Source organism: Hemitrygon akajei, unplaced genomic scaffold (assembly GCF_048418815.1).
Source record: "Hemitrygon akajei unplaced genomic scaffold, sHemAka1.3 Scf000083, whole genome shotgun sequence".
NCBI lineage: Eukaryota > Metazoa > Chordata > Chondrichthyes > Myliobatiformes > Dasyatidae > Hemitrygon > Hemitrygon akajei.
In genome coordinates this window covers 673,550-745,638 of record NW_027331969.1, presented here as the reverse complement: position 1 = coordinate 745,638, position 72,089 = coordinate 673,550, and the positions used below count along the sequence as shown (strand labels likewise).

Genomic DNA, 72,089 nt, shown 5'->3' with positions numbered 1-72,089 from the left:
TCGGGCCTTAGCAAATCTGGCTGAAAAAACTCGAAATCTAAACCTGAATCCGAAAGGGAAGGAACGAAAACTTCACTGTGAGGAACATGAGGAAGAACTGAAGCTGTTTTGTGAAACGGACAAGACACTGATCTGTCTGATCTGTAGAGACATGCAGGAACACAGAGAGCACCGCTTCATGCTGATTAAAGAAGCTGTTAAAATGTACAAGGTAAAATCAACCTGAATTCGATACTGACCCCATCGTCAAGTGTATCTCCAAAGTCCGACCTACCGCAAATTGAGCCTCTATATCCAACTTATCCTGACATCTTTCACCATCTCCAGCCGGATTCTACCACCAAACACATCTCTCCCTACACCCAGCCCACTCAGAATCGCTGTCTACGTCACTCCTTTATCCACTCGCTCCTCTCCCTCCCGGCACTGACACCTGCAAGCGGGACAAGTGCTACACCTGTCTCCTACCTGTCTCCTGCTGCTGTGATGTACTGAACCAGAGGTGATTAGGTAAAATAACCCTTAGGAGACAGTGCTCACAACATGATTGAGCTCAACTTGAAATTTGATAAGGAGAAAGTAAAGTCTGATGTTGTAGTATTTCACTGGAGTAAAGGAAATTACAGTGGTCTGAAAGAGGAATTGGCCAAAGCAAACTGGAAGAAGATGCTGGCAATGATGACAACAGAGCAGAAATGGTGTCAGTTTCTGGGAAAATGAGGAAAGTGCAGGATCGATGTATTCCAAAAATAAATAAATACTCAAATGGCAAAATAGTACAACTGTGGCAGACAAGGGAAGACAAGCTATTGTAAAGGCAAACAAGAGGGGCTACAACAAATCAAAATTTAGTAGGCAGAGGATTCAGAAGCTTTAAATACCTACAGAGAGGAACTAAAATAATAATTGGGAGGAGAAGAATGGAATTTGAAACCAAGCTAGCAAACAATATCAAAGTGGATAGTAGAAGTTTTTTTTTCCCAAGTAGGTAAATAAAATAAAAGAGATGAGAGTGGTAATAGGATCGCTTGGAAATGAGGCTGGATATACATTAACGGGGGACAAAGAGATGGCAGATGAGCTAAATGAGTACTTTGCACCAGTCTTCACCGTGCAAAACACTAGCACTGTGCCCGGTGTTGAAGGGTTCGAGGGAAGAGAAGTGAGTGCAGTTACTGTTACAAGGGAGAAGGTGCTCAAAAAGCTGAAAGACCTAAAGGTACATAAGTCACCCGGACCAGATGAACTGCACCCTAGTGTTCTGAAAGAGGTAGCAATAGGCATTCTGGAGGCATTTGAAATGATCTTTTAAACATCATTTGACTCTGGCATCGTGTCAGAGGACCTGAAAATTTCAACTGTCGCTGCACTCATTTAGTAAGGAGGAAGGCATCAGAAAGGAAATTATAGACCACTTAGCTTCACCTCTGTGGTTTCGAAGATGTTGGAGTCCATTGTTAAGTATGCCCATATGGAATACTTCGTGACACAGGACAAGGTAGGACAAAGTCAGTATGGTTTCCTCAAGGGAAAATCTTGCCTGACAAACCTGTTGGAATTCCTTGAGGAGTTACAAGTAGTATAAAGGGGATTGAGTAGATCAGGGGTGTCAAACTCATTTTAGGTCACGGGCCAGATTGGGCAAAATGCAGCTGCATGTGGGCCGGATCAGTCGGGCGCGTGCGAACGCAGCTTTCGTTGCCTCCGTTTTTTCAGCCTGCACTCATGTGTCTCAGTCTCTGCTATAACTACAGTGTTTCACTTTACAAATTCCGTTTCTTATGAAGAAGATTGCCGAGCAAGCAGTATTTTTATGATTGGTATTAACTTACAGTCGTAGGCTACCAGAAAGTTGTGATGAGGGAGAGAGAAAAATGATGCTACGTTGGCTGAGATTGTTTTGGGAGCCTCACCCTTTACGTTAATAAACCATTTGAAATTGAACATTAGCAGACACAAATGTAGACCTAACGTAACAAATTGTAAATGTAGGCTGCACAACTGCACCTAATTTTTATTAGCCTGCTTCCAGCAATCAAACCCAGAAAATGAACAGTTAGCCTCTATTTTTTTATTGAAGTGATCACACTTACAATAACAGTCAGAAAATGAATGAATCACAATATTATGACACTCAATATTCCATAATGCATTTTGCTTACATGTCGCAGAGCATCAAACAATGTCACTCATTTTTCACTTTCTGCTTCCAGACACCTGACATCTGTTGGTCTTAACCAGCCTGTCAACATCAGGGACCAGTTTCTGGGCAGTTCGGATTTTCATAATGTCATTTAGATGTTTGTGTGTCAGCTGCGAGCACAGTTTGGATTTGTTAATGTTCATTATGGGGAACGCCTGCTCACAGAGACATCTTGTCCCGACCATGCAAAGGATCTTTGAGGCAAAGTCTGTCATCTTGGGGTACATTGGTTCGAGGTATTGATAGAATTAGTCCAGACTCACAGTCTCAAATTTATATTTCAAGGTCGAGTTACACTGAATTTCAATTAGTTCCATTTGGAGTTCCTCCGGCACATCCGATGCTGCGGTGACGGCAAACGCCAAGCAAAATAGTGAGAATTCCTTCTCGAGCCGACTGAAGACTTGAAAATGATTCTGAAACTTACTTTCCAGCCGTGATATTTTGTCCTTATAGCTGTCCGTGTTGTCATTATTACCATGAGCGACACACACGGACTGCAAAGAGGGGAAATGAGCTGGGTTGCTCTGGGATAGTTGCATCTCCCACAGGCCTAATTCAATTTGAAAGGCACAAATGCTGTCGTAATATTCCGTAACAAGTTTGTTTCGGCCTTTGCATGTTAACATTAAGCACATTTAAGTGCTCTGTTATATCCACAAAAAATGCAAGATCGTGAAGCCAGTCTGGGTCATCGAACTCTGCCACTGGCTTCCCTTTCTCATTGATGAATAGTCAAATTTCTGCACGTAATTGAAAGAAAATGTTTGAGCACAACACCTCTGCTCAACCAGTAGACTTCAGTGTGGTAGGGTAGGCCGTGTCCAATAATACTTTTGGACAAAAGAGTGTGAAATTGCCGATAGTTGAGTCCCTTGGCTGTAATAAAATTAATCATTTTGATTACTACATCCATGACATTGTCCATTATCAGGCTCCTGCTTCATAACGCCTCTTGGTCTATAATACAATAAAAACGCCAGAACTCTTGCTCTGGATTCTCTGTCTGAACTTTCTCTCTGAGTTTCGCAACAACACCTGCCTTTTTCCCGACCGTGGATGGTGCGCCATCTGTTGCCATGCTGACTCCAGTCAACCCCTAGTCTGTCCAAGGCCTCAACGAGGCTGGAGAAAACGTCGTTCGCCGTTGTGGAGTTTGTCATGGACACCATCTCCACAAACTCCTCTGTGACGGTCAAAGACACCACGATATTCCCAATTGAGCTACATCAGTCACGTTGGTGCTCTCATCAATTGCAATAGAGAAGGCAATAAATGACTTCACTTTGACTTTTAGGTGACTGTTCAAATCTCCTGCAAGGTCCCCGATTCTCTCTGCCACAGTATTCCTTGACAAGCTGATATTACCAAAAGCCTGTCTCATCTCAGGGCACACCAGCACAGCCGCCGTCAGCAAGCATGCTTTGATGAATTCCCTTTCTGCGTATGGCTTCGACGCAGCAGCTATTTTGTTGGCAATAACATAGCTGGCCTTGACAGCTCCATCATGAGTCTCTCGACTTTTGGTGAACACTGATTGCAATTTTCTCACATCTGCTTCAAGCTCGTTCTGAGTGGTCCTGTGTATTTGTCATATTTCCTCCGTGTGACGTTTCATGGTGCCATTTGATATTGTACTCTTTTGTCACAGCCACTGGTTGCGAGCATATCAGACACAAAGGTTTGCCGTTGACCTTTGATGTCAACTTTTCTTTTCTTGGAAAGCATTTTGAACCCTGAGTATTGTGAACAGTTTCGGGCTCCTCATCTAAGGCTACATCCACACTACGCCGGATAAATCCGTAAACGAAGCTTTTTCTCTTCGTTTTTACCCCCCCCCCCCCACACACTAAAACGGCATTTTTATCCCCCAAAACCAGAGCTTTTCAGAAACACTTTCCAAGGTGGGTATTTTTGAAAACGCTGCTTGGGCAGCTCAGCGTGGACGGAGTAACTGGAGACTTTTGAAAACGCTATCAGATGGCAGAGCGCTATTTCATTGTTTTCTTGAACGCAACCTAACAATTTCAGAACAGACGGCAATGAGACTGAAGCAAGAAGAGTTAGAAATGTACTCAGCAAATACTTTAACCCATAATTTACTGAATAAGTAAGTATACTGTACTCACTTTGCCGTTTTTTGTCCTTGCTCATATGAAGGTGGTTTACCTATTTACGCAAGTACTCCTCTGACAATAGATGTGTAACAGCCTAATGTAACATTGTATGGAAATACAAGAAAATACTGATGCAGACATGTTTTATACATATAACAAGGCGCTCTATTAATGCAACAGAATTAGTCAGTTTTTCAATGTTCGTCGTCAGCCTGGTCAATCTGTCCGTACGCTCCAGTATTTGTTTTTTTTTACTTTTAAGTTCTCCTGCGCGAGAGCCAGCAGCTGTCCGTCATTTTAAGTTTTTCTAGTCTGTAACTACACAAATGCGCACTTTTATGGCGAGATTCGAAACCAAACATGTAGCTTGTTTTCGGTAGATGTGTCCTGAGGAGGAGATTCGCCGAGTGTGGACGCCAATCGTTTTTACGTGAAACCGGCGTTTTCAAAATTATCCGGTCCAGTGTGGATGTAGCCAAAGAAAAGATGTGCTGGGATTGGAGAGGGCTCAGAGGAGGTTCACAAGGATGATTCTGGGAATTAAAGGGTTATCATACAAGGAATGTTTGATGGCTCCAGATGTGTACTCGCTGGAATTTACAAAGAATGGTGGGGGGGGGGGGGATCTCACTGAACCTTTTGAATGTTGAAAGACCAAAACTAAGTAAATATGGAAAGGATGTTTCCCATCGTGTGGGAGTCTAGGACAGCCTCAAGATAGAGTGGCATGCATTTAAAACAGGTGCAGAGAAATTTCTTAAGACAGAGGGTGGTGAATATTTGGAATTTGTTACCACAGGCAGCTGTGGAGGCTGTCGTTGAGTGTATTTAAGTCAGAGCTTGGTTGGTTCTTAATCGGCCACAGCATCAAAGGATATGGGGAGAAGGCCGGGCAGTGGGGCTGAGGAGGGAAAGAAGGAACAGCCATCATTGATTGGCCGAGCAGACTCAATGGGCCAAATGGCCTAATTCTGCTCCTATGTATCATGGTCTTAAGGTTTTATAGTTATCAGACCACCACATTGAACCAATGTGAGACTGAGCCCAGGCGCACCAACAAGCATTGACATGGGTCAAGATTTCATCTCGGGAGAAGCACACACAGCATAACCGGCCTGGCAAAGCTCCCTCACACACATACACAGTAAGGACTGGCAGATTGTAGTCAGAGCATCAGCAATGTACATTGTTATTTCCCTCAGTAACCTGGAAACCAATCTATTCAGACATGGTAATTTATTTATTTAAACAAGTCACTCACGTGTCACACATTGTCAACACACACCAGACATGTGATGACACACTGTGACATACAAATACTTCAATGTGTACACACACCATCTGATATTTACCATAATCAACAGACACACACAAAGTAACACAACCCATACATACTATTAGAGTGTGACACACGGTCATCAGGAATGAAATCTGTCTGAAGTGTCGTCACATCAACAGTTCACAGACAGAGGCTGAGATTCTTCAGGAGGATGATCACGGGAGGGTTTTAGCAGATGTTGAAACAAAATCCTTAGGGAGAGGTGACATAGGATTGGAAGTTGTAGAATCATTGTGAGTAAAGTTACAAAACTGCCAGGTTAAAAAGACCCTGATGAGAGTTATGTACAGGCCTCCAAATAGTAGCCATGAATAGAAATGGGATACAAATTTCACCAGGAGATGGAAAAAAAGGACAAGGTGACGGTTGGAATGGGGGATTTCAACATGCAGGTAGATCAGGAAAAGTCATGTTGGTGCTACATTCCAGGGAAGGGAATTTGTCGAATGCCCGCGAGATAGCTTTTTAGATCAGATTATGGTTGAGCCCAATGGGAGAAAGGCAATTCTGGAGTGAGATTTGTATAATGAACCAGATATGATTTGGGAGATTACGGTAAAAGAACCTTTAGGAAGCAGTGATCATAAAATGATAGAATTCAGCCCAAAGTTTGAGAGGGAGATGAAGTCAGATGTATCAGTATCAGAGTGGAGCAAAATTAATTGCAGAGGCATGAGGGAGGAGCTGACCAAAGTTGATTGGAATGGGACAGGAGCAGGGATGAATACAGAACAACAAAGACTGGAATTCCAGGGCAATTTGCATAGATAAATCTCAAAGATGAAGATGTATTATACAGGGAGGATGAGGTAACCGTGCTTGACAAGGGAAGTCAAAGACAGCATAAAACCAAAAGAGAGGGCGTATAACAGAGCAAAAATTAGCCGGATGTTGGAGTATCGAGAAGGTTTCAATAATCAACAGAAAGCAATTACAAAGCCATAAGGAGTGAAAATCAGATATGAGGGAAAGCTTGCCAACAATACTCAAGAGGACAGAAAAACGTAAAGTGTAAAAGAGAGGCGAAAGTGGATATCGGACCCCCTGGAATAGAGGTCGTCAACCCGTCGATCTCGATCGACTGGTCAATCTTTGAGACTTTCCCAGTAGATCCCGAAAAAAAAGAAAAATAAATACACAAATACAATTGAGAGATTGTTTCTGGGGTTGCGGGGTTTTCGTTCCGTTCTTTCTGCCCAGTGCGCATGCGCATAGTCGTCCCCCCCCCCCCCCCCGGCGCTACGCAGTGTACTTCAGTGGTCCCCAACCACCGGGCCGCGAGGAAACAATATGAGTCAGTTGCACCTTTCTTTGTTCCCTGTCACAGCCACTGTCGAACTTGAATCCACGCGAGGTCATCAGTCGCCTAAACGCGCGGCCGGCGGGAATACCCGATGCTACTGGCCCGGCCGCTGGGAAATGCCGATGCTACTATCCCGGAGCGCAGCTGGCGGGAATACCCGATGCTACTGGCCCGGAGCGCGGACAGACGGCTCTGAAGCTGTTTAGCACACTGAATGTTCGTGGGGAATCCCCTGCTAAAATATTCGCAGACGACCTAATTCGGGCTCAAGGTTTCGTAAGTATCAGAGCAGCTACCGCGCTACGATCTGCTAAAACAAACTTTTGTCTGTCGATAGATCCCACAAAGGGCGCGGGCCTCTCGGTCGGTCGCTCGGTTCAGACTGCGACCGCCGCGGCCCTGGCACGGGGACCTCCGACCCTGACCTTGTCCTCTCACCCCACCCATGACCAGCCACACCTGGCCAGGGCGTTTGGCGGCGGGCGGGCAGAGGATGGAGTTCGGGCCTGGAGGCTGTCTAATGCGGCAGTGAAACCCTCTAAACTGCTTCGGTACCTTGAGTCCAAGCACCCTGCACTTAAAGACAATCCTGTTGAGTTTTTTTCGCGGAAAAAAACATGACCAGGGCAGGACAGCAGCTAAGTGGCAAGAGTCGCAGGATTTTACTTCCGGTCTTTTCTGCCCCGGTGCGCATGCGTGTGACTAATCAATTTGGAGTCGATCTCGCCTTTTCCTGAGGCCGAGGTAGTAGATGTTGGGCTTATAAAGGTTGCTGACCACTACCCTAGAAAATGACACTGGAGAGGAGAGATGTGACAAAGGACATGGCAGAGGTACTTATTTAATATCGTGTGTCAATCCTCACTGTGAATGACAACAGCTGTACGTCAGAAATGTGAGAGTGTCCGGGGAGAGAAATGAGTGCTGTTGCTAATACTAAGGAGAGAGTGCGTGGGACGATCGAAGGTCTGAAGGTACCTGGACCAGGTGGACCACACCTCAGTGTTTGGAAAGAGTTAGCTGAAGAGAATATGGGGGCATTAGTAAGGATTTTTCAAGAATCACTAGATCATTCAAGATGACTTGAAATTGCAAAGGTCACTTCACTCTTTAAGAAGGCAGAGCAGCTGGGGAAAGAAAATTATAGGTGAGTTAGTCTGGATGTGGTGTGCTTGGGAAGATGTTGGAGTCCAGTGTGAAGGACGAGCTTTCGGGTACATGGAGACACATGATAAAATAGAGCAAAGACAGCATGCCTTCCCTTAAGGGGAAATCTTGCCTGAAAAATCTGTTGGAATTCTTTGAGGAACACAAAGCCAAGATAGACAAAGAATGATTTGGACGACAGAATTGTTGCCTTTGTGGCCAAGCTTGCAGACGATATGAAGATAGGTGAAGGGGCAAGTAGTGCTGCAGAAGCTCGGAATCTGGGGAAGGACAGAGACAGATCAGGAAATGGGCAAATTAGTGATAGATGGATTATCGGGTGGGGAAGTCGTGCATGCACTTTGGTAGAAGGAATAAAGGCATAGACAATTTTGTAAACAGGGAGAAAATTCAAAACTCATAAGTGCAAAGGGACTTGGGTGTCCTTGTGCAGGATTCCCTCATGGTTAACTTGCAGTTTGTGTCAGTGGTAAGATCGGCAAACTCAATGTTTGCTTTCATTTTGAGAGGATTAGAATACAAGAGCAAGGTTGTAATGCTGAGGTTTTATAAGGCATTGGTCAGACCATATTTGCAGTATTGTCAGCAGTTTTTACACCCTTATATCAGAAAAGATGTGCTGGCATTGGAAAGGGTCCAGGAGGTTCACAAGAATGATTCCGGGAATGAAAGAGTTAACATATGAGGAGTGTTTGTTGGTTCTGGGCCTGTACTCACTGGTGTTTAGAAGAATGGCTGATTTATTATCCCCCTTAACCCTATTCTCCCGCTTCCTCCCCATAACTTTTGAGACTCTGACTAATCAAGAAGTTTACCTATCAACTTGTGCTTTAAAGATCACACATGAGAAAATCTGTGGATGCTGGTAATCCAAGCTACACAGGTCCTGATGAAGGGTCTTGCCTGGTCTCCTGTCTGGAGAGAGTTGATGTCTGGAGGATGTGGGTGGGTCGAGGACCAGATGGCACAGCCTCCAACTGGAGGATGCTCATTTAGAACAGAGATAAGGAGGAATTCCTTTCGCCAGAGAACAGTGAATCTGCAGCAGGCAGCTGCGGAGGACAAATAATTGAGTATATTTAAAGTAGATTAACACACACAAAATGCTGGAGGAACTCAGCAGGCCAGGAAGCATCTATGGATAAGAGTAGACAGTCGACGGCTTGGGCTGAAACCCTTCATCTGGACCTGTATTACTTAAGGATCTGTGCATTTCCATCCCGTGTCCTAATGAGGGGTTGTGGGCGATTGGGTTGTGGGAAAGGGGACAAAGGAATACTCATCCACCATCTTTGTTCCCCTCCAACTTCTCATTATGTCCACACACACAGTTCACCCACAGGCTTTCCACCCCTCCCCCACCTGGTTCTGGTTCAATCGCCCATTCATCTCTCCCCTACTGGTTCCCATTATCACCTTCTTTACTATCTCGAACCTTCAACTTCCCACTTCACACTCAATGCTTGTGAACATTGAATGAAGGGCCTGTTCCTGTGCTGTACTGTTCTATGTTCTCTGTTCCCTGTTTAGAAGAATGGGAGCAGATCTCAGGGAAACACGAAAGTCTTTCAGGGATCAACAGGCAGGATACAGGGAGGATGTTTCACCTGTCTGAGGAGTCAAAGGTCAGGGGTCACTGTCCGTTTGGAATGATCAGCACGGGGGGTGCGTACAGCACAGAAATGTTCCCTTTGACCCATCACCTCTGTGCTGATCTATTTACCCATCTACATTCAAGCGATTGGCCGGCATTAGGTCAGTCTCCCTCTGTGCCTTGCCTATTGAAGTGTCTGTCCAAGTGTCTCTTAAACACAGAGGACTGGAGGCCTGTGACCTGCAGAGGTCGGTGCTGGGGACACGGTTGTTTGTCATTCATATTAATGAATTGTATGAGAACATGGATGACACAGTTAGTAGGTTTGTGGGTGAGGTTTGTGGGTGACACTAAAATTCATGGTATAGTACACTGGGCTCTTGATCAACTGTAGAGTTGGGTACAGTGATAATGTTTTAAAATACATCGTGCCAGGGACGTGGATAAGAAAGGGGGAAAGGAATAATGGGCAAATGGGACCAGCTCATTAAAGCAAGCTGGTCGGCACGAACAAGTTGGGCCAAAGAGCCTCTGTGACCTCCTGTTTAAATCCATTCACTCACCCCCTTCCCATCTGAATCCACCCCTTTCCTGCACTCGTTTCTGCTGTCTCTCTCCCCTATTCATTTTTGTTCTTGAGGGAAGATGTCGATCTGAAACGTAGACTGTCCATCTCTCTCCACACATGCTGCCTGACCCACTCGGTTCCTCCAGCATTTTGTGTCTGTTTGATCGGGAAATCTCTGCTCTTCTTCCAGCGGAAAGATATTGGAGAGATATTAGTTGCCCACCCGCTTCCCTGGGAAGGTTGCCTGTCGGCAACCCGACTGCGCCTAAGGCCCACGGGCTTTCCACTGGTCCTGGGGACGCTTTACCCGAAGGATCCCCCAATCTCTGGGGCAGCGCTGCCTGAGTCTCCCCACAATGACGGGGGACTCTCAAATTCTCTGCTTCTCCCCCCAGTCTCTGTCACCCTGGATGTGGAAACGGCAAATCCATGGATCAAGGTGTCTGAGGATCGGAAGTGTGAGATGGACCCGGACCCGGAGGAATCTCCCTGACACCGGGAAGAGATTCACAAATCGGGCTTGTGTGCTGGGATCGGAGGGATTCACATCGGGGAGACATTACTGGGAGGTGGAGGTGGCGGGGAATCAGGACTGGTATCTAGGAGTCGCCGCAGGGTCTGTGGAGAGGAAGAGAGGGGTCGGACTGAGTCCGGAGATCGGATTCTAGGTCATTGGGCGGTATTATGACGTGTTACTTCGGAATTATGACATGATGAAAGTTCGTACCTCCCCTGAGTCCCGTCTCCCTGCCGGTCCCATCCCTGGGAGGGTGGGAGTTTATCTCAGTTACGAGTCCGGGACAGTTTCATTTTACAACGCGGAGACCAAGTCCCATCTCCACAGCTTCACTGGGAATACATTCACGGGGAAACTTTATCCTTACTTTGTGACTGGGGATGAAAACCAGTGGCTGAGAATCTGCTCCGGTTCCGCTCCGGGTCTGTAAATGGGTCGGGTCCTGGGACTGGGGTCGGGTCCTGGGACTGGCGTCAGGAGTAAGATCACTGTAAATGTAAATATGCGGAGAGTGAAATAATCATGAGATGAGAATTGTCGATCCATTAATTTTAACTCGTTCACTGCGTCCAACAACAGAATAGAATAAGGTCCTGAGCTACCCCGGGTCCTACAGTCCACCCGTAATGAGACAGGTTAAATGGGACAAGTGGGGGTGGTGTTGACTGGAAAAGACAGTGAAGATTGTTCATTAAGTTCATCTGCCATTTCTTTGTCCCCCATTACTACTTCACCAGCATCATTTTCCAGTGGTCCAGTATCAACTCTCATCTCCCTTTCACTCTTCATGTAACTGAAAACTAAACTTTTAGTAACCTGATTTATATTATTGGCCAGTTTGCCCTCATATTTCGTCTTGACCATTCTTATGGCTTTTTTCGTTGCCTTTTGCTGGATTTTAAGAGCATCCCAATAATCCAACATCCCACTCACCTTTGCTACCTTATATGCCATTTCCTTAGGCGTAACACAGTCCTTAACTTCCCTTGTCAGCCACGGATTCCTACCCCTGCCATTTGAGAACTTCTTCGGTGGGACATGTCTCTCCTGCTATTCCCACATCCGTCAGCCACCTCTGTTAAGCCGTCATCCCTAGAGTAACGTCCCGATACAATTGGGACATTTCCATTATTATATGCCTTTGCCTGTTCAATACTGTGAATTAATTTAAAGTCAGTCCTATAACTTAATAAAGTTTTTATCTGAAAACTATCAACCCCTCAAAGATTGTACTGAAGGCTGCATTTGATTTTTTTCTCCCATATCTGCTTCACACTGAAATAGTATGTGTTTAAAAGTTCCATAATGACAAAATGTACACGACAGTCATACGAAGCAAGGTTAGCAGAGCTGGGACTTTTGTCTTTGGAGCGTAGAAGAATGAGAGGGGACTTGATAGAGGTCTACAAGATTATGAGAGGCATAGATAGGGTGGATAGTCAGTACCTGTTTCCCAGGGCACCAATAGCAAACACCAGAGGGCATAGGTACAAGATTAAGGGATGGAAGTTTAGGGGAGACATCAGGGGTAAGTTTTTTACACAGAGGATTGTGAGTACCTGGAATGACTTGCCAGGGATGGTGGTGGAGGCTAAAACATTAGGGGTATTTAAGAACCTCTTGGACAGGCACATGGATGAAAGAAAATTAGAGGATTATGGGGTAGTGAGGGTTTAGTACTTTTTTTAAGGATTATATGGGTTGGCACAACATGGAGGGCTGAAGGGCCTGTTCTGTGCTGTAGTCTTCTATGGTTCTATGGTCCTATGACACAGAATGAAGTTTTCTAATTAGATACAAGGCATAATTAAGCATAGTGTTGGCAATTCTAAGTCGTGTCAATATCATCCCTTCCCTTCCTGTTTTAAGCCCTTCTTCCATAAACCCAACTTGTTTATGTATTCTGTAAAGGCGTCAGTCCTTATGTCAATTTTCCTACAGATCTTGCAATAAGTCCTGAATTCTTAACCCTACCATCTCCTTAGCTTCTGATTTACGAAGTGGAATGTCTATATCCACAGTTGAACTTCTAACAGGTTTTGTTGCTAAACAGTCAACCCCATCATTTCCCTCAACAGTGCGATGTGCAGGGCCCATAAGGTGCAGACATATGAACTGAACTTTGTATATGAAATAATGCTTGATGAGTTTCCAACAGTCAATCTGACCTACTGCCAGAATGTCCTGTTTTAAGGCTCATCAAAACCGAAAGAGAATCTGAACAAATTACAAGTTTGCAAGGACCAATTTCCTCCACACACTGTAACCCTAAAATCAAAGCAAAGAATTCTGCTCCATAGACCCACAAACGGCTGGTAAGTGATTTCTTTATCATTACCTGCAACTCAGGCACACACAAACAATGAAAACAGACACACCAACATTCCCAGTTAAATTATGTTTTAATCCATCTGTAAAAATGCTGACTGTATGTTAATAACTTTCATTAATATACTCGTGAACCAACAGACTCTCAGGCAGAACAGAATCTAGTTGTGTAACCTAAAATTAACTACAGTCATTGGAAAAAAACAACAAAGTGGGGTTACCGAGAAAGCTACAGTGGAACATACTGTATCATCCAATACACCCATATTTCCAGCGTGATAAGAAACCAGCCACCCAAAACTAAAAGCATTCTTCTGTGATGTTCCCACCACCCTCTAGCACAGGATATTCAATCCAATTTGTTAACGTCAACTTCACCTCTGTCCCTGTAAGGGCAATTGTCCCATTTCAACCAGTAAAGCCGAAACAGGGGACGACCTGACTTAACCACAACACAATCTTAAAGCACGAAATGTATCACACCCAAACATCATAAAGTGAAGAGGAAGGTGATCTATAAACCACAAACATAATCAAGAACAGATCCAATTAAACAAACGAGATTGGTCAACAAATATTTTCATGTAACACCCCAGAATTCTCACAGAGATAACGAAGATTCTTTACATTTATCAATTATTTTCTGATCTGGTGCTACCATGTCAGCTGGAATGCCTGAAAATCTTACCACTGACACCTTTTACAGAGTTTGACCATATCATTTCCAATCAAGTGCAGGTCTGCTAATCCTGTTTGTAAAGCACATGACTTGTGTTTTTGCTACTGAAAACTTAAATCCCATCTATTTACCGACTGTTCGACCTTACTAATTGTTAACACATCCTATATACAATAAAAGTGAAATTTCTACCTCTAATCCATAAACCTCCATCATTTGCATATAGGGATTTACAGAATGAAAAACCTATCTCAGAGGAAAAATATTATTAATTATAATATAACAAATACTGTCTATGGGATCCCAGTCTCAATCTCATAACAACCTGAATATAACTTTCCCACCCTACCTGACACAAAACGTTCATTAAAAACAACTCAAAGTTAGATAATAGCCCCCCCCATCCTCATTTCCACAATTTCATAAAAATTCTTCCTTCCATAAATACCATCTGCCTTTTGAATAGTAAAAGTACTGCTGTTACAACATCTATATTTAACTGTGCTTTACTAATACCATCTTCCAAATATAAAAATGAATCAATGTCATACTTGCCCATCCAGACCTTTACAAGACGTACAAATAGAAACAATCAGAAAATATTGTACAACAGCCCTCTCAATTGCATTTCCAAACATTAATCAAAAGTCCATCCTTCAATAAATATTATTTGCCTTTTCAATATCAAAAGTATTGCTATTACAACATCTTATTTAACTGTACTTTCCTAATATGATCTTCCAACCCAAACTGATTCCAATGTTATTTAAGGCAGAGATTGCTAGGTATCTGAGTAGCCAGGGTATCAAAGGTTCTGGTGGAAGGCGGGGGAGTGGGACGAAATGGGAGAATGGATCAGCTCATGATAAAATGGCAGAGCAGACTCGATGGGCCGAATGACCGACTTCTGCTCCTTTGTCTTATGGTCTTATTCTACCGTTCCAATTCCCCTCTGATAAAACATGAAATTACCTCTTTTATCGAAAATATTAATTCAAACACTCGATTACCATACATTCCACAAGTTTACATACATGAGACTTTAATGATATTGGCCTACAAGAAGGAGGATCAGACGGGGAGATCCAGGTTTTAGAATGGGAACTACTACAACCATTTTCCATGAGAAAAGTAGATGGCCAACCTCCAAAATACAATTCAGAAAGTTCATATTTTCACAAAAGAAAATTACACATACCTGTTGAATCAAGATTTTCTACAAGTTCATGATACATTTTATTCCCTTTCACAACACTATACTCTGCCCCTTTCCTTATAAAACTGACAACACCACCCCTCTACCAACTAACCTGTCAAGCCAAACGACAATATAATCCTGTGCAGGAATGAAACTTAAAATGTGCAGGTTTCCTGAACAGATATACATCGGAAGAATCTGACAAATCAGAAATAAACTGCTTAAAGTGTTGACCATGTAAAATCAGGCTTCTTGCATTTCACTTCAATATTTCAATCCCATTACATATCTTCACAAGTAGACTGGGATGCAGAAACCCCCACAAATCAGAGCTTCATTTACAGCTTCCCACATAACACCAGTTACACCAAGATACCTTTCTGCAGATTTCACAATAATTTTAATTTCCTCAGCAGGATGAGATGTCTGAGCAGTACATTCACCACATCGGTTATAAACATCACAAACTTCATTTTATCCAGCAGTGAAGTATCTTTGGTGAGAGAACTGTGATGCCGGCATATATCCACTGACGTCACAGTCTGTTCTCTGAGTGGGATCACTTTATCCAGTTTACCTGCTCTGCTTGCTGTACTTGTCCTTGAACAGGCCCCTTATGCTTACTAAACCAATCCCTTCTGCCTACACAAGGAACACATCCCTCCATTCTCCTCACATCCACGTGGTATCTAATAGCCTCTATCACATCCGCCTCCACCACCACCCGATATTCACTCCACTATGGATATTCACCCACCACTATGGGAATGTAAAACAAAACTTGAAACGCAAATCTCCTTTAAACATCCTGAGTCAGGTTTTTAACATCATTATCTTTTCTAATTGTTTTTTTTCCAACAGCAGCTATGCAGAGAAAAGATACAAAATTACACTAAATTACAAAATACTTCAATAGTGCAAAAAGGACCAATGAGGATGTGTTCCCCCTTTCTCCTGAAGTGCATGCCCACTGGCATTGGACATTTCCTCCTTAGAGAAAAAATCCCGGCTGTCCACTCTGTCCTGTGTCTCTCACATTCCTGTAACATCTGTCAGACCTCCTCAGCCTCTGCCACTCCGGAGAAAATTACCCGAGATTGTCCGGTCTCACTTTATCCAGGCAACATCCTGTAAGCTTCTTCCACTCACCATCCCATACCTCCGTATTATTCCTGCATTCGAATGGAATTCTCCAGATGTGGTTAAAACTAGAGATTGAGACAACTGCAACATAACTGCCTGACAATGGAACCCACTATCTGGGAGTTATGAACTCGGATTCCAAGATCCCCCTGTAGATCAACACAGTCCAATCTCGCCCCATGAATATAACAGCAACGAGATAATGCTGAGGCTTTTATAAGACACGAGTCAGGCCACACTTGGAGTATTGTCAACAGTGTTGTGCCCCACATCTCAGACAGGATGTGGTGTCATTGGAGAGAGTCCAGAGGAGGTTCAGAAAGATGATTTCAGAAATGAAGGGGTTAAATATGAGGAGCACTTGGCAGCTTTGACCCTGTGCTCACTGGAAACTCAGAAAAATGTGGGGCATCTCATTGAAACCTACCGAATGTTGAAAGGGACTGGATAAGGTGGATGTGGAGAAGGTATTATCCTGTGGTGGGGCACAGCCACAAAGTAGAGGGGCCACCTTTTCAAACAGAGGTAAGCAGCTTATTTTTTTATTAGCCAAGGCATATTGGATGTGTGGAATGCTCTGCCACAGACTGCGGTGGAGCCACCTTTCCATCATGGCTGACTCAATGGGCTGAATGGCCTAATTTCTGTTCCTATGCCTTATGGACTTATGAACACAAGCCCCCTCAATCATGATGAATCTCCTCTGCACTCTTCCAGCACAAAACATCCTTTGTACAGAATGCTAAGCGGAACTGAATGTAACTTTTCAAGAACGTTGTCAAGTCAGGCAGCATCTGTTGAGGGGAATAGAGTCGATGTTTGGGACAGAACCGCTCCCTTACCTTTCCACGCTGTCCTCCTGTCCATTTAAACTAATCCCTCTGCCTGTCTTTGACACAGAACACAGAAATCTACAGCACATTACAGGCTCTTCAGCCCACAATGTTGTACTGACCATGTAACCTACTCGAGAGACTGCCTCGGATTTCCTGATCGTATATCCCTCTATGTTTCTAAGCTCCATGAACCTATCTAAGAATCTCTTAAAATATCCTATTGTATCCACCTCCACCATTGCTGCAGGCAGCCCATTCCATGCACCCACCACTCTCTGTGTAAGAACTTACCCCTGACATTCCCTCAGTACCGAATTCCAAGCAGCTTAAAACTACGTCCCCTCGTGTTAGTCACTTCAAGCCTGGGAAAATGCCTCTGGTTATCCACATGGTCAAAGCCTCTCATCATCTTATTACAATTACTTATGTACAGGTTAGAGAAATATAGCTTCAACATCACCTCACAGCTCTTGAATTCAATCCCACGGTTGATGAAGGCCATCATACCAGACCCCTTCCTAACAACACTGCCAACCTACACAGCAGCTTTGAGTGTCGTATGGACATGGACCCCAAGATCTCTCTGACCCTGCACACTGCCAAGAGTCTCACCATTAATATGATATTCTGTGTTCAAATTTGACCTGCAGAAATGAACCTCATCATCTGTGTTGAACTCTCTCTGCCACTTCCCAGTTCTGCATCCGAGGCGAGGAAATAGATTGCTGAGCCTCTGGCTACGATCATTATGTCCTCATTGTCCAGGAAAATGGTACCGGAGGATTGGAGGGAGGCGAATGTTGTCAACTTGTTCAAAAAGGGTATAGGGATACTCCGGATAATTATAGACCATTGAGCCTTACATCTGTGGTGGGAAAGCTGTTGGAAAAGATTCACAAAGATAGGATCTATTGGCATTTAGAGAATCATGGTCTAATCAGTGACAGTCAGCATGCTTTCTGAAGGGCAGATCGTGTCTAACAAGCCTGATCTTTTCGGAGGTGACCAGGCAGATAGATGAGGGTTGTGCAGTGGATGTAATCTACATGGATTTTAGTAATGCATTTGATAAGGTTACATACAGTAGGCTTATTCAGAAAGACAGAAGGCATGGGATCCAGGGATGTTTGACCAGGTGGATTCAGAATTGGCTTGCCTGCAGAAAGCTGAGAGTTGTGCTGGAGGGAGTACATTCAGATTGGAGGGTTGTGACTAGTGGTGTCCCACGAGGATCAGTTCTGGGACACCTACTTTCGTGATTTTTATTAACAACCTGGATGTGGGGTAGAAGGATGGGTTGGCAAGTTTGCAGAAGACACAAAGGTTGGTGGTGTTGTGGATATTGCAAGAGGATTATCAAAGATTGCAGAGAGACATTGATAGGATGCAGGAGTGGGCTGAAAAGTGGCAGATAGAGTTCAACCTGGAGAAGGGTGAGGTGGTACACTTTGGAAGGACAAACTCCAAGGCAGAGTACAAAGTAAATGGCAGGATACTTGGAAGTGTGGAGGGAGCAGAGGGATCTGGGGTTCATGTCCACAGATCCCTGAAAGTTGCCTCACAGGGTAGACAGAGTAGTTAAGAAAGCTTATGGGGGTGTTATCTTTCCATAAGTCGAGGGACAGAGTTTAAGAGTCGCGATGTAATGATGCAGCTCTATGAAACTCTTGTTGGACCACACTTGGGAGTACTCTGTCCAGTTCTGGTCACCTCACTATAAGAAGGATGTGAAGCATTGGAAAGGGTACAGAGTAGATTCACCAGAATGTTCTGCCTGGTTTAGAGTGTGTGGATTATGATCAGAGATTAAGGGAGCTAGGGCTTTACTCTCTGGAGAGGAGGATGAGAGGAGAAATGATAGAGGTATAGTTGATATTAAGGGGAACAGATAGAGTGGACAGCCAGCGCCTCTTCCCCAGGGCACCACTGCTCAATACAAGAGGACATGGCTTTAAGGTAAGGGGAGGGAAGTTCAAGGGGGATATTATAGGAAGATTTTATACTCAGAGAGTGGTTGGTGTGTGGAATGCACTGCCCGAGTCAGTGGTGGAGGCAGATACACTAGTGAAGTTTAAGAGACTGTTAGACAGGTATATGGCGGAATTTAACCTTAGGGAGGCAGAGTTTAAGGGTCGGCACAACATTGTGGGCCGAAGGGCCTGTACCGTGCTGTATGGTTCTATGTTCTATCTATTTCTCGCTGGAATCTCTCTTTTATTTTAATTTTTTATTGAAGGCACGACACAGTACAGAAAACGTAATGCATTACATTTTCCTCCATTTTGCTTTTATACCTTACCCCTAAACAACACCACAACGTCATCAGTGGGGCCTTCTGGGAGTTGTAGTCATTTTCCTCGCTCCGCTCCCTGTCAAAGCATGTTTCGTCAGCCACCACAGACGTCACCGAAACAGACCCACCGAGGCGCGAAGGGGAATCACACCCGTCCTTGTGGGCGCCGAGGCCGGCGACACCGACAGAAGCGATATCGCTGATCACCGCCATGGTGATGGAGCGGAAGAGGAGGGGCTGCTCATGGGCCGATTTCCTCCAGCCTATCGTAGCTCAGATGTAACACTGACCCCTGCTGTCATTGGCATGGGTGCATGTCGCTCAAATGGGAACTCAGAGGGTGATTAGTTTATGTGAACATCAGTCAGCCTTCCTGTCTTTATGAGTTTGGATTTGGATTTATAACGGGACAGGAAACAATTGGGAGAAATGTGAGTTTTTATGTGATGGTGCATCAGTCTCCGAGTTACATAATTAACAATTAAAGGGCAAAGGCCGTGGTGAAGAAGGAGGTGATTTACTGGAGTTTATATGGAGATAGTATTGGAAGGGATATCAAACCTGGAATTGTTTGGGATACGATTTAGAAAATGGGGGGATTTGTGGGGATCATGTTGATTAATGAGGGCAAAATGATTGTTACTGAAACAGGGAAGGTTGTGTTACTGGCTGGGTCATTTGTTGAGATTCATAATCAGGATAATTTAAGTGAAGAAGTTAAACAATGTAGGGATATGTTTTTCAGTGCTGGAATGATGTGCTGGAAGTCAGCTGTAGTAATGATAGTATCACTGATGGAGAGATTTCTTTGTATGAATTTAAGACGTCTATTAATAATGCAGGTCAGGTGCTCCCAGGAAAGAGTGATATTTGAAATTGTAATTGTTTCTAATTCGCTTTTGTGAAAATATTAAATGTTTGAATTGTGCATCTACTTTCCTCATGGAAAATGGAAATAGTAGTGCCAATTCTAAAACCTGGCAGATCCCCATCTGATCCTTCTAGTTAAGGGCCTATATCGTGAATGTCTCATTTATGCAAACTTATGGAATGTATGGTAATCAAGCGCTTGAGTTATATTTTGGAAAGAGTGATGATAAATTGTTTTATTAGAGTGGATTTTGGAAGGGTGAAATGACATTAGATTCAGTTTTAGATTTGGAAGATGATATTCGGAAAACACAATTAAATAAAGATGTTGTAATATCAGTATTTCTTGATACTGAAAAGGGAAATGATATGGAAGAAAGGACTTTTGATTAAATTAGGAGTGAGGGGGACATTGTATAATTTTTCTGAGTTTTTTATTTGGACAGACTGTGCATGTACCGGTCTGCATGTTATGTTGGTGTTTCTATGAGATAGAGAATGGGATCCCATAAGGCAGTATTTGTAGCCGTTCATTATTTAATATTATGATTAATGATATTTTCTCTGAGATGGGAAAATGGGATACCCTGGGTAAATCACAATATACAGATGACGTTGCTTTATGGATTAGAGGTATTAATTGCAATTTACAATTAATAGGTCAAACAGTGGGCAGATTGATGAGGATTTTAAGCTTTTAGTCGTTAAAAACACATTATGTGGTTTACAAACAGCATTAATAGACTTGCACTTGATTTTAAATTATGTCATTAATATCTTGTGGAAGTGTCAGTGGTAAGATCTCTCAGTATGTGGATGGATAATAAGCTGACGTGGAAGCACCTATCAGTAAAATAATTGATGAATGTAAAGGAGCTTTAAATCTCCTCAGACATCTATGTGGGTATTCTTGGGTGCAACATGAAAATCTTTGTTGACCAATTATATTTGTTTAATTTGATCTGTTCTTGATCATGTCTGTGTTGCTTATGGATCACCTTCATCTTCAAATTAAAAATGTTTGTATGTGATACAATTACAGACTTTAAGATTGTGTTCTAGTGCAGTAATGTTGCCTCCTGTTTTGGCTTTACTGATTGCAATGGGATAATTGCCCTCAAAGTAACAGAGGTTCAAGTTGATCTCAACATACTGGATTAATTTGCGGGGCAAGGAAATGATCAACCTGTTAAAGGTGTGCTGGAGGACGGTTGGGGACATCACAAGAAGAGTGTTTTTTGTTCTGAGTGGCTGGGTTCTTATGACGCTGGGAATACGGGTGTATTTGATGATACAATATGTCCCACTGTAGCTTTCTCTGTAACCCCACCTGGTTTTTTCCAATGACTTCAGTTGATTTTAGGTTACACAATTGGATTCGGTTCTGCCTGAGAGTCTGTTGGTTCATTAGTATATTAATGAAAGTTATTATCATACAGTAACCATTTTTACAGATGAATCCAAAGATAAGTTAACTGGGGATGTTGGTGTGGCTGTTTTTGTGTGCCTGAATTGCAGGTAATGATAAAGAAATGACTTATAGCCATTTATCAGCATAGGAAGCAGAATTCTTTGCCAACAGTTTAGGCTTACAGTGGGTGGAGGAAATTGGTCCTTATAATTTGCTCAGAATACATTTCAGTTTTGATAAGTCTTAAACAGGTCATTCTGGCAGTAGGTCAGATTGACTGTTGGAAACTTGTCAAACGGTATTTCATATATAAAGTTTGATTTATATGTCTGCACATTATGGGCCCTGCACATCACACTGTTGAGAGAAATGATGATATTGACTGTTTAGCACCAAAAGCTGTTAAATGTTAAGCTGTGGATATAGACCTTCCACTTAGCAAATGAGAAGCTAAAGGGCTGGTAGTGTTAAGAATTGGGGGCTTATGACAAGACGTAGGATAATGGACATAAGGACAGACACCTTTACAAAATACATAAACCTGTTGGGTTTATAGAAGAAGGGCTTAAAACAAGGGAAGGAATGATATTGACATGACATAGAAATGTCCACACTATGCTTAATTATGCCTTGTATCTAATTGGAAAACTTCATTCTGTGTCGTGTACATTTTGTCATTATGAAACTGTCGAAACACATACTATTTCAATGTGAAGTGTATAAGGCTGAAGAAAAATCAAATGCAGTCTTCAGTACAATCTTAGCGAGGGTAGATAGTTTTCAAATAAAAACTATTAAATTATGGGACTGACTTTAAATCAATTCACAGTTTGAGCTGGAAAAGGCATGTAATAATTGTGTTAAACCTAAGGAAATGACATATAGGGTAGCAAAGGTGAGTGGGATGATGGATTATTGGGATGCTCTTATAATCCAACAAAAGGCAACGAAAAAAGCCATAAGAATGGTCAAGACGAAATATGAGGGCGAACTGGCCAGTAATATAAATCAGGATACTAAAAGTTTAGTTTTCAGTTACATGAAGAGTGAAAGGGAGATGAGAGTTGATACTGGACCACTGGAAAATGATGCTGGTGAAGTAGTAATGGGGGACAAAGAAATGGCAGATGAACTTAATGAACAATTTTCACTGTCTTTTCTGGTCAGCACCGCCCCCACTTGTCCCATTTAACCTGTCTCATTACGGGTGGACTTTAGGACCCGGGGGAGCTCAGGACCCGCCGCCCGCAACTGCTGCTGAATCCCCGGTGTTTCTGTTCGGTTGACAGATGCGGTGAACGAGTTAAAATTAATCAATCGACAATTCTTATTTCGTGTTTATTTCACTCCATAGAACCATAGAACACTACAGCACAGAAAACAGGCCATTTGGTGCTTCTAGTCTGTGTGGAAACTTTATTCCGCTCGTCCCATTGACCTGCACCCAGTCCGTAACCCTCCAGACCTCTCCCATCCAGGTATCTATCCAATTTATTCTTAAAACTTAAGAGTGAGCCTGCATTTACCATGTCAGATGGCAGCTCGTTCCATACTCCCACCACTCTCTGAGTGAAGATCCTCCTAATGTTCCCCCTAAACCTTTCCCCTTTCACCCTAAAACCATGTCCTCTCATATTTATCTTTCCTAATCTAAATGGAAAGATCTTACTCGCATTTACTACCTATACCCCACATAATTTTGTAAACCTCTATCAAATCTCCCCTCATTCTTCTACGCTTCAAGGAATAAAGTCCTAACCTGTTCAATCTTTCCCTGTACATCAACTCCTGAAGACCTGGCAACATCCTAGTAAATCTCTGCACTCTTTCAATCTCTCCAACCTCTCCATGGATACCTCATGTCTGAACATTCTGAACTAACCTCCCATGTGGGACCTTGTCAAAGGCCTTACTAAAGTTCATGTGGACAACATCCACAGCCTTTCCTTCACCTACTTAGTTGGTAACCACCTCGAGAAACTCTTCGAGATTCATTAAACACGATCTACCATGCACAAAGCCGTACTGACTATCCTTAATCAGCCCTTGGCTGTCCAAATACTTGTAAATCCGATCTCTCAGAACATCCTCCAATAACTTACATATTACTGATGTCAGGCTCACTGGCCTGTAGTTACCTGGTTTACCATTGGAGCCTTTTTTAAACAACGGAACAACATGAACTACCCTCCAATCCTCCGGCACTGCACCCGTGGCTGAAGAAATTTTAAATATTTCTGTCAGGGCCCCTGCAATTTCTACTCTAGTCTCTCTCAAGGTCCGAGGAAATATCAAGTCAGGCCCAGGGAATTTATCTACCTTTATTCGCTGTAAGGCAGTAAGCACCTCCTCCTCCTTAATCTACAAATGTTCCATGACACTACTGCTTGTTTCCCTTCCTTCCATATACACTATGCCAGTTTCCTGAGTAAATACTGATGCAAAAAAACTGTTTAAGATCTCCCCCATCTCATAAGGCTCCACACATAGACGACCACTCTGATCTTCTAGGGGACCAATTTTGTCCCTTACTGTCCTTTTACTCTTAATATACTTGTAGAAACCCTTCAGGTTTTCCTTCACATTATCTGCCAAAGCCACCTCATGTCTTCTTTTTCCCTTCCTGATTTCCTTCTTTAGTATTTTCTTACGTTTTCTATACTCTTTAAGTAACTCATTTGCTCTTTGTTGCCTCTACCTGCTATACACCTCTCTCTTTTTCTTAACCAGATCGCCAATATCCCTTGAAAACCAAGGTTCTCTATGCCTGTTAACTTTCCCTTTAATCCTGGCATGAACATGCAAACTCTGCACTCTCAAAATTTCACATTTGGAGGCCTTCCACTTACTGAACACGTCCTTGTCAGGAAAAAAAAACTTATCCCAATCCACTCTTCCTAGATCCTTTTTCATTTCCACAAAATTAGCCCTTCTTTAATTTAGAACCTCAACTCGAGGACCAGACCTATCCTTATCCATAATTAACTTGAAACTAATGACATTATGGTCACTGGACCCAAAATGTTCGCCTACACATACTTCTGTCACCTGACTGTCTGGTTTCCTAATAGGAGATCAAGTATTGCATCCTCTCTCGTAGGTACCTCTATATATTGATTTAGAAAACTTTCCTGAAAACATTTCATAAACTCCAAGCCATCGAGCCCTTTTACAGTTTGGGAGTCCCAGTCAATATGTGGAAAGTTAAAATCCCCTACTATTACAACTTCCTGTTTCTTACATCGGTCTACTATCTTTATACAGATTTGCTCCTCCAATTCTCTCTGACTATTGGGCGGTCTATAATACACCCCTATTAGTGTGGTCACACCTTTCCCGTTCCTCAGCTCCACTCATATGGCCTCTGTAGACAAGCCCTCTGGGCTGTCCTGTCTACGCACAGCTGTGATATTTTCCCTGACTAGTAATGCCACTCCTCCCCCTTTCATCCCTCCCCCTCTATCACGTCTGAAACAACGAATATTTCTATCATGTATAAACCTTAGGTGGGAGGTTATCTTTTTGTATTAATGTATTAAAAATAAATTATAAATTCTACAATGAGAATTACAAATTCTCTTACTGAAGGATTCATATTCAATATAGTATCCAACAAATCAGATTCTTGCATATATGGAAACTGAGATAATTATTTTTGTAAAAATCTCTAACCTGAAGATATTGCAGTAAGTGTGTATGAGAGAGAGAATATTTACTAGTTAACTCTTCAAATGTCATCAATCGACCATCACAAAATAAAGGATAATAAAGATAAATAAATCTGCAAAAAAAAACAGATCCCCTTAATCACTAAAGATTAAATAAGTTTGGGAGAGAGAACTTAATATGACCTTTGCTAATGAAGATGGTCAATTCTTCTTTAATATGTGCCAATCAGTGTTTAATTCAATTTAAAATTGTTCACTGTTACTATTTCACAAAGGAGAGACTATCCAAAATATTTCCTAACATAGACAATTATTGCAATAGGTGTAAAACTGAAGTAGCCAATTTTTCACATATGTTCTGGTCATGTTCTTCATCAAAATCTTTTTGAAAATCTTTATTTTCTACAATTTCTAAAGCTCTGAAAATTAATTTACAACCTAATGTACAAACCTTTGATTTCTGTCTATACATGCAGTCCTCGCATGACCTTTATCCTCCTCCACCTCACTATCTGCTCTAACACTCTGGTTCCCTTCCCTCTGCAAATCTTTTTTACCCCCCCCCCCCCCCACCCGAGCAGCACTGGCAAATCTACCCGCAAGGATGTCAGTCCTTCTCCAGTTCAGGGGCAAACCGTCCCGTCGGAACAGGCCCCACCTTCCCGGGAACAAAGTCCAATTGTCCTGAAACATGAAGCCCTCCCTCCTGCACCATCTCCTTAGCCACGTATTTAGCTGCACTCTCCGCACATTTATATTTACAGGGACTTTACTCCTGACACCGGTCCCGGGACCCGACCCGTTTACAGACCCGGAGCGGAACCGGAGCAGATTCTCAGCCACTGGTTTCCATCCCCAGTCACGAAGAAAGGATAAAGTTTCCCCGTGAATTTATTCCCAGTGAAGGTGTGAAGATGGGACTTGGTCTCCGCGTTGTAAAATGAAACTGTCCCGGACTCGTAACTGAGATAAACTCCCACCCTCCCGGGGATGGGACCGGCAGCGAGACGGGCCCCGGGGGAGGGGACACCGGACACGTCACAATCCCGATGTAACACGTCACCACGCCGCCCGATGACCCAGAATCCGGTCTCCGGACTCAGTCTGACCCGTCCCTTCCTCTCCACAGACTCTGCGGCGACTCCCAGCCACCAGCTCCGATTCCCCGTCACCTCCACCTCCCAGTAATGTCTCCCCGAGGTGAATCCCTCCGATCCCAGCACACAAGCCCGTTTCGTAAATCTCTTCCCGGTGTCAGGGAGATTCCTCTCGGTCCAGGTCCATCTCACACTCTTCCGATCCTCAGACACCTCGAGATACGGATGCGCCGTTTCCACATCCAGGGTGACAGAGACTGGGGGGAGAAGCAGAGAATTAGAGAGTCCCAGGGGATCGGGGGGGGGGGGGAGACTCGGGCAGCGCGGACCCGGGGATCGGGGGGGGGGGGGGGAGACTCGGGCAGCGCGGACCCGGGGATCGGGGGGAGACTCGGGCAGCGCGGCCCCGGGGATCGGGGGGAGACTCGGGCAGCGCGGCCCCGGGGATCGGGGGGAGACTCGGGCAGCGCGGTCCCGGGGATCGGGGGGAGACTCGGGCAGCGCGGACCCGGGGATCGGGGGGAGACTCGGGCAGCGCGGCCCCGGGGATCGGGGGGAGACTCGGACAGCGCGGCCCCGGGGATCGGGGGGAGACTCGGGCAGCGCGGCCCCGGGGATCGGGGGGAGACTCGGGCAGCGCGGCCCCGGGGATCGGGGGGAGACTCGGGCAGCGCGGCCCCGGGGATCGGGGGGAGACTCGGGCAGCGCGGCCCCGGGGATCGGGGGGAGACTCGGGCAGCGCGGCCCCGGGATCGGGGGGAGACTCGGGCAGCGCGGCCCCGGGGATCGGGGGGAGACTCGGGCGGCGCGGCACCGGGGATCGGGGGGAAACTCGGGCGGCGCGGCCCCGGGGATCGGGGGGAGACTCGGGCAGCGCGGCCCCGGGGATCGGGGGGAGACTCGGGCGGCGCGGCACCGGGGGATCGGGGGGAAACTCGGGCGGCGCGGCCCCGGGGATCGGGGGGAGACTCGGGCAGCGCGGCCCAGGGGATCGGGGGGAGACTCGGGCGGCGCGGACCCGGGGATCGGGGGGAGACTCGGACAGCGCGGCCCCGGGGATCGGGGGGAGACTCGGGCAGCGCGGACCCGGGGATCGGGGGGAGACTCGGGCAGCGCGGCCCCGGGGATCGGGGGGAGACTCGGACAGCGCGGCCCCGGGGATCGGGGGGAGACTCGGGCAGCGCGGCCCCGGGGATCGGGGGGAGACTCGGGCAGCGCGGCCCCGGGGTTCGGGGGGGGGGGGGGGAGACTCGGGCAGCGCGGCCCCGGGGATCGGGGGGGGGGGGGAGACTCGGACAGCGCGGCCCCGGGGTTCGGGGGGGGGGGGAGACTCGGGCAGCGCGGCCCCGGGGATCGGGGGGAGAGTCGGGCAGCGCGGCCCCGGGGATCGGGGGGAGAGTCGGGCAGCGCGGCCCCGGGGATCGGGGGGAGAGTCGGGCAGCGCGGCCCCGGGGATCGGGGGGTTTTCCGCTGGACGGAGAGCAGAGAGACCCCTGGCCCTTGACTCCTCAGACAGGGGAAACATCCTCCCTCACTCCTGCCTGTTGACCCCTGAAAGAATTTTGTGTTTCCATGAGATCTCCTCTCATTCTTCGAAACAGGGAACAGAGAACATAGAGCAGTACAGCACAGGAACAGGCCCTTCATTCAATGTTCACATTCATTTGTGAGTGTGAAGTGGGGCAGTGTGATGGTTTGAGACAGTAAAGGAGGTGATAATGGGAACCAGTAGGGGACAGATGAATGGCAGATTGGACCAGTAGGGGGAGGTGTGGAAAGCCTGTGGGTGAACTGTGTGTGTAGACGTAATGAGAAGCTGGAGGGGGCAAAGATGGCAGATGAGGATGACTTTGTCCCCTTTCCCACGACCCCATCCCCCGCAGCCCCTCATTAGGACAGGGGATGAATTTGCAGGAACCCTTAAGCAACACAGGTCCTGATGAAGTGTTTCAGTCTGAACCGTGGACTGTTTACTCTTTTCCATAGAAACTTCCCGGCCTGCTGTTCCCCCAACAATTTGTGTGTGTTACTCTGCTTTAAATATACTCAATTATTTGGCCTCCACAGCTGCCTGTGGCAGATTCACTATCCTGTGGATAAAGGAATTCCTCCTCATCTCTGTCCTAAATGGACATCCCTATAGTCGGAGGCTGTGCTTACCGTTCTCGACCCACCCACATCCTCCCAACATCAACTCTCTCCCGACAGGTGTCAGAGAGATCTGGCGAGACCATTCATCAGGACCTGTTTAGCTTGGATTACCAGCATCTGCAGAGTTTCTCATGTTTGATTTTTAAAGCAGAAGTTAATAAGTAAACTTCTTGATTGGTCAGTGTCTCCAATGTTATGGGGAGGAGGCGGGAGAATAGGGTTGATGGAGATAATAAATCAGACATTCCTCTAAACTCCCGTGAGTACAGGCCCAGAACCATCAGACAGTCCTCATATGTTAATTCTTTCATTCCCGGAATCATTCTTGTGAATCTTCTGGACCCTCTCCAATGCCAGTATGTTTTCCAATAGAAGGGACCCAAAACTGCTCACAATACTCCAAGTGTGGTCTGACCAATGCCTTATAAAACCTCAGATTTACATCTTTGTTCTTGTATTCTAATCCTCTCGAAGTGAAAGCAAACATTGAGTTTGCCAATCTTACCACTGACACAAACTGCAAGTTAACCTTCAGGGAATCCTGCACAAGGACACCCATGTCCCTTTGCACCTCTGATTTTTCAGTTTTCGCCCTGTTTACAGAATTGTCTCTGCTTTTATTCCTTCAATCAAAGACGTACCTGCCTAAGTTTGTACCTGTCAAACTCTACCTGTGCTACAAGATCCTCATTCTGTATACTGGTGCATTCAAATAAGACCATAAGACAAAGCAGCAGAAGCCGGCTATTCGGCCCTTCAAATCCGCTCCGACATTTTATCATCAGCTGATCCATTCTCCCATTCAGTCCCACTCCCCCACTGTCTCACCATGACCTTTGATGCCCTGGCTACTCACATACCTATCAATCTCTGCCTTAAATACACCCAATGACCTGGCCTCCACTGCCGCAAGAAATTCACAGATTCACCACCCTCTGGCTAAAAAAATTTCTTCACATCTCCGTTCTGAATGGTCGCCCTTCAATCCTTAAGTCATGTCCTCTCGTACTAAACTCCCCCACCATGGGAAACAACTTTGCCACAACCACTCTGTCCATGCATTTTAACATTCAAAATGTTTCTGTGAGGTTCCCCCTCATTCTTCTAAACTCCAAGGAGTACAGTCCAAGAGCGGTCAAATGTTTTTCATATGTTAACCCTCTCATTCCCGGAATCATTCTAGTAAATCTTCTCTGAACCCTCTCCAATGTCAGAACATCCTTTCTTAAATAAGGAGCCCAAAACTGCACACAGTATTCCAAGTGAGGTCTTACGAGTGCCTTATAGAGCCTCAACATCACATCCTGCTCCTGTACTCTATTCCTCTAGAAATGAATGCCAACATTGCATTCGCCTTCTTCACCACCGACTCAACCTGGAGGTTAACCTTAAGGGTATCCTGCATGAGCAGTCCCAAGTCCCATTGCATCTGTTCCGAATGTGCAACAACTCTCACGGGCCGAAGGGTACAAATTCGTCCCCTCCTTCTTGAGAATCGCAAGATGGCTTTTAATTCGGGTCTGGGACCCAGGAAATGAGAGAGAATCCTCAGGTTTTTGCAATGTGTCCTGGCCCCTCAGCAAGACAAAGCCACGAATAACGGCCAGTGTCTCTTGGAGACGGAATTGTGTATTGAGTACTGTACTATTCATTGAAGACCTCAGGGAATGACCGGAGTGGGCTGATTGAGGGATTGCATCATCCCAACCTGACTGACATCTGAGTAAGGATAAAAGCGGGTCTGGGAAACAACCCCTTGAGACGCTCCAGGAGAAATGTTAGAAATCCCGTGACAGAGTTTAATAGCGACAGCCGGTGGAGGGCTCGCGTGCGTCCTTTCCCGTTGCCTGGGATTGGGGCCTTACCACGGAAGAACGGCTTCGCTAAAGAAGAGGCCACCAACGAAATTTCGAAGGATCGGCATCATAAAAAGGAAAAGCTGGCAAGTTTCTAAAAACTCTCTCTTGACTCCAACCAAATGCTGAAGCCTGCATGAACTGAGTGACTTTTATATTTCCATCGGACAATACATTATCCCCTAGACAACGATAGTTATTTCTTATTGATTATTATTATACCCGCACTTTTAGATTTAGTATTGACGATGTATATTATCTGTATGTTTGCATTGATATTATTTTTGTGTATTTTTACCAATAAATACTGTTAAAAATAGTACCATCAGACTTCAACCGACCTCTCTATCTTTGCTGGTAAGTGACCCAGTTACAGTGTTCGTAACACATCTCAGAATTTTGAATTCTCTCTCCATTTAGATAATAGTCAGCCCGTTTATTTCTTCTACCAACGTGCATGACCATACACTTTTCAACATTGTATTTCATTTGCCACTTCTTTGACCATTCTCCTAATCTATCCAAGTCTCTCTGCAGACTCTCTGTTTCCTCAGCACTACCGTCCCCTCCACCTATCTTCGTATCATCAACAAACTTAGCCACAAAGCCATCTATTCCATAATCCAAATCGTTGATATACAACGTAAAAAGAAACGGCCCCAACAAGGACCCCTGTGGAACACCACTGGTAACCGGCAGACAACCAGAATGGGATCCTTTATTCCCACTCTCTGTTTCCTGCCAATCCGCCAACGATCTATCCACATATGTAAATTTCCCATAATTCCATGGGCTCTTATCTTGTTTGTCAGGCAGGATTTTCCTTTAAGGAAACCATGCTGAGTTTGGCCTATCTTGTCATATGACTCCGTAACCTCATCCTTGACAATTGACTCCAGAAACCTCCCAACCATTTCTTAAGCTAACAGGTCTATAATTTACATTTTGCTTCCTTGCCTCTTTCTTAAATACCAGAGTGGCATTTACAATCTTCCACTCCTCCGGAACCATGCCAGAATCTATTGACTTTTGAAAGATCATTGATAATGCCTCCGCGATCTCCACAGCTACTTCCTTCAAAACACAAGGGTGCATTCCATCTGGTCCTGGAGATTTATCTACCCTTAGACTATTCAGCTTCCTCAGTACTTTCTCTGTCGTAATTGTGACTGCGCACGCTTCTCTTCCCTGACACCCTTGAGTGTCCGGTATACTGCTGATATCTTCCTCAGTGAGGACTGATGCAAGTACTCGTTCAGTTCCTCAGCCATCTCCTTATCTCCCATTACAATTTCTCCAGCATCATTTTCTATCGGTGCTTTCTCCACTCTCACCCGTTTTTTTACTCTTTATATACTTGAAAAAGCTTTAAGTATCTTCTTTGATATTATTTGCCAGCTTCCTTTTATAGATCATCTTTTCCCTCTTAATGGCCATCGTAGTTTCCTTTTGTAAGCTTTTAAAAACTTCCCAATCCTCTGTCTTCCCACTAATTTTTGTTTCCTTGAATGCCCTCTCCTTTGCTTTTACTTTGGCTTTCACTTCTCTTGTCAGCCACAGTCGCATCCTTTTTCCATTCGAAAATTTCTTCTTTTTTGGAATATATCTGTCTTGCACCTTCCTCACTTCTCACATAAACTCCAGCCACTGCTGCTCTGCTGTCCTCCCGCTAGTGTCCCTTTCCAGTCAAATTTGGCCAGTTCCTCTCTCATGCCATTGTAATTTCCTTTACTCCACGGAAATACCGACACATCGGATTTCGGCTTCTCTTTCTCAAATTTCACAGTGAACTCAATCATGTTACAATCACTGTCTCCTAACGGTTCCTTCACCTCAATCTCTCTAATCACCTCTGGGTCATTACACAATATCCAATCCAGTACCTCTGATCCCCTAGTGGGCTCAACAACAAGCTGTTCTGAAAAGACATCTCGTAGACACTCTACAAATTCTCTGTCTTGAGATCCAGTGTCGACCTAATTTTCCCAATCCACTCGCATGTTAAAATCCCCCACAATTATCATAACACTGCCCTTCTGGCAAGCCTTTTCTATTTCCTGTTGTAATTTGTAGTCCACCTCACTGCAGCTGTTAGGAGGCCTGTAGATAACTGCCATCAGGGTCCTTTTACCCCTGCTATTTCTTAGCTCAACCCAGAAAGATTCTGCACCTTCCGATCCTATGTCACCTCTTTCTAATGATTTAATATCATTTCTTGCCAATAAAACCACGCCACCCCCTCTGCCTACCTGCCTATCCTTCCGATACACCGTGTATCCTTGGACGTTCAGCTCTCAGAGACATGCATCCTTTAGCCACGTCTCAGTGATGGCCACAAAATTATACCTGCCAATCTGTAGCTGTACGACAAGATCATACACTTTATTCCTTATGCTGTGTGTATTTAAGTATAACACCTTAAGTCCAGTATTTGGTACTCTTTGTTTTGATTGCACTGCAACTCATCCCAATGGCTGCAAATTTGCCCCATCACCTGCCTGTCCTTCCTGACATCTTTCCTACTCACTATCTTAGATTTATTTCTGTTTTCCCCCTCTTCCACCTTACCATTCCGGTTTACCACCCCCCTGCCAAATCAGTTTAAACCCTCCCTAACAGCTCTATTAAACATTCCCGCTATGGTTCAGGTGTAACCCGTCCTTTTTGAACAGGTAATACTTCCCCCAGAAGAGATCCCAATGATCCAAGAATCTGAAGCCCTGCCCCCTGCACCAGTCTCTCAGCCACGCATTCATCTGCCTGATCCTACTATTCTTGCCCTCGCTAGCACGTGGCACAGGTAGCAATCCTGAGATTACTACCCTGGAGGTCCTGCTTCTCAGCTTCATTCCTAACTCCTGGAAATCTCTCTTCAGGACCTCCTCCCTTTTCCTCTCTATGTCATTGGTACCAACATGTACCAAGACAGCTGGCTACTCGCCCTCTCCCTTCAGGATATTCTGGACCCGATCCGAGACATCCCATACCCTGGCACCTGGGAGGCAGCACACCATGCGGGTATCTCTACCAGGCTCACAGAATCTCCTGTCTGTTCCCCTGACTATGGAATCCCCTCTGACTACTGCATTCCTCTTCTCCCTCCTTCCCTCCTGCACAACAGCGCCAGGCTCAGTGCCAGAGACCAGGTCACCGTGGCCGACCCCTGTCAGGTCATCCCCCTCAACAGCATCCGAAACGATATACGTTGCTGAGGGGGGCAGCCACAGGGGTGCTCTCCACTATCCGGGCATTTCCCTTCCCTCTCCTGACAGTCACCCAGTTTTCTGACCCCTGTAGCCTAGGATGACTACCTTCCTGTAGCTCCTGTCTATCACCTCTTCATTTTCTCTAATAAGCAGTAGGTCATCAAGCTGCAGCTCCAGATCCCTAACACGGTCTCCGAGGAGCTGAATCTCGGTTCACCTGGTGCAGATGTGGCTATCAGGGAGGCTGGAGGTCTCCCAGGATTCCCACATCTGACACCCTGAACAAAGCACTAACCCTGCAGACATGCTACCTAATTCTACAGGAATGAAACAAAGAAAGATAGGTCAACTCACCCACTTACTTCGCCAAGCACACAAACTTTTTAAACCGTTAGCTAATGTGCCCTGCCGTTCCCCCTTCCGTCCGGGCCGATTTGCCAAGGGGAGAAAAAGAGTCGGTGCCTCGCTCTCGCCTCTTCCCGTTACCGCCTAAGCCCGTTGAGCCAAAGCCCTACACTCTGCTGCCACCCACTCCGCTGCCCGCTGTATAGGGTGGTCATCTTTTTAAACTCTCCGCGCTGTCCTGCGCAGTCTCGCCGTTCTTGTACGCAAAGTTTTTTACAGAACTGCCTTCCTTCAGAATTTAGCTCCCACGCCGCCCTTCGTGTCCCAATCTAAAAAAACACCTTCAGTCCTGTATTCATCAGCCTATTCCACACTGTCCACATGAAATTCAGCAAGGCCTTTGATGTCGATGATAGGCCACACTTGGAGTATTGTCTGCATTTCCGGTTCCCGAATATGGGGAGGATGTCATTACACTGGACAGGAGGCTTCAGGAGGATGTTACCAGGACTGGGGGCTTGGGTTAAAAGCAGAGAGTGGATAAGCTTGGGCTATTCAGCTGTAGTGTAGGATGTTCAGGAATGACCCCTTATCGAGGTAAATAATTCATAAGGAGCTTAAATAACGTTTCTTTTTCCAAGAAATGGGAGTACAGAACCAGAGACCTCAGATGGAAACTGAGACGGGAAATTTTTCTGAGTGGTCTACCAGGTAACATTCTCAGAGAGGGGGAGGTTGGTAAATGGAATTTGCCCTCAGACACTGTAGAAACAGGTAAAAATAAAATATTTTAAAATAAATTTGGGCAGGTACACAGATGGGAAATGGTTAGAGGGATGGGGGGGGGGGGGGGCAAACACAGACAAATTGGCCATGCTCAAGAAGACATCTTAGTCTTGCAGATTGATGAAGTGGGCCGTGGGTTCAACATCCATCAAACCCTCCCAGATCTTCCTCCTGAGGAATCTCACCCCGGAGTCTGTCTGTGAAGTGTTGATGTGACGTCACGTCAGAGGGCAGCTCAGTGCCACAGAACAGACAGACTGGGTAAGGACGGCAGATTTCAATCCTAAATGGGAATTTGTGCCTATTTCTGTGGCCGTGTGTCACACTTGATTGAGTTGTTTAAATGAATAAATGACTGTCTCTGAACAGATTGGTTTCCAGGTTACTGAGGGGAATAACAACGTATATTGCTGAGGCTCTGACTACAATCTGCTAATCCTTCCTGTGTATGTGTGTGAGGGAGCTTTGCCAGGCCGGTTATGCTGTGTGTGATTCTCCCGAGATGAAATCTTGACCCATGTCAATGCTTGTCGGTGTGTCCGAGCTCATTCTCACAATGCTTTGATGTAGTGGTCTGATCACCATAAGACATAGGAGCAGAATTAGGCCATTTGCCTATCGAGTCTGCACCGCCATTCAATCATGGCTGATCCTTTGTTTCCCTCCTCAGCCGCACTCCCTGGCCTTCTCCCCGTAACCTTTGATGCTGTGTCCAATCTAGAACCTATCAAGCTCTGCCTTAAATACACCCAACAAGTTCCACAAATTCACCAGCTGCTGGCACAAATTTATCCGCACCTGTTTTAAATAGACCCCCCTCTATCGTGAGGCTGTGCCCTTTTGTCCTAAACTCCACCACCATGGGAAACATCCTTTCCACATCTACTCTGTCTAGGACTTTCAACATTCGAAAGGTTTCAATGAGATCCCCTCTCATCTTTCTAAATTCCAGCGAGTACAGACACAGAGCTATCAAACGTTCCTCGTATGATACCCCTTTCATTCCTGGAATAATCCTCATGAAATGAACCTTCTGCAATGCCAGCACATCTTTTCTTAGATGAGGAGCCCAAGTTCACAATACTCAAGGTGAGGATTCACCAGTGCCTTATAAAGCCTCAGCATCACATCCCTGCTCTTGAATTGAATGTTATTCTAAACCACAGATTAACAGCCAGGAGCAACAGGCTCCGGGACAGCTTCTTCAACCAGGCCATCAGACTGATTAACTCGTGTGGACACAACTGTATTTCTATGTTATATTAACCAGCCTGTTGTACATATTATTCATCATAAATTACTGTAAATTGCGCATTGCAATTTAGATGGAGATGTAACCTAAAAAATTTTAATCCTCATGTATATGAAGGAAGTAAGTAATAAAGTCAATTCAATTCAAATTAATTTCATGTTTATTTTTTTCATCCCAATCATTCTTTCAGTTCCTCTCTGTAGATATTTAAAAGCTTCCCAATCCTCTGTCTTCCTACTATTTTTTTGTTTTGTTGTATGCCCTCTTTTTTGCCTTAACATTAACTTGGCTTCCATTGTCCGCCACGGTTTTACTATTTTGCCATTTAAGTATTTATTTATTTTTGGAGTACACCTATCCTTCACCTTCCTCATTTTCCAAGAAACTGACACCATTTCTGCTCTGCTCTCATTCCTGCCAGCATCTCCTTCCAATTTACTTTGGCCAACTCCTCTCTCAGACCACTGTAATTTCTTTTACTCCTCTGAAATACTACAATGTCAGACTTTACTTTCTCCTTCTCAGATTTCAAGTTGGACTCAGTCATGTTGTAAGCACTGCCTCCTAAGGTTTCTTTTAACTACTCACCTCTGGTTCAATACATAACACCCAATCCAGTAGAGCTGTTCCCCGAGTAGTCTCAACGACAAACTGCTCTAGAAAGCCATCACATTGCATTCAACAAACTCACTCTCTTGGGATTCTTTACCAACCTGATTTTCCCAATTGACCTGCATGTTGAAATCTCCCATGATCATCATAACATTGTCCTTTTCATCAGCCTTTTCTATTTCCAGTTGTAATCTGTGGGCCTCAACCCACTGACTGTTGGGAGGCCTGTATATGACTGGTGTCAGTGTCATTTTTACTTTTGCAGTTCCTTACCTCAACCCACAAGGATTCAACATCTTCCAATCCTATGTCACATCTTGCTACTGATTTACCAGCAGAGCCACACCACCCCCTCACCCGACCTCCCTATACCACCGATACATTGTGTAACCTTGGACATTCAGCTCCCAACTACAACCATCCTTCAGCCACGATTCCGTGATGGCCACAACATCATACCTGAAAATGTGTAATAGTACAAGAAGATCATCCACCTTATTTCTCATACTCCATGCATTGAGATATAACACTTTGTGTACTGTATCTGCTACCCTTTTTAATTCTGCATCCCTAATGCACTGATACTCACCCTGCTGGCTGCAATTTTCTCCTCTCATCTGTCCGCCCTATCTGACAGTCTGACTGCACGCAATATTTTCATTTTTACAATCAGTCCTATCCCTTCACTCCAGTTCCCGAGCACCCCCCCCCCCCACCAAATTAGTTCAGACCCTCCCCAATAGCTCTATCAAACCTCTCTGTGAGAATATTGTTCTCCCTCGGGTCGAGGTGCGACCCATCCCTTTTGAGCAGGTCATTCCTCCACCAGAACAGATCCCAATGATCCAAGAACCTGAATCCCTGTCCCCAGCACCATCTTCTCAGCCATGTTTATCTGTCAAATTATCCTGTTTCTACCCTCACCAGCACGTGGCACTGGCAGCAATCCAGAAATTACAACCCTGGGGGTGCTGCTTCTGAGCTTTCTACCAAGCTCTCCAAATTCTATTTTCAGGACCTCTTTGCGTTTACTTCCAATGTCATTGTCACAAATTTACCAAGATATCTGGCTCTTTTCCCTCCCTCTCTAAAATGCTGCGGACACGATTCGAGGCATCCCTGACCCTGGCACCCAGGAGGCAACATACCATTCGGGTGTCCCATTCACATCGATAGATTCTCCTGTCTGTTCCCCTGACGATTCAGTCCCCGATCACAACCACTCCCCTCATCTGCCTCTAAAAACAGTGAGAGATGCTGATCCGGAAGGGGGAAGACCTGTGTCAGTCAGAGTCTGCACTCACAGGGCACATGAAGGACTTGTGTATTTTCCTGACAATCCCGGTCACCACACAGATACCTGCTTTTATTCCCTACAATATTATCGTCAGTATTAAATTCCCAGTTCCTCTGGTAGATCCAAACTCATGTCCTGGTGTGTCAGTGCGGTGTGCCTGGGATCAGGACACAGTGGTTCATTTGACAGTCCCGTGTATTGGTTGTATTGTGACCCTGTGCTGGCGTGTCCAGGGGTCTGACATCTCCAGCTGACCATGTGACAGTGATGCCTCCCAGTCGGTGGGGTTGATGTGGAATAAACTTCAGTTCCCCTTCAGACCAGTATTACAGACAATCTTTGCCTCAAATTGGAACTAAATTGAGCTTCATAAACAAGGGGAAATGAATCTTTGTAAGTTTTACCTCGATTAATAGCATCAAGCGTTTCTCTCAGCACTGTGTTCAACAAATAGAGGTGATCGAATTTTTCAACCGGTAGGGTCTCATCTGTCACTGACAATTCCTGGACATCGTCATTAATCCTGTAAATATTAAACTGCTGGTTATAAATTGCTATTCTGAACTATTTTACAAATCCATTCAGGGTAAAGAGGCTGTCCTACCTCCTGTTCCGATGAGCTTCCTCCTGAAATAAATAAAACACAAATCGGATTAGACTTGGACTTACTGTCCACATCCTGAATTTCCTCCAAATCATTACAAGGTGTTGAAAATTCCCACTCCCGCAATCACTCACACACACGGACAATACAGAACCACGGGGTATATTACAGGGAAAGTTTCTGAATGTCAGACCATTACTGAGAGGATGAAACTTACAGGGAAGACAGGACAGGCTGTGCATTTTCATCTGGATATGACGTCAGTGTGGTAAGATGGAGGAATTTAAGATCAGTGATGTATGTGATTATGTGCGGGTGGAGGAAGTACCTCTATTTATGGGAAGACTTGTGGGGAGATGTAATTCCAGATGGATTTTAACAAATTCCACAAGAAATTTAGTGAAGAGGATGTGGAACTCGCTGCCACAGGAGTGGTTGAAATGGAACGGCAGAGATTGAATGTAATGGGGAGGCTGGATAAACACATGAGGGACCAGAGATTTCGGGGCACTGTTGCTGGTTGTGATGAGTAGGTGGGTGGAGGATTGTGAAGCAGGGAAATTGAGAGGAGAAAATGGGCCGAATGGCTTGGTTATGTTTTGAACGATTGAACGTTCATTTGAATGTTATCTGTAAAAGTAAAGAGACAGTAATAGTTTCCCTAATCTGATGGAAACCGGATACAGAAGATAAGTCTGATGTGTGGGTCAAATTCTTTGTTCTCACTGATTGACAAAGAGACCCTCAAACCAACTGCACCAGACACACTCACAGCCTGTGACTGGAAATGGGAGTTAACGAGAGTTTTAGAGGATATTTAATGTAGAATTAAGGACACAGTCAGCAGCTCTGTGTTATGATCAGAGTAAATAATTTCAGAGAGATTTTCATTCTGTCCTGGGATGTACAGAAGTTGTGGAAGTCCAGTTTTGGGACAATAGGTGCAGCAGGAGGCCATTCGGCCCTTCTAGCCAGCACCGCCATTCACTGTGATCAAGGCTGATCGTACACAGTCAGTACCCGGTTCCTGCTCTCTCCCCATATCCCTTGACCGCACTATCTATAAGAGCTCTATCTAACTCTCTCTTGAAAGTATCCAAAGACTTGGCCTTCACTGCCTTCTGTGTGAGGTCGCCAGAGCGGCAATTATTTTGTTAGAATTGGCCTCGGTGCTGTGTTTATTTCAGATATACCACTGTTCATTTAGTGCCCTTTGACAGAAACAAATTGAAATATAATCCCTCACCTTGAGAAACATCACACTGTCTTTTTGATCCATCTGTTCCTTTAACTTAGTAAGTTCCTCCTGAATAATCCTTATATTCTCTTGAATCTCCCGAAGATTTTTCTCCATTGTATCGAGAATCCTCTTTTCTTCTTCCCTGAGATCCCTGAGTAAGCTCTGCTCTTTCTCAGTGATAATCTGGCGCAGTTCAGCAAACTGGGATGTGATGTGGGACTGAACACTGTGTGACTGTTCCTGTTGAATGAAAGGTGAAGATTAATATACTGCATTGCTGAATTCTGTTTCCTTTTGTCGTTAAGTTCGGTCTATTGGAGTCCAATCTACTTCTGAGAGCATTTCCATCAACACCATTCCCTCACGTTTTCCTGAAACCTATTCTCACTTATTGACCCATAAGCTCCCATCTGATTCACACACACCCTCCCCACCTTTACAGGGTTAACGGTAATTAGCCATTCATCCGGCATGTCCTTGGGATGTGTCGGAATCTCTCGTGGTCACAGGGAGAGCATGCAAACTCCACACAGACAGCAGCAGAGATCAGGATCGAACCCAGGTCACTGGAGCTGCGATACTCTGCTATTCTGCATTAGATGGAGCAAAACTCGACAGTAATATCAGAACTTCCGCTCAGGAAGCCTCACCTGAACTCCGGAAATCTTCTCTTTCTGTTGCTGCTCCTTTTCCTGGAAGTCTGATTTCTTTTTTGTGAGAGAGTCTAAGGAAGATTTTAGCAGATCCTGGAAGTCAGAGAGTGAAGGAAATAGAAACAAAGATGCATCAAAAGAAACCGGTGATCAAACCCGATTATCACACAAAATGCCGGAGGAACTCAGTGAGTCAGGCAGCATCTATTCAGGGGAAATAAACAGTCGGTGTTTCGGGATGAGACCCTTCATTAGGACTGGGAAGGAATGGGACAGAAGCCAGAATAAAAAGGTTGGGGATGAGAACCAGCTGACAGGTGACGGGTGAGACAACGTGAGGGGGAACGTGGGGAAGGGTGATGAAGTGAGAAGCTGGGAGGGGACAGGTTGAAGAGGTAAAGAGCTGGAGAAGAAGGAATCTAATTCGAGAGGACAATCGACCTGGAAGAAACGGGAGGAACTGGGCTGTTTGCGGCCCTGAATGGTGACGAGGGAGGAGGTTAGGAGTCAGGTGTAGCACTTGTCCCGCTTGTGGGGAGGAGCGAGTGGATCAGGGCGATACAGGACGTGGACCGCGATCCGTATAGACAGCGGAGAGTTGCGTGGTGCGGAGGTGGGCTGTGGGACGGAGAGATGCTAGAATTCTGTTGGAGATGGCGGAAGTTGCAGAGAATGATGTGTTGGTTCTGGAGACTCGTGTAATGGTATGTAGGAGAAAGGAAATGTGTTAAGTATTAAATTAATGTTAGTTTTACCGTGTAGATTTTAACAGCTTCTTTAATCGGCATGAAGCGGTGCTCTCTGTGTTCCTGCGCGTCTCTACAGATCAGACAGATCAGTGTCTTGTCCGTTTCACAAAACAGCTTCAGTTCTTCCTCATGTTCCTCGCAGTGACGTTTACTTTCCTTCCCTTTCGGATTCAGGTTTAGATTTCGAGCTTTTTCAGCCAGATTTGCTAAGGCCCGACTGGCCCTGAGGGTGCGGTCAGCAAACTCCTCTCTGCATTCCGGGCAGGAGTTTCTCTCCTCCCTTTCCCAATACCGTGTGATACAAGAGCGACAGAAGTTGTGTCCGCACTCCAGTGACACCGGATCGGTGAAGAAATCCAGGCAGATGGGACAAATTGTCTCCTCGGTCCAACTCTCGACCGGTCCTTTCGAAGCCATGTTAACTCCCAGCACTTCCTGATTCAGAATGCTTTCACTTTCGGGGAGTTGCTGATCCCCTGCAGTACCGCGATTGTCCACTACGCGCGCTGCAGTCTCAGGGAATGAACATTCTGCTGCTGGATGTGTTCAGTGGAAATTCTGGCTATTTCCATGTTAGTGTGGGATCAAAAACAAATTAAACAGGGAAAAGATAAGAAAACGCCCAATGGACTGTCTAAGCCCGGCGACGAGCGTAGGTGAGTTGGCCATATGCCCAGCAACCCCATCTCGTAAACACCTAGAGCGACAAAAAACGTTAGCTGAATGTCCAAAGGCCCCATCGCTCCGATCGGAAGGACCTTTCCGGATCGAGATCCTTCATCTGAACTGTCTCAACCCGAAATGTCGATTGTCCATTTCCCTCCACAGATGCTGCCCGACCCGCTGAGTTCCTCCAGCAGCTCGTTTTTTTATCTTTCTCCAGGTCTAAGAGAGTCAGAGTGGAGTGTAAAACGGTGGATAAGTAAACAGTGAAAACATGCCATTAAGCTGGGGATGCGAAGAGAATATTGTGCTGTGAGGAGAGAGATGCAGTGATGATGACCGACCCCTGGCTGCAGGAAAAATCACAGGACTGGACATACTACGTCACAGGGTGGAAAATGTTAATTTTTCGGTAAGGTCCTGATTTCAACAGCCCTTCGTGAGAAAAACTTCATGACTTGACCCAGGTCTGTCCTGTCTCCAATAGAAGGCCTGGTCTCCTTCACTCTGGGTACAGATCAGATGTTGATACTTTTTTTTGTATCAAAATAAGCTTTATATAAAATATTTAGAATGATAAAACTTTCCAATACCTTTACCCAATGAATTTACATTCGTTGTCTGAAGGGTATTCTGTTGTCTGTTGTCGCTCATGTGCCCCCTGGGGTGGTGAACAATAACTGTGAGGCTTCCTCAGCCAACACGGCCTCTCCCAGTCGAGCAGTAGAGGATCCCTGTAGTTCCAATGGTGTCCCTGTAGTCTGGAATGTGTCATTCGGCAGCATTCCTGTACGACAGGGCTCCCAAACTTTTTCTATGCCAAGGACCAATACTAGTAACCGTGGACCCCAGGTTGGGAACCGCTGCTCTCCGGACATCTCGGTGTGATGGCAGGCCAACAAGTTTCGAGCGTCTTTCCCCGAGCTGATGATCTTCCAGCAGCACTCGCTGTCCGTTTTCCTGCGCGTTCTGGGAACAGCCCGAGGATCAGTGAGCCTTCTGTCACGCAGCTGCTGTGGCACAGGCCCTTGCATCTTTCTCCACAGATCTTCGCCAGCCCACAGTCCGCAAAGAGGTGAGTGACCCTCTCGTCTCCACTGCAGTAATCTCGGGGCAGCGCGCTGTGGGAGTGATCTCCGGGCATGCAGCGAGGATCAGACTGGGAGGGGCCCTCTCGTCTCCACTGCAGTAATCTCGGGGCAGCGCGCTGTGGGAGTGATCTCCGGGCATGCAGCAAGGATCAGACTGGGAGGGACCCTCTCGTCTCCACTGCCGTAATCTCGGGGCAGCGCGCTGTGGGAGTGATCTCCGGGCATGCAGCAAGGATCAGACTGGGAGGGGCCCTCTCGCCGCCAGACAAGTGAGGTCTTGGTGCCTGTTGGTGAGATCTGGTGGTGAGACATTCTCCCAGATGGTCTGGACTGTCTGCTCAGGGAACCACTCCACTGTGTCCATCCAGTCCTTCTCCTGCAGTAACTGCAGGACATTCCGTGCTGACCACTGTCTGGTGTTCTTGTGATCAGAGCTGCTGGTCTGAAAGAACTGTCACCAGTTTCATTAACACTAGGTTCAAATGGAGAAGCTTCCTGATTGAGACAGACACAGTCTCACAGGGTATTTACAGGGTAGGGGCAGGAATGATGTTTCTCCTGGCTGGGTAGTGGAACCAGGGGTCACAGACTCAAAATTTGAGTTTCGGGGAACTTCCTTTAATTCTGTGAACAAACTGTGACTGACATCTCCAGCTCCCAGCAGCAGCCCGTCCTCACACTCTCACAGCCAATCAGCGATCACCGCTGGGAGAAGGATGCTCTCATTGGCTGAGGGGTGTCAGTGGGCGGGACGCTGAGCGCCCGGCCGGGCCGGGGTTTGGAACCGGGACCGAGTGAGCCCGGAGACCGGGAGCTGCGCCTCGGGTTTCGGCTGCACCACCGGCGGGTCGTGAATCCTTTCGAAGGCAGAGCTGAAGAGACCGGCGGAGATTCCGTGAGATGTTTCAGCTACACGGAGGGCGCCCGGCCTTTCCCCGCCGAGGATCGGGGCCTGTTGTCTGGAGTTGTCTCCCAGACCCGTCCCTTCCTGCTGGGAGACGGGAGCTGCCCCGCAGCGGCTGCCGATGGATCTCCGGAGCTCTCACCGCTCCCCTGTGCAATCCGAACGGCTGAAAACCAAGGGAGAACAAGGCGCAAAGGTAAACTCGTGCTTTAGAAAATAAGTAACAGGAGCATGCCTGGCCATTCGGCCCGTTGCGCCTATTCCACCTCAGAATAGTCCTTTCTTTTTAAATCTTTTTATTGATTTTAAACAAACATAAATGAAACATGAATACAAAGAGGTTAAGAGAACATAATTAATAGGTTAAGGTATAAATACAAATAGATAATATTAACCTCCCAAACTCATAGTGGTTACAAAAAATGGAAAAAATACGAACCCCCCCCAAAAAAAGAAAAAATACCTTACCGACATGGGCCATTGCATTATATCAATTATACACAGTAGCGTCAATAACTCCGCACCTCCATCCAAATAATTAAGGACAATAAAAGTAAGGTTTAGGAAAAGTCAGTTTAGCTCATATGAAAATGTTGAATAATTGGTCTCCAAGTTTCTTCATATTCAACTGGAGGGACAAAGACAACAGTTGTAATTTTTTCTAAACTCGAACAAGAAGTAGTTTGAGAAAACCACTGAAATATAGTTGGAGGATTAATTTATTTCCAGTTCAATAGGATAGATCTTCCAGCCTTTAATGTAACAAATGCAATCATCCGCCGGGCTGAGGGGGGATAAACGACTTTTATCCACCATTGGTAAACCGAAAATTGCAGTAATAGGATGTGGTTGCAATTTGATATTCAGAACTGTTGAAATAATACCGAAAATATCTTTCCAATAATTTTGCAAACAGGGGACAAGACCAGAACATGCTGGTCAATGAAGCGACTTCAGGATGACATCTGTCACTGGTTGGATTAACATAAGAATAAAATCGAGCGAGTTTATCCTTGGACATGTGAGCCCTATGTACAACCTTAAATTGTATTAGGCATGTTTAGCACAAATAGAAGAAGAATTGACTAATTGTAAAATTTTCTCCCACTGTTCTGTGGGTATAAGACAGGGAAGTTCTTTTTTTCCATTCCTTCTTAACTATTTCTGATACTCCTGGCTGGGTTTTCATGATCATATGATAAATGATAGCTACTTAACCCTTCGGGCAAGTATTCAGAGCTAGAATTTTTTCTGTAATGATCTAAAAAAAAGAGTTTTAGGTTGGATATCTGTTCAAAGGACATAAAACTGTTATCTAAAAATAGATCACGAAAACATGTTATACCTTTCGTTTTCCATAACACAAATGCTTGGTCCATAAAAGAGGGCTGGAAAAAGAAGTTAGATATAATAGGGCTTGATTATTCAAGCCAAAGAATTTACGAAATTGAAACCATATTCTTAATGTATGTTTAACTATAGGATTAGTTATTTGTTTATTCAGTTTAGATAAAGCTAAAGGAAGTGAAGATCCTAAAATAGAAAACAATGAGAAGTCTTGTACAGATTTATACTCCAAATTTACCAATTGTGGGCAAGGTACTATGACCGATTCTTGTGTCCAAAATATTAAATATTGAATATTAACTGCCCAACAATAAAATCTCATGTTTGGCAAAGCAAAACCAATTTCCTCTTAGGCTTCTGTAAATATTTTTTACTTAATCTACGATTTTTATTCTGCCACACATACGAGGATATTTTGGAGTCAATAATATCAAAAAAAGATTTAGGAATAAAAATTGGTAATGTTTGGAATAAATATAAAAATTTGGGTAATACTATCATCTTGATAGTGTTAATTCGACCAACCAATGACAGAGATAATGGGGAGCACCTGATAACAAGTTTCTTGATTTGTTCAATTAAAGTTAAAAAATTAACTTTAAATAAACCCTTATGTTTCTTGGTAATTTTAATACACAAATCAGTAAAATGATCTGTGACAAATTTAAATGGTAAGTGTTTACAAATTGGAACTTGCATATTTAATAGAAATAATTCACTCTTATTAAAATTCAGTTTGTAGCCAGTAAAGCTACTAAACTGAGCAAGCAAGGATGAAATAGCAGGAATAGATCTCTCAGGGTCAGATATGTATAGTAACAAATCATCAGCATATAATGATAACTTATAAGTCCCTTACCCACCTACTATAAAAATTCTGCAATGTATTAAATAAATATAGCCATTCAACTCGATCAAACGCTTTTTCAGCATCTAAGGAAATGACATTCTGGTACTTTAGATGAAAAAGTATAAATTATATTAATTAATTAATATAATTAATTATATTAATTTTCTAATGTTAAAAGATGAATAACAGCTTTTAATAAATCTGGTCTGATACTCAGAGATAATTTGAGGCAATACATTTTCTAATCTAGTGGCTAAAATTTTGGTAAAAATCTTAGAATCCGTATTCAGCAAGGATATTGGCCGATAGGATGCACATTCAGTGGAGTCTTTATCTTTTTTAAGAATTGGAGAAATGGAGGCATCATAAAAAGATTGTGGTTACTTACCTACAGTTAACACATCTTTAAAAATTTGGCAAAGCCAAGGAGTGAGTATATAAGAAAAGGATTTTAAACATTCAGCAGTATAACCCTCCGGACCAGGGGCTTTACCTGAATTCATTGAAACAGGGAGTGTGTTCCCCTTTCCAGACCCTGCCTGGGGACTTGTGCCACTCCTCAGGGTTATATATGGAACCTCTCGGACAGGGACAGGGTGGGTTCCCCTTTCCAGACCCTGCCCGGGGACTTGTGCCACTCCTCAGGGTTATATATGGAACCTCTCGGACAGGGACAGGGAGTGGGTTCCCCTTTCCCAGGTAGACGCCCGAAGGTGACCGGGAACCACCAGTGGGGCTGATGTAATACAAGCCATGGCACGGTGGGTCGCTGAGGTAAGGGAACCCATTTGAATGACAGCCCGACTGCATGCGGATTTTGGTGAATTTACCCGATAACTACAGAAAAAAGGAGAATCCCTTGCGTACTTTATAGCTCCTTTTAAGGATACGTGAGAGTCCAATGCTGGCAAACCCCTGGACAGATCAGTATGTCCAGCTGGCAGTGCAGACTTTTCTAAACTGTCTCAGACCCAAGCCTGCCCACTCCTTTAAGTTAACTAATCTCAATTCGCTAAGACAGACCTGGCCCCAGGTGACATAAATTCTGATGAATATGGAGCGCAATTGACTCTTTAAAGGGACTGGGGCAAAGTGAGGGTGTGTACAGAGAATCTGATAGTGAGGAGATGGAGTTCGGGTCCCGACGAAGAACCCAGAACGGGTGGCAGGGTCGTGCGGACTGTGCAGATGAAGAGGACACTTGGCTAAGGACAGAGACGGGGTTTGTAGAAACAGGGCACATTGGGCCAGAGATTGTCGTACTGCAATCACAGACAAGAATAATAAGAGGCATAAAGAGAGCTTGGATCACAGTAATAATTGACAGAGTACCACAATTACTCTCCACAATCCCTTTGGTCCCGGATAGGGCAGGCCAGAGGGGATGGATCACAGTGATACTCGACAGAGTACCACAATTACTCTCCACAATCCCTTTGGTACCCGATAGGACAGGCCAGAGGGGACGGATCGCAGTGATAACCGACAGAGTACCACATTTACTCTCCACAATCCCTTTGGTCCCGGATAGGGCAGGCCAGAGGGGACGGTGATACAGGCGGCTGTGATCAGGCTCACCACACAGGCAGGCTCTTTTCTCACTGCTGTAATCAGGTAGAAGGTACTAGAGCCTCAGGACTCGCCCCACCAGGGTTAGGAACAGTTACTACACCTCAACCATCAGTCTGTGGAACAACACAGGATTACTGCACTCACCTGCTGTCCATAGAGATTCTCCCACAACAAATCATCGTATTGGGACTGTCTCAAAATGAGTGAAATAAGACGTGGTTTGACTGAGACAGATCACATTCCTGTCTCAGAATTAGAGAAATTCAATCTCACAGGATATTTACAGTGGAAGGGCTGGAATGATGTTTCCCATAAGGTGTGGAACCTGCGCTCACAGACTCAAAATCCGAGGACAACTCAGCAGGACTGAGATGAGGAGAAATTTCCTCACCCAGAGTGCAGTGAATCATTGCAATTATCTCCACAAGGTTTCTAAATTTAATAGACATATCCTGGGGCTCAGCGGTGATGGAAAGTTGCAGGAAACTGGTGCTGACGTCAAAAGTCTAGCATGTTCTGAGTGAAGGGCAGAAGAGGCGCAAGGGGCCAAATGGCCACGCCTTCTCTATTTCTTTTTTTCTGAAACACGAGTTTACGTTTGCGCCTTCCTGTTTCTTGTCCTGTCAGATTGAACAGGGAGCGCTGAGTGCACCGGACATCTATCGGCAGCCGCTGCGGTTATTTCATGTTCTCGTTGTTTATTTGCATTGGCGAAGTTTGTTGTCTTCTGCACTCTGGTTGATCTTTCAGTGATCCAGATATAATTACCATTCTGTAGCTTTGCTCTGTATGTTTGTAGGAGTTGTACGTGGTGACTTATATGTACTCTGTTAGTTTTTGGAATAGTCGCTTGGGGAATCTGAGGTGGAGCAGTATTTGGGGCTTATTTAAAATTATGCATAGATATTATCCAACCAATGTTTATTTGGCATGGTTAATTCTGATATTGAAACTAACTGTTAATTTTGTGGTTTATATCCAGAGGATTTATTTCATCTCTTTCAGGATTGTGAATGTGTTAAAACATTTTGGGTTGTTGTTTGTCAATTTATAGATCAATATATTAATGTGGATTTTACTTTTTGTTTTCAAAATGTCTTATTTGGGTTTACTAATAACACCAAATCTCATAGGGATCATTTCTTTTATCATAAATCTTTTGTTAATTTACAGCAAATTTTATATCCATAAATGCAATCACAGCAATAAGAAACCTTCATTTATATTTTGATGTCAGACTTCAAACTATACGTTTATACTCTGAAAACTTCCCATCGCCAGAAGGCTGTAAAGACTGTACAAATTTGTCAACGTTTTGGGTTATCTCTGTAAATGTTCCTGTTTTGTGACTCCTCTTAGATATAGTTCCTTCTGTCCAACAGTATTTAGAGTGGATTTCCTTGTTTATTTGTATATTTAAAGTTAATAGTTATATATTTGTTGCTGCTTTTGTGTGACTCCCTGGCTTTGTTAGCATATGTTTAGTGTTTCTGTTTTTGATTGTGTTTAATAAAAATTTAAAAAATTTAAAAATAATAAAATTTACTTTGAACTTTGAGCCTCGGGGAACTTGCTTGATTCTGGGAACAAACAGTGACTGACATCTCCAGCTCCGGGCAGCAGCCCGCCCTCGGACACAGACACAGCCAATCAGAGAACACCGCTGGGAGACTCTTCCCTCCATTGGCTGAGGGGTGTCAGTGGGCGGGACGCTGGGCGGACCGAAGTTTGGAATCGGGTGCGAGTGGACCCGGTGAGAGACCCGAGATTGGGAGCAGCTCCCCGGGTAAAGGCTGCAACAGCGGCCGGAGTTTTGAATCCTTCCGATGGCGGAGGTGAAGAGACGGGCGGAGATTCCGTGAGATGTTTCAGCCACACAGGGGGTGCCCGGTCTTTCCCCGCCGTGGATCGGGGCCTATTGTCCGGAGTTTCCTCCCAGTCCCGTCCCTTCCTGCTGGGATACGGGAGCTGGCCCGCAGCGGCTGCCGACGGATCTCCGGAGCTCTCACCGCTCCCCTGTGCAATCCGAACGGCTGAAAACCAAGGGAGAACAAGGCGCAAAGGTAAACTTGTGCTTTAGAAAATAAGTAACAGGAGCATGCCTGGCCACTCGGCCCGTTGCGCCTATTCCACCCTTTCCTCAGAATAGTCCTTTTTAAAATCTTTTTATTGATTTTAAACAAACATAAATGAAACATGAATACAAAGAGTTTGAGAGTACATAATTAATAGGTTAAGGTATAAATACAAATAGATGATAATAACCTCCCAAACTCATAGTGGTTACAAAAAATGGAGAAAATAAGAAATCCTCCCCCCAAAAAAATGAAAAAAATCCTAACCGACATGGGCCATTGCATTATATCAATTATACACAGTAGCGTCAATAACTCCGCACCTCCATCCAAATAATTAAGGACAATAAAAGTAAGGTTTAGGAAAAGTCAGTTTAGCTTATATGAAAATGTTGAATAAATGGTCTCCAAGTTTATTCATATTTAACTGAAGGGTCAAAGAGAACACTTGTAATTTTCTCTAAACTCCAGAAAACCACTGAAATATAGTTGGAGGATTAATTTATTTCCAATTCAATAGGATAGATCTTCTAGCCATTAATGTATCAAATGCAATCATCCGCCGGGCTGAGGGGGGATAAACGACTATTATCCACCATTGATAAACCGAAAATTGCAGTAATAGGATGCGGTTGCAATTTGATATTCAGAACTGTTGAAATAATACCAAAAATATCTTTCCAATAATTTTGCAAACGGAGGCAAGACTAGAACATGTGGGTCAATGAAGCGACTTCAGAATGACATCTGTCACTGGTTGGATTGACATAAGAATAAAATCGAGCGAGTTTATCCTTGGACATGTGAGCCCTATGAACAACCTTAAATTGTATTAGGAATGCTTAGCACAAATAGAAGAAGAAATGACTAATTGTAAAATTTTCTCCCATTGCTCTGTGGGTATAAGACAGTGAAGTTCTTTTTCCCATTCCTTCTTAATTATTTCTGATACTCCTGGCTGGATTTTCATGATCATATGATAAATGATAGCTACTTAACCCTTCCGGCAAGGATTTAGAGATAGAATTTTTTTCTGTAATGTCCATTGGACATAATTTCAGAAAATACTAACATTCAAGAAATTTCTAACTTGCAAGTATCTAAAAAAAAATGTGTTTTAGGCTGGATAGCTGTTCAAAGGACATAAAACTGTTATCTAAAAAATAGATCACGAAAACATGTTATACCTTTCGTTTTCCATAACACAAAGGCCTGGTCCATAAAAGAGGGCTGGAAAAAGAAGTTAGATATAATAGGGCTTGATTATTCAAGCCAAAGAATTTACGAAATTGAAACCATATTCTTAATGTATGTTTAACTATAGGATTAGTTATTTGTTTATTCAGTTTAGATAAATCTAAAGGAAGCGAAGATCCTAAAATAGAAAACAATGAGAAGTATTGTACAGATTTATACTCCAAATTTACCAATTGTGGGCAAGGTACTATGACCGATTCCTGTGTCCAAAATATTAAATATTGAATATTAACTGCCCAACAGTAAAATCTCAGGTTTGGCAAAGCAAAACCAACTTCCTTCTTAGGCTTCTGTAAATATTTTTTACTTAATCTACGATTTTTATTCTGCCACACATACGAGGATATTTTGGAGTCAATAATATCAAAAAAAGATTTAGGAATAAAAAATGGTAATGTCTGGAATAAATATAAAAATTTGGGTAATACTATCATCTTGATAGTGTTAATTCGACCAACCAATGACAGAGATAATGGGGAGCACCTGATAACAAGTTTCTTGATTTGTTCAATTAAAGTTAAAAAATTAACTTTAAATAAACCCTTATGTTTCTTGGTAATTATAATACCCAAATAAGTAAAATGATCTGTGACAAATTTAAATGGTAAGTGTTTACAAATTGGAACTTGCATATTTAATGGAAATAATTCACTCTTATTAAAATTCAGTTTGTAGCCAGAAAAGCTACTAAACTGAGCAAGCAAGGATGAAATAGCAGGAATAGATCTCTCAGGGTCAGATATGTATAGTAACAAATCATCAGCATATAATGATAACTTATAAGTCCCTTACCCACCTAATATAAAAATTCTGCAACGTATTAAATAAATATAGCCATTCAACTCGATCAAACGCTTTTTCAGCATCTAAGGAAATGACATTCTGGTATTTTAGATGAAAAAGTATAAATTATATTAATTAATATAATTAATTATATTAATTTTCTAATGTTAAAAGATGAATAACAGTTTTTAATAAATCTGGTCTGATACTCAGAGATAATTTGAGGCAATACATTTTCTAATCTAGTGGCTAAAATTTTGGTAAAAATCTTAGAATCCGTATTCAGCAAGGATATTGGCCGATAGGATGCACATTCAGTGGAGTCTTTATCTTTTTTAAGAATTGGAGAAATGGAGGCATCATAAAAAGATTGTGGTTACTTAATTACAGTTAACACATCTTTAAAAATTTGGCAAAGCCAAGGAGTGAGTATATAAGAAAAGGATTTTAAACATTCAGCAGTATAACCGTCCGGACCAGGGGCTTTACCTGAATTCATTGAAACAGGGAGTGTGTTCCCCTTTCCAGACCCTGCCTGGGGACTTGTGCCACTCCTCAGGGTTATATATGGAACCTCTCGGACAGGGACAGGGAGTGGGTTCCCCTTTCCAGACCCTGCCCGGGGACTTGTGCCACTCCTCAGGGGTATATATGGAGCCTCTCTGGCAGGGACAGGGAGTGGATTCCCCTTTCCAGACCCTGCCTGGGGACTTGTGCCACTCCTCAGGGTTATATATGGAACCTCTCGGACAGGGACAGGGAGTGGGTTCCCCTTTCCCAGGCAGATGCCCGAAGGTGACTGGGAACCACCAGAGGGGCTGATGTAATACAAGCCATGGCACGGTGGGTCGCTGAGGTAACGGAACCCATTTGAATGACAGCCCGACTGCATGCGGATTTTGGTGAATTTACCCGATAACTACAGAAAAAAGGAGAATCCCTTGCGTACTTTATAGCTCGTTTTAAGAATACGTGAGAGTCCAATGCCGGCAAACCCCTGGACAGATCAGTATGTCCAGCTGGCAGTGCAGACTTTTCTAAACTGTCTCAGACCCAAGCCTGCCCACTCCTTTAAGTTAACTAATCTCAATTCGCTGAGACAGACCTGGCCCCAGGTGACATAAATTCTGATGAATATGGAGCGCAATTGACTCTTTAAAGGGACTGGGGCAAAGTGAGGGTGTGTACAGAGAACCTGATAGTGAGGAGATGGAGTTCGGGTCCCGACGAAGAACCCAGAATGGGTGGCAGGATCGTGCGGACGGTGCAGATGAAGAGGACACTTGGCTAAGGACAGAGACGGGGTTTGTAGAAACAGGGCACATTGGGCCAGAGATTGTCGTACTGCAATCACAGACAAGAATAATAAGAGGCAAAAAGAGAGCTTGGATCACAGTAATAATTGACAGAGTACCACATTTACTCTCCACAATCCCTTTGGTCCCGGATAGGGCAGGCCAGAGGGGACGAATCACAGTGATACTCGACAGAGTACCACAATTACTCTCCACAATCCCTTTGGTACCCGATAGGACAGGCCAGAGGGGACGGATCGCAGTGATAATCGACAGAGTACCACATTTACTCTCCACAATCCCTTTGGTCCCCGATAGGGAAGGCCAGAGGTGACGAATCACAGTGATACTCGACAGAGTACCACATTTACTCTCCACGATCCCTTTGGTCCCGGATAGGGTAGGCCAGAGGTGATGGATCACAGTGAAACTCGACAGAGTACCACATTTACTCTCCACAATCCCTTTGGTCCCGGATAGGCCAGGCCAGAGGGGACGGATCACAGTGATACTCGACAGAGTACCACATTTACTCTCCACAATCCCTTTGGTCCCCGATAGGGAAGGCCAGAGGTGACGAATCACAGTGATACTCGACAGAGTACCACATTTACTCTCCACGATCCCTTTGGTCCCGGATAGGGTAGGCCAGAGGTGATGGATCACAGTGAAACTCGACAGAGTACCACATTTACTCTCCACAATCCCTTTGGTCCCGGATAGGCCAGGCCAGAGGGGACGGATCACAGTGATACTCGACAGAGTACCACATTTACTCTCCACAATCCCTTTGGTCCTGGATAGGGCAGGCCAGAGGGGGCGGATCACAGTAATATTTGACAGAGTACCACATTTACTCTCCACAATCCCTTTGGTCCCGGATAGGGCAGGCCAGAGGGGGCGGATCACAGTGATACTCGACAGAGTACCACATTTACTCTGCACAATCCCTTTGGTCCCGGATAGGGCAGGCCAGAGGGGATGGCGATACAGGCGGCTGTGATCAGCCTCACCACACAGGCAGGCTCTTTTCTCACTGCTGTAATCAGGTAGAAGGTACTAGAGCCTCAGGACTCGCCCCACCAGGGTCAGGAACAGTTACTACACCTCAACCATCAGTCTGTGGAACAACACAGGATTACTGCACTCACCTGCTGTCCATAGAGATGCTCCCACAACAAATCATCGTATTGGGACTGTCTCAAAATGAGTGAAATAAGACGTGGTTTGACTGAGACAGATCACATTCCTGTCTCAGAATTAGAGAAATTCAATCTCACAGGATATTTACAGTGGAAGGGCTGGAATGATGTTTCCCATAAGGTGTGGAACCAGCGCTCACAGACTCAAAATCCGAGGACAACTCAGCAGGACTGAGATGAGGAGAAATTTCCTCACCCAGAGTGCAGTGAATCATTGCAATTATCTCCACAAGGTTTCTAAATTTAATAGACATATCCTGGGGCTCAGCGGTGATGGAAAGTTGCAGGAAACTGGTGCTGACGTCAAAAGTCTAGCATGTTCTGAGTGAAGGGCAGAAGAGCTGCAAGGGGCCGAATGGCCACACCTTCTCTATTTCTTATTTTCTGAAACACGAGTTTACCTTTGCGCCTCACTGTTTCTTGTCCTGTCAGATTGAACAGGGAGCGCTGAGTGCACCGGACATCTATCGGCAGCCGCTGCGGTTATTTCATGTTCTCGTTGTTTATTTGCATTGGCGAAGTTTGTTGTCTTCTGCACTCTGGTTGATCTTTCAGTGATCCAGATATAATTACCATTCTGTAGCTTTGCTCTGTATGTTTGTAGGAATTGTACGTGGCGACTTATATGTACTCTGTTAGTTTTTGGAATAGTCGCTTGGGGAATCTGAGGTGGAGCAGTATTTGGGGCTTATTTAAAATTATGCATAGATATTATCCAACCAATGTTTATTTGGCATGGTTAATTCTGATATTGAAACTAACTGTTAATTTTGTGGTTTATATCCAGAGGATTTATTTCATCTCTTTCAGGATTGTGAATGTGTTAAAACATTTTGGGTTGTTGTTTGTCAATTTATAGATCAATATATTAATGTGGATTTTACTTTTTGTTTTCAAAATGTCTTATTTGGGTTTACTAATAACACCAAATCTCATAGGGATCATTTCTTTTATCATAAATCTTTTGTTAATTTACAGCAAATTTTATATCCATAAATGCAATCACAGCAATAAGAAACCTTCATTTATATTTTGATGTCAGACTTCAAACTATACGTTTATACTCTGAAAACTTCCCATCGCCAGAAGGCTGTAAAGACTGTACAAATTTGTCAACGTTTTGGGTTATCTCTGTAAATGTTCCTGTTTTGTGACTCCTCTTAGATATAGTTCCTTCTGTCCAACAGTATTTAGAGTGGATTTCCTTGTTTATTTGTATATTTAAAGTTAATAGTTATATATTTGTTGCTGCTTTTGTGTGACTCCCTGGCTTTGTTAGCATATGTTTAGTGTTTCTGTTTTTGATTGTGTTTAATAAAAATTTAAAAAATTTAAAAATAATAAAATTTACTTTGAACTTTGAGCCTCGGGGAACTTGCTTGATTCTGGGAACAAACAGTGACTGACATCTCCAGCTCCCGGCAGCAGCCCGCCCTCGGACACAGACACAGCCAATCAGAGAACACCGCTGGGAGACTCTTCCCTCCATTGGCTGAGGGGTGTCAGTGGGCGGGACGCTGGGCGGACCGAAGTTTGGAATCGGGTGCGAGCGGACCCGGTGAGAGACCCGAGATTGGGAGCAGCTCCCCGGGTAAAGGCTGCAACAGCGGCCGGAGTTTTGAATCCTTCCGATGGCGGAGGTGAAGATTCGGGCGGAGATTCCGTGAGATGTTTCAGCCACACAGGGGGTGCCCGGTCTTTCCCCGCCGTGGATCGGGGCCTATTGTCCGGAGTTTCCTCCCAGTCCCGTCCCTTCCTGCTGGGATACGGGAGCTGCCCCGCAGCGGCTGCCGATGGATCTCCGGAGCTCTCACCGCTCCCCTGTGCAATCCGAACGGCTGAAAACCAAGGGAGAACAAGGCGCAAAGGTAAACTTGTGCTTTAGAAAATAAGTAACAGGAGCATGCCTGGCCACTCGGCCCGTTGCGCCTATTCCACCCTTTCCTCAGAATAGTCCTTTTTAAAATCTTTTTATTGATTTTAAACAAACATAAATGAAACATGAATACAAAGAGTTTGAGAGTACATAATTAATAGGTTAAGGTATAAATACAAATAGATGATAATAACCTCCCAAACTCATAGTGGTTACAAAAAATGGAGAAAATAAGAAATCCTCCCCCCAAAAAAATGAAAAAAATCCTAACCGACATGGGCCATTGCATTATATCAATTATACACAGTAGCGTCAATAACTCCGCACCTCCATCCAAATAATTAAGGACAATAAAAGTAAGGTTTAGGAAAAGTCAGTTTAGCTTATATGAAAATGTTGAATAAATGGTCTCCAAGTTTATTCATATTTAACTGAAGGGTCAAAGAGAACACTTGTAATTTTCTCTAAACTCCAGAAAACCACTGAAATATAGTTGGAGGATTAATTTATTTCCAATTCAATAGGATAGATCTTCTAGCCATTAATGTATCAAATGCAATCATCCGCCGGGCTGAGGGGGGATAAACGACTATTATCCACCATTGATAAACCGAAAATTGCAGTAATAGGATGCGGTTGCAATTTGATATTCAGAACTGTTGAAATAATACCAAAAATATCTTTCCAATAATTTTGCAAACGGAGGCAAGACTAGAACATGTGGGTCAATGAAGCGACTTCAGAATGACATCTGTCACTGGTTGGATTGGCATAAGAATAAAATCGAGCGAGTTTATCCTTGGACATGTGAGCCCTATGAACAACCTTAAATTGTATTAGGAATGCTTAGCACAAATAGAAGAAGAAATGACTAATTGTAAAATTTTCTCCCATTGCTCTGTGGGTATAAGACAGTGAAGTTCTTTTTCCCATTCCTTCTTAATTATTTCTGATACTCCTGGCTGGATTTTCATGATCATATGATAAATGATAGCTACTTAACCCTTCCGGCAAGGATTTAGAGATAGAATTTTTTTCTGTAATGTCCATTGGACATAATTTCAGAAAATACTAACATTCAAGAAATTTCTAACTTGCAAGTATCTAAAAAAAAATGTGTTTTAGGCTGGATAGCTGTTCAAAGGACATAAAACTGTTATCTAAAAAATAGATCACGAAAACATGTTATACCTTTCGTTTTCCATAACACAAAGGCCTGGTCCATAAAAGAGGGCTGGAAAAAGAAGTTAGATATAATAGGGCTTGATTATTCAAGCCAAAGAATTTACGAAATTGAAACCATATTCTTAATGTATGTTTAACTATAGGATTAGTTATTTGTTTATTCAGTTTAGATAAATCTAAAGGAAGCGAAGATCCTAAAATAGAAAACAATGAGAAGTATTGTACAGATTTATACTCCAAATTTACCAATTGTGGGCAAGGTACTATGACCGATTCCTGTGTCCAAAATATTAAATATTGAATATTAACTGCCCAACAGTAAAATCTCAGGTTTGGCAAAGCAAAACCAACTTCCTTCTTAGGCTTCTGTAAATATTTTTTACTTAATCTACGATTTTTATTCTGCCACACATACGAGGATATTTTGGAGTCAATAATATCAAAAAAAGATTTAGGAATAAAAAATGGTAATGTCTGGAATAAATATAAAAATTTGGGTAATACTATCATCTTGATAGTGTTAATTCGACCAACCAATGACAGAGATAATGGGGAGCACCTGATAACAAGTTTCTTGATTTGTTCAATTAAAGTTAAAAAATTAACTTTAAATAAACCCTTATGTTTCTTGGTAATTATAATACCCAAATAAGTAAAATGATCTGTGACAAATTTAAATGGTAAGTGTTTACAAATTGGAACTTGCATATTTAATGGAAATAATTCACTCTTATTAAAATTCAGTTTGTAGCCAGAAAAGCTACTAAACTGAGCAAGCAAGGATGAAATAGCAGGAATAGATCTCTCAGGGTCAGATATGTATAGTAACAAATCATCAGCATATAATGATAACTTATAAGTCCCTTACCCACCTAATATAAAAATTCTGCAACGTATTAAATAAATATAGCCATTCAACTCGATCAAACGCTTTTTCAGCATCTAAGGAAATGACATTCTGGTATTTTAGATGAAAAAGTATAAATTATATTAATTAATATAATTAATTATATTAATTTTCTAATGTTAAAAGATGAATAACAGTTTTTAATAAATCTGGTCTGATACTCAGAGATAATTTGAGGCAATACATTTTCTAATCTAGTGGCTAAAATTTTGGTAAAAATCTTAGAATCCGTATTCAGCAAGGATATTGGCCGATAGGATGCACATTCAGTGGAGTCTTTATCTTTTTTAAGAATTGGAGAAATGGAGGCATCATAAAAAGATTGTGGTTACTTAATTACAGTTAACACATCTTTAAAAATTTGGCAAAGCCAAGGAGTGAGTATATAAGAAAAGGATTTTAAACATTCAGCAGTATAACCGTCCGGACCAGGGGCTTTACCTGAATTCATTGAAACAGGGAGTGTGTTCCCCTTTCCAGACCCTGCCTGGGGACTTGTGCCACTCCTCAGGGTTATATATGGAACCTCTCGGACAGGGACAGGGAGTGGGTTCCCCTTTCCAGACCCTGCCCGGGGACTTGTGCCACTCCTCAGGGGTATATATGGAGCCTCTCTGGCAGGGACAGGGAGTGGATTCCCCTTTCCAGACCCTGCCTGGGGACTTGTGCCACTCCTCAGGGTTATATATGGAACCTCTCGGACAGGGACAGGGAGTGGGTTCCCCTTTCCCAGGCAGATGCCCGAAGGTGACTGGGAGCCACCAGTGGGGCTGATGTAATACAAGCCATGGCACGGTGGGTCGCTGAGGTAACGGAACCCATTTGAATGACAGCCCGACTGCATGCGGATTTTGGTGAATTTACCCGATAACTACAGAAAAAAGGAGAATCCCTTGCGTACTTTATAGCTCGTTTTAAGAATACGTGAGAGTCCAATGCCGGCAAACCCCTGGACAGATCAGTATGTCCAGCTGGCAGTGCAGACTTTTCTAAACTGTCTCAGACCCAAGCCTGCCCACTCCTTTAAGTTAACTAATCTCAATTCGCTGAGACAGACCTGGCCCCAGGTGACATAAATTCTGATGAATATGGAGCGCAATTGACTCTTTAAAGGGACTGGGGCAAAGTGAGGGTGTGTACAGAGAACCTGATAGTGAGGAGATGGAGTTCGGGTCCCGACGAAGAACCCAGAATGGGTGGCAGGATCGTGCGGACGGTGCAGATGAAGAGGACACTTGGCTAAGGACAGAGACGGGGTTTGTAGAAACAGGGCACATTGGGCCAGAGATTGTCGTACTGCAATCACAGACAAGAATAATAAGAGGCAAAAAGAGAGCTTGGATCACAGTAATAATTGACAGAGTACCACATTTACTCTCCACAATCCCTTTGGTCCCGGATAGGGCAGGCCAGAGGGGACGAATCACAGTGATACTCGACAGAGTACCACAATTACTCTCCACAATCCCTTTGGTACCCGATAGGACAGGCCAGAGGGGACGGATCGCAGTGATAATCGACAGAGTACCACATTTACTCTCCACAATCCCTTTGGTCCCCGATAGGGAAGGCCAGAGGTGACGAATCACAGTGATACTCGACAGAGTACCACATTTACTCTCCACGATCCCTTTGGTCCCGGATAGGGTAGGCCAGAGGTGATGGATCACAGTGAAACTCGACAGAGTACCACATTTACTCTCCACAATCCCTTTGGTCCCGGATAGGCCAGGCCAGAGGGGACGGATCACAGTGATACTCGACAGAGTACCACATTTACTCTCCACAATCCCTTTGGTCCCCGATAGGGAAGGCCAGAGGTGACGAATCACAGTGATACTCGACAGAGTACCACATTTACTCTCCACGATCCCTTTGGTCCCGGATAGGGTAGGCCAGAGGTGATGGATCACAGTGAAACTCGACAGAGTACCACATTTACTCTCCACAATCCCTTTGGTCCCGGATAGGCCAGGCCAGAGGGGACGGATCACAGTGATACTCGACAGAGTACCACATTTACTCTCCACAATCCCTTTGGTCCTGGATAGGGCAGGCCAGAGGGGGCGGATCACAGTAATATTTGACAGAGTACCACATTTACTCTCCACAATCCCTTTGGTCCCGGATAGGGCAGGCCAGAGGGGGCGGATCACAGTGATACTCGACAGAGTACCACATTTACTCTGCACAATCCCTTTGGTCCCGGATAGGGCAGGCCAGAGGGGATGGCGATACAGGCGGCTGTGATCAGCCTCACCACACAGGCAGGCTCTTTTCTCACTGCTGTAATCAGGTAGAAGGTACTAGAGCCTCAGGACTCGCCCCACCAGGGTCAGGAACAGTTACTACACCTCAACCATCAGTCTGTGGAACAACACAGGATTACTGCACTCACCTGCTGTCCATAGAGATGCTCCCACAACAAATCATCGTATTGGGACTGTCTCAAAATGAGTGAAATAAGACGTGGTTTGACTGAGACAGATCACATTCCTGTCTCAGAATTAGAGAAATTCAATCTCACAGGATATTTACAGTGGAAGGGCTGGAATGATGTTTCCCATAAGGTGTGGAACCAGCGCTCACAGACTCAAAATCCGAGGACAACTCAGCAGGACTGAGATGAGGAGAAATTTCCTCACCCAGAGTGCAGTGAATCATTGCAATTATCTCCACAAGGTTTCTAAATTTAATAGACATATCCTGGGGCTCAGCGGTGATGGAAAGTTGCAGGAAACTGGTGCTGACGTCAAAAGTCTAGCATGTTCTGAGTGAAGGGCAGAAGAGCTGCAAGGGGCCGAATGGCCACACCTTCTCTATTTCTTATTTTCTGAAACACGAGTTTACCTTTGCGCCTCACTGTTTCTTGTCCTGTCAGATTGAACAGGGAGCGCTGAGTGCACCGGACATCTATCGGCAGCCGCTGCGGTTATTTCATGTTCTCGTTGTTTATTTGCATTGGCGAAGTTTGTTGTCTTCTGCACTCTGGTTGATCTTTCAGTGATCCAGATATAATTACCATTCTGTAGCTTTGCTCTGTATGTTTGTAGGAATTGTACGTGGCGACTTATATGTACTCTGTTAGTTTTTGGAATAGTCGCTTGGGGAATCTGAGGTGGAGCAGTATTTGGGGCTTATTTAAAATTATGCATAGATATTATCCAACCAATGTTTATTTGGCATGGTTAATTCTGATATTGAAACTAACTGTTAATTTTGTGGTTTATATCCAGAGGATTTATTTCATCTGTTTCAGGATTGTGAATGTGTTAAAACATTTTGGGTTGATGTTTGTCAATTTATAGATCAATATATTAATGTGGATTTTACTTTTTGTTTTCAAAATGTCTTATTTGGGTTTACTAATAACACCAAATCTCATAGGGATCATTTCTTTATCATAAATCTTTTGTTAATTTACAGCAAATTTTATATCCATAAATGCAACTCCGGTGCTGTGAGCGCTCCCCTGTGCAAAAGGACAGGCTGAAGGTCAAGGGAGAACCAGGCGCAAAGGTAAACTCGGACTTTAGAAAATAAGTAACAGGAGCAGGCCTGGCCACTCGGCCCGTTGCGCCTATTCCACCCTTTCCTCAGAGTAGTCCTTTTTAAATCTTTTTATTGATTTTAAACAAACATAAATGAAACATGAATACAAAGAGCTTGAGAGTACATAATTAATAGGTTAAGGTATAAATATAAATAGATGATAATAACCTCCCAAACTCATAGTGGTTACAAAAAATGGTGAAAATAAGAACCCCCCCCCCCAAAAAAATGAAAAAAATCCTAACCGACATGGGCCATTGCATTATATTAATTATACACAGTAGCGTCAATAACTCCGCACCTCCATCCAAATAATTAAGGACAATAAAAGTAAGGTTTAGGAAAACCACTGAAATATAGTTGGAGGATTAATTTCTTTCCAGTTCAATAGGATAGATCTTCCAGCCTTTAATGTAACAAATGCAATCATCCGCCGAGCTGAGGGGGAATAAAGGACTATTATCCACCTTTGGTAAACCGAAAATTGCAGTAATAGGATGCGGTTGCAATTTGATATTCAGAACTGTTGAAATAATACCAAAAATATCTTTCCAATAATTTTGCAAACAGGGGCAAGACCAGAACATGTGGGTCAATGAAGCGACTTCAGAATGACATCTGTCACTGGTTGGATTAACATAAGAATAAAATCAAGCGAGTTTATCCTTGGACATGTGAGCCCTATGAACAACCTTAAATTGTATTAGGCATGCTTAGCACAAATAGAAGAAGAATTGACTAATTGTAAAATTTTCTCCCACTGCTCTGTGGGTATAAGACAGTGAAGTTCTTTTTCCCATTCCTTCTTAATTATTTCTGATACTCCTGGCTGTATTTTCATGATCATATGATAAATGATGGCTACTTAACCCTTCTGGCAAGGATTCAGAGCTAGAATTTTTTCTGTAATGTCCATTGGACATAATTTCAGAAAATACTAACATTCAAGAAATTTCTAACTTGCAAGTATCTAAAAAAAATGAGCTTTAGGCTGGATAGCTGTTCAAAGGACATAAAACTGTTATCTAAAAATAGATCATGAAAACATGTTATACCTTCTGTTTTCCATAACACAAAGACTTGGTCCATAAAAGAGGGCTGGAAAAAGAAGTTAGATATAATAGGGCTTGATTATTCAAGCCAAAGAATTTACGAAACTGAAACCATATTCTTAATGTATGTTTAACTATAGGATTAGTTATTTGTTTATTCGGTTTAGATAAAGCAAAAGGAAGCGAAGATCCTAAAATAGAAAACAATGAGAAGATTTGTACAGAATTACACTCCAAATTTACCCATTGTGGGCAAGGTACTATGACCGATTCTTGTGTCCAAAATATTAAATATTGAATATTAACTGCCCAATAGTAAAATCTCAGGTTTGGCAAAGCAAAACCACCTTCCTTCTTAGGCTTCTGTAAATATTTTTTACTTAATCTAGGATTTTTATTCTGCCACACATACGAGGATATTTTGGAGTCAATAATATCAAAAAAAAAGATTTAGGAATAAAAATTGGTCATGCTTGGAATAAATAAAAAAATTTGGGTAATACTATCATCTTGATAGTATTAATTCGACCAACCACTGACAGAGATAATGGGGACCACCTGGTAACAAGTTGCTTGATTTGTTCAATTAAAGGTAAAAAATTAACTTTAAATAAACCCTTATGTTTCTTGGTAATTTTAATACCCAAATAGGTATAATGATCTGTGACAACTTTAAATGGTAAGTGTTTATAAATTGGAACTTGCATATTTAATGGAAATCTTTCACTCTTATTAAAATTCAGTTTGTAGCCAGAAAAGCTACTAAACTGAGCAAGCAAGGATGAAATAGCAGGAATAGATCTCTCAGGGACAGATATGTATAGTAACAAATCATCAGCATTTAATGATAACTTATAAGTCCCTTACCCACGGGTAATACCAAAAATATTAGGTGATTCACGAATGGCAACGGCTAAAGTTTCCAAAGCAATGTCAAATAATAGAGGACTTAAAGGGCAGCCTTGCCTCGTACCACGGGACAAATGAAAAAAAGGAGATCTTTGATCATTGGTAAGAACCGACGCCAAAGGTTTATAATGCATTAATTTAATCCATGATGTAAATTTCAAGCTAAAATTAAAATTCTGCAACGTATTAAATAAATATAGCCATTCAACTCTACCGAACGCTTTTTCAGCATCTAAGGGTATTACATTCTGGTATTTTAGATGAAGAAGTATAAATTATATTAATTAACTTTCTAATGTTAAAAGATTAATAACAGTTTTTAATAAATCTGGTCTGATCTTCAGAGATAATTTGAGGTAATACATTTTCTAATCTAGTGGCCAAAATTTTGGTAAAAATCTTAGAATCCGTATTCAGCAAGGATATTGGCCAATAGGATGCACATTCAGTGGGGTCTTTATCTTTTTTAAGAATTGGAGAAATGGAGGCATCATAAAAAAGATTGTGGTTATTTACCTACAGTTAACGCATCTTTAAAAATTTTACTAAGCCAAGGAGCGAGTATAGAAGAAAAGGATTTTAAAAATTCAGCAGTATAACCGTCCGGACCAGGGGCTTGACCTGAATTCATTGAAAAAGGGAGTGGGTTCCCCTTTCCAGACCCTACCCGGGGACTTGTGCCACTCCTCAGGGTTATACATGGAACCTCTCGGACAGGGAAAGGGAGTGGGTTCCCCTTTCCAGACCCTGCCCGGGGACGTGCCACGTCTCAGTGTTATATATGGAACCTCTCGGACAGGGACAGGGAGTGGGTTCCCCTTTCCAGACCCTGCCCGGGGACTTGTGCCACTCCTCAGGGTTATATATGGAACCTCTCGGGCAGGGACAGGGAGCGGGTTCCCCTTTCCAGACCCTGCCCGGGGACTTGTGCCACTCCTCAGGGTTATATATGGAACCTCTCGGGCAGGGACAGGGAGCGGGTTCCCCTTTCCAGACCCTGCCCGGGGACTTGTGGCACGCCTCAGGGTTATATATGGAACCTCTCGGGCAGGGACAGGGAGTGGTTTCCCCTTTCCAGACCCTGCCCGGGGACTTGTGGCACGCCTCAGGGTTATATATGGAACCTCTCGGACAGCGACAGGAAGTGGTTTCCCCTTTCCAGACCCTGCCCGGGGACTTGTGCCACTCCTCAGGGTTATATATGGAACCTCTCGGACAGGGAGAGGGAGCGGGTTCCCCTTTCCAGACCCTGCCCGGGGACGTGCCACGTCTCAGTGTTATATATGGAACCTCTCGGACAGGGACAGGGAGTGGGTTCCCCTTTCCAGACCCTGCCCGGGGACTTGTGCCACTCCTCAGGGTTATATATGGAACCTCTCGGGCAGGGACAGGGAGCGGGTTCCCCTTTCCAGACCCTGCCCGGGGACTTGTGCCACTCCTCAGGGTTATATATGGAACCTCTCGGGCAGGGACAGGGAGCGGGTTCCCCTTTCCAGACCCTGCCCGGGGACTTGTGGCACGCCTCAGGGTTATATATGGAACCTCTCGGGCAGGGACAGGGAGTGGTTTCCCCTTTCCAGACCCTGCCCGGGGACTTGTGGCACGCCTCAGGGTTATATATGGAACCTCTCGGACAGCGACAGGAAGTGGTTTCCCCTTTCCAGACCCTGCCCGGGGACTTGTGCCACTCCTCAGGGTTATATATGGAACCTCTCGGACAGGGAGAGGGAGTGTGTTCCCCTTTCCAGACCATGCCCGGGGACTTGTGCCACTCCTCAGGGTTATATATGGAACCTCTCAGACAGGGGCAGGGAGTGGGATCCCCATTCCAGACCCTGCCCGGGGACTTGTGCCACTCCTCAGGGTTATATATGGAACCTCTCAGACAGGGACAGGGAGTGGGTTCCCCATTCCAGACCCTGCGCGGGGACTTTTGCCACTCCTCAGGGTTATATATGGAACCTCTCAGACAGGGACAGGGAGTGGGTTCCCCATTCCAGACCCTGCGCGGGGACTTGTGCCACTCCTCAGGGTTATATATGGAACCTCTCAGACAGGGGCAGGGAGAGGGTTCCCCTTTCCAGACCCTGCCCGGGGACTTGTGCCACTCCTCAGGGTTATATATTGAACCTCTCGGGCAGGGACAGGGAGAGGGTTCCCCTTTCCAGACCCTGCCCGGGGACTGGTGGCACGCCTCAGGGTAATATATGGAACCTCTCGGGCAGGGACAGGAAGTGGGTTCCACTTTCCAGACCCTGCCAGGGGACTTGTACCACTCCTCAGGGTTATATATAGAACCTTCTGGACAGGGACATGGAGTGGGTTCCCTTTTCCAGACCCTGCCCGAGGACTTGTGCCACTCCTCAGGGTTATATATGGAACCTCTCGAACAGGGACAGGGAGTGGGTTCCACTTTCCAGACCCTGCCCGGGGACTTGTGGCACGCCTCAGGGTTATATATGGAACCTCTCGGGCAGGGACAGGGAGTGGGTTCCCCTTTCCCAGGCAGATGCCCGAAGGTGACCGGGAGCCACCAGAGGGGCTGATGTAATACAAGCCATGGCATGGTGGGTCGCTGAGGTAAGGGAACCCATTGGAATGACAGCCCGACTGCATGCGGATTTTGGTGAATTTACCCGATAACGACAGAAAAAAGGAGAATCCCTTGCGTACTTTATAGCTCGTTTTAAGGATACGTGAGAGTCCAATGCCGGCAAACCTCTGGACAGATCAGTATGTCCAGCTGGCAGTGCAGACTTTTCTAAACTGTCTCAGACCCAAGCCTGCCCACTCCTTTAAGTTAACTAATCTCAATTCGCTGTGTCAGACCTGGCCCCAGGGTGACATCAATTCTGATAAATATGGAGCGCAATTGACTCTTTAAAGGGACTGGGGAAAAGCGAGAGTTTGCACAGAGAACCGGTAGTGAGGAGATGGAGTTCGGGTCCCGACGAAGAACCCAGAACGGGTGGCAGGATCGTGCGGACGGTGCAGATGAAGAGGACACCTGGCTAAGGACAGAGACGGGGTTTGTAGAAAGAGGGGACATTGGGCAGTGATTGTCGCTCTGCAATCACAGACAAGAATAATAAGGGACAGGAAGAGAGCCCGGATCACAGTGATAATCGATAGAGTACCACATTTACTCTCCACAATCCCTCTGGTCCCGGATAGGGCAGGCCAGAGGGGACGGATCACACTGATACTCGACAGAGTACCACATTTACTCTCCACAATCCCTCTGGTCGCGGATAGGGCAGGCCAGAGGGGACGGATCACAGTGATACTCGACAGAGTACCACATTTACTCTCCACAATCCCTTTGGTCGCGGATAGGGCAGGCCAGAGCGGACGGATCACTGTGATACTCGACAGAGTACCACATTTACTCTCCACAATTCCTTTGGTACCGGATAGGGCAGGCCAGAGGGGACGGACCACAGTGATACTCGACAGAGTAACAGATTTACTCTCCACAATCCCTTTGGTCCCGGAGAGGGCAGGCCAGAGGAGACGGATCACAGTGATACTCGACAGAGTACCACATTTACTCTCCACAATCCCTTTGGTCCCGGATAGGGCAGGCCAGAGGGGACGGATCACAGTGATACTCGACAGAGTACCACATTTACTCTCCACAATCCGTTTGGTCCCGGATAGGGCAGGCCAGAGGTGACGGACCACGGTGATACTCGACAGAGTAACTGATTTACTCTCCACAATCCCTTTGGTCCCGGATAGGGCAGGCCAGAGGGGACGGATCACAGTGATACTCGACAGAGTACAACATTTACTCTCCACAATCCTTTTGGTCCCGGATAGGGCAGGAAAGAGGGGACGGACCACAGTGATACTCGACAGAGTAACAGATTTACTCTCCACAATCCCTTTGGTCCCGGATAGGGCAGGCCAGAGGGGATGGATCACAGTGATACTCGACAGAGTACCACATTTACTCTCCACAATCCATTTGGTCCCGGACAGGGCAGGCCAGAGGGGACGGATCACAGTGATACTCGACAGAGTACCACATTTACTCTCCACAATCCTTTTGGTCCCGGATAGGGCAGACCAGAGGGGACGGACCACAGTGATACTCGACAGAGTAACAGATTTACTCTCCACAATCCCTTTGGTCCCGGATAGGGCAGGCCAGAGGGGAAGGATCACAGTGATACTCGACAGAGTACCACATTTACTCTCCACAATCCCTTTGGTCCCGGATAGGGCAGGCCAGAGTGGACGGACCACAGTGATACTCGACAGAGTAGCACATTTACTCTCCACAATCCTTTTGGTCCCGGATAGGGCAGGCCAGAGGGGACGGACCACAGTGATACTCGACAGAGTAACAGATTTACTCTCCACAATCCCTTTGGTCCCGGATAGGGCAGACCAGAGGGGACGGACCACAGTGATACTCGACAGAGTAACAGATGTACTCTCCACAATCCCTTTGGTCCCGGATAGGGCAGGCCAGAGGGGACGGATCACAGTGATACTCGACAGAGTACCACATTTACTCTCCACAATCCCTTTGGTCCCGGATAGGGCAGGCCAGAGCGGACGGTGATACAGGCGGCTGTGATCAGTCTCACCACACAGGCAGGCTCTTTTCTCACTGCTGCAATCAGGTAGAAGTTACGAGAGCCTCAGGACTCGCCGCACCAGGGTCAGGAACAGTTACTACCCCTCAACCATCGGGCTGTGGACAACACAGGACAACTGCACTCACTTGCTGTCCATAAAGATGCTCCCACAACAAATCATCGTACTGGGACTGTCTCAAAATGAGTGAAATAAGAGGTGGTTTGACTGAGAGAGATCACATTCCTGTCTCAGAATTAGAGAAATACAATCTCACAGGATATTTACAGCGGAAGGGCTGGAATTAAGTTTCCCATAAGGCGTGGAACCAGCGCTCACGGATTCAAAATCCGAGGACAACTCAGCAGGACTGAGATGAGCAGAAATTTCCTCACCCAAAGTTCAGTGAATAATTGCAATTATCTCTACAAGGTTTCTAAATTGAACAAACATATCCTGGGGCTCAGCGGTGATTGAAAGTTGCAGGAAAGTGGTGCTGAAGTCAAAGGTCAAGCATGTTCTGAGTGAAGGGCAGAAGAGGCGCAAGGGGCCGAATGGCCACGCCTTCTCTATTTCTTATTTTCTGAAACACGAGTTTGCCTTTGCGCCTCACTGTTTCTTGTCCTGTCAGATTGAACAGGGAGCACTGAGAGCACCGGACATCTATCGGCAGCCGCTGCGGTTATTTCATGTTCTCGTTGTTTATTTGCATTGGCGAAGTTTGTTGTCTTCTGCACTCTGGTTGATCTTTCAGTGATCCAGGTATAGTTACCGTTCTGTAGCTTTGCTCTGTATGTTTGTAGGAGTTGTATGTGGCGACTTATATGTACTCTGTTAATAAAATTTACTTTGAACTTTAAGCCTCTGGGAACTTGCTTTGATTCTGAGAACAAACAGTGACTGACATCTCCGTCTCCCGGCAGCAGCCCGCCCTCGGACACCCTCACAGCCAATCAGCGACCAGCGCTGGAAGAATCCTGCCTCCATTGGCTGAGGAGTGTCAGTGGGCGGGACGCTGAGCGGACCGAAGTTTGGAATTGGGAACGAGTGGACCCGGTGAGAGACCCGAGATTGGGAGCAGCTCCCCGGGTAAAGGCTGCAACAGCGGCCGGAGTTTTGAACCCTTCCGATGGCGGAGGTGAAGATTCGGGCGGAGATTCCGTGAGATGTTTCAGCCACACAGGGGGTGCCCGGTCTTCCCCGCCGTGGATCGGGGCCTATTGTCCGGAGTTTCCTCCCAGTCCCGTCCCTTCCTGCTGGGATACGGGAGCTGCCCCGCAGCGGCTGCCAATGGATCTCCGGTGCTGTGAGCGCTCCCCTGTGCAAAAGGACAGGCTGAAGGTCAAGGGAGAACCAGGCGCAAAGGTAAACTCGGACTTTAGAAAATAAGTAACAGGAGCATGCCTGGCCACTCGGCCCGTTGCGCCTATTCCACCCTTTCCTCAGAATAGTCCTTTTTAAAAATTTTTTATTGATTTTAAACAAACATAAATGAAACATGAATACAAAGAGCTTGAGAGTACATCATTAATAGGTTAAGGTATAAATACAAATAGATGATAATAACCTCCTAAACTCACAGTGGTTACAAAAAATGGCGAAAATAAGAATTCCTCCCCCCCAAAAAAATGAAAAAAATCCTAACCGACATGGGCCATTGCATTATATCAATTATACACAGTAGCGTCAGTAACTCCGCACCTCCATCCAAATAATTAAGGACAATAAAAGTAAGGTTTAGGAAAAATCAGTTTAGCTCATATGAAAATGTTGAATAAATGGTCTCCATGTTTCTTCATATTTAACTGAAGGGTCAAAGAGAACACTTGTAATTTTTTCTAAACTCGAGAAAACCACTGAAATATAGTTGGAGGATTAATTTCTTTCCAGTTCAATAGGATAGATCTTCTAGCCATTAATGTAACAAATGCAATCATCCGCCGGGCTGAGGGGGGATAAACGACTATTATCCACCATTGGTAAACCGAAAATTGCAGTAATAGGTTGCGGTTGCAATTTGATATTCAGAACTGTTGAAATAATACCAAAAATATCTTTCCAATAATTTTGCAAACAGGGGCAAGACCAGAACATGTGGGTCAATGAAGCGACTTCAGAATGACATCTGTCACTGGTTGGATTAACATAAGAATAAAATCGAGCGAGTTTATCCTTGGACATGTGAGCCCTATGAACAACCTTAAATTGTATTAGGCATGTTTAGCACAAATAGAAGAAGAATTGACTAATTGTAAAATTTTCTCCCACTGCTCTGTGGGTATAAGACAGTGAAGTTCTTTTTCCCATTCCTTCTTAATTATTTCTGATACTCCTGGCTGTATTTTCATGATCATATGATAAATGATGGCTACTTAACCCTTCTGGCAAGGATTCAGAGCTAGAATTTTTTCTGGAATGTCCATTGGACATAATTTCAGAAAATACTAACATTCAAGAAATTTCTAACTTGCAAGTATCTAAAAAAAATGGCTTTAAGGCTGGGCAGCTGTTCAAAGGACATAAAACTGTTATCTAAAAATAGATCACGAAAACATGTTATACCTTTCGTTTTCCAAAACACAAAGGCTTGGTCCATAAAAGAGGGCTGGAAAAAGAAGTTAGATATAATAGGGCTTGATTATTCAAGCCAAAGAATTTACGAAACTGAAACCATATTCATAATGTATGTTTAACTATAGGATTAGTTATTTGTTTATTCGGTTTAGATAAAGCAAAAGGAACGAAGATCCTAAAATAGAAAACAATGAGAAGTCTTGTACAGATTTACACTCCAAATTTACCCATTGTGGGCAAGGTACTATGACCGATTCTTGTGTCCAAAATATTAAATATTGAATATTAACTGCCCAATAGTAAAATCTCAGGTTTGGCAAAGCAAAACCACCTTCCTTCTTAGGCTTCTGTAAATATTTTTTACTTAATCTAGGATTTTTACTCTGCCACACATACGAGGATATTTTGGAGTCAATAATATCAAAAAAAGATTTAGGAATAAAAATTGGTAATGCTTGGAATAAATATAAAAATTTGGGTAATACTATCATCTTGAAAGTATTAATTCGACCAACCAATGACAGAGATAATGGGGACCACCTGGTAACAAGTTGCTTGATTTGTTCAATTAAAGGTAAAAAATTAACTTTAAATAAACCCTTATGTTTCTTGGTAATTTTAATACCCAAATAAGTAAAATGATCTGTGACAACTTTAAATGGTAAGTGTTTATAAATTGGAACTTGCATATTTAATGGAAATAATTCACTCTTATTAAAATTCAGTTTGTAGCCAGAAAAGCTACTAAACTGAGCAAGCAAGGATGAAATAGCAGGAATAGATCTCTCGGGGTCAGATATGTATAGTAACAAGTCATCAGCATATAATGATAACTTATAAGTCCCTTACCCACGGGTAATACCAAAAATATTAGGTGATTCACGAATGGCAATGGCTAGAGGTTCCAAAGCAATGTCAAATAATAGAGGACTTAAAGGGCAGCCTTGCCTCGTACCACGGGACAACTGAAAAAAAGGAGATCTTTGATTATTGGTAAAACCGAAGCCAAAGGTTTATAATACATTAATTTAATCCATGATGTAAATTTCAAGCTAAAATTAAAATTCTGCAACGTATTAAATAAATATAGCCATTCAACTCTACCGAACGCTTTTTCAGCATCTAAGGGTATTACATTCTGGTATTTTAGATGAAGAAGTATAAATTATATTAATTAACTTTCTAATGTTAAAAGATGAATAACAGTTTTTAATAAATCCGGTCTGATCTTCAGAGATAATTTGAGGTAATACATTTTCTAATCTAGTGGCCAAAATTTTGGTAAAAATCTTAGAATCCGTATTCAGCAAGGATATTGGCCAATAG

The 72,089-nt window shown here is 44.2% G+C and overlaps 1 long non-coding RNA gene across 1 annotated transcript; it reads right to left on the bottom strand.

Moving 5' to 3' along the window:
• Positions 1-38,169: 38,169 nt before the first annotated feature.
• Positions 38,170-39,915, bottom strand: LOC140722684 (uncharacterized). The gene is made up of 3 exons (XR_012097714.1): positions 39,687-39,915; positions 38,441-38,463; positions 38,170-38,359 (listed from the first exon to the last, which is right to left on the bottom strand). It is a non-coding gene; the product is annotated as an uncharacterized lncRNA (long non-coding RNA).
• Positions 39,916-72,089: the final 32,174 nt, after the last annotated feature.